Below are 72,089 nucleotides of genomic sequence, written 5' to 3'. Positions count from 1 at the left end.
GAAAAAGAAGAACAAAGTGGGAGGCCTCACTCTACCTGATTTTAGAACCTATTATACCGCCACAGTAGTCAAAACAGCCTGGTACTGGTACAACAACAGATACATGGACCAATGGAACAGAATTGAGAATCCAGACATAAATCCATCCACATATGAGCAGTTGATATTTGACAAAGGCCCCAAAACAGTTAAATGGGGAAAAGACAGTCTTTTCAACAAATGGTGCTGGCATAACTGGATATCCATCTGCAAAAAAATGAAACAAGAGCCATACCTCACTCCCTGCACAAAAACTAACTCAAGATGGATCAAAGACCTAAATATAAAATCTAAAACGATAAAGATCATGAGAGAAAAAATAGGGACAATGTTAGGAGCCCTAATACATGGCATAAACAGTATACAAAACATGATAAAGAATGTAGAAGAAAAACTAGATAACTGGGAGCACCTAAAAATCAAACACCTATGCTCATCCAAAGACTTCACCAAAAGAGTAAAAAGACTACCTAGAGACTCGGAAAAAGTTTTTAGCTATGACATTTCTGATCAGTTCCTGATCTCTAAAATCTACATGATATTGCAAAAACTCAACTACAAAAAGACAAATAACCCAATTAAAAAATGGGTAGAAGATATGAATAGACACTTCACTAAAGAAGACATTCAGGTAGCTAACAGATATATGAGGAAATGCTCACAATCATTAGCCATTAGAGAAATGCAGATCAAAACTACAATGAGATTTCATCTCACTCCAGCAAGGCTGGCATTAATCCAAAAAACACAAAATAATAAATGTTGGAGAGGCTGTGGAGAGATTGGAACACTTCTACACTGCTGGTGGGAATGTCAAATGGTACAACCACTTTGGAAATCGATTTGGCGCTTCCTTGAAAAGCTAGAAATAGAACTACCATAGGATCCAGCAATCCCACTCCTTGGACTATATCCTAGAGAAATAGGAACCTTTACATGAACAGATATATGCACACCCATGCTTATTGCAGCACTGTTTACAACAGCAAAAAGCTGGAAGCAACCAAGGTGTCCATCAACGGATGAATGGTTAAATAAATTTGTGGTATATTCACACAATGGAATACTACGCATCGATAAAGAACAGTGACGAATCTGTGAAACATTTCATAACATGGAGGAACCTGGAAGGCATTATGCTGAGTGAAATTAGTCAGTTGCAAAAGGACAAATATTGTATAAGACCACTATTATAGGAACTTGAGAAATAGTTTAAACAGAGAAGAAAACATTCTTTTGTGGTTACGAGGCGGGGAGGGAGGGAGGGTGGAAGAGGGGTATTCACTAATTAGATCGTAGATAAGAACTACTTTAAGTGAAGGGAAAGACAGCACACAATACAGGGGAGGTCAGCACAATTGGACTAAGCCAAAAGCAAAGAAGTTTCCTGAATAAACTGAATGCTTCAAAGGCCAGCGTAGCAGGGGCAGAGGTCTGGGCACCATGGTTTCAGGGGACATCTAAGTCAATTGGCATAATAAAATCTATTAACAAAATATTCTGCATCCCACTTTGAAGAGTGGCGTCTGGGGTCTTAAACGTTAGCAAGCAGCCACCTAAGATGCATCAATTGGTCTCAACCTACCTGAACCAAAGGGGAATGAAGAACACCAAGGACACAAGGCAATTATGAACCCAAGAGACAGAAAGGGCCACATGAACCAGAGACTACATGATCCTGAGACCAGAAGAGCTAGATGGTGCCTGGCAACAACCAATGACTGCCCTGACAAGGAACACAACAGAGAACCCCTGAGGGAGCAGGAGAGCAGTGGGATGCAGACCCCAAATTCTTATAAAAATACCAGACTTAATAGTTTGACAAAGACTAGAAGGACCCTGACGGTCTTGGCCCCCAGACCTTCTGTTGGCCCAGGACAGGAACCATTCCCGAAGCCAACTCTTCAGACATGGATTGGACTGGACAATGGGTTGGAGAGGGATGCTGGTGAGGAGTGAGCTTCTTGGATCAGGTGGACACTTGAGACTATGTTGGCATCTCCTGCCTGGAGGGGAGATGAGAGGGTGGAGGGGGTTAGAAACTGGCTAAATGGACACGAAAAGAGAGTGGAGGGAGGTGGCAGGCTGTCTCATTAAAAAAAATTAGGGGGAGAGTAATTGGGAGTGTGTAGCAAGGTGTATATGGGTTTTTGCGTGAGAGACTGACTTAATATGTAAACTTTCACTTAAAGCACAATAAAAATTATTAAAAAAATATTGATTGGCAATTGATTTTATGAATTAATATATAAATGAATATTGTCTGTAAAAAAAATGAATAAGATACTGTCCCAGCCCTCAAAGAACTTATAAACCAGAAGGAGAAATAGGCAAATCAATAACATAATACTATGGGAATAAAAAAGAGAATGTCATTAATTCTGCTATGTTGTGGGGGTACCATAAGACATTGCAGATTAGAGATATTGTTTTCTCAAATTCAGTGTCCTTATCTCAATAAACACGACCAATCCATGGAGTGAAAATAAAACTTTAAAACTTCTAATTACTTTTTAATTATATTTTTGTGTAGGTTTTGTAATGTACATATGTAATACATAAAGAATAGCACAAGTATATAATTTGGAATTTTTGGCTTATGGGATATACAACTAAAATGATGACTTACCACTGAACTGGAGGATTAGAACCTTGAACTACATCTTGAAAGAGAATTAAGACTATCTTCCAGGAAGAAGTAAGACTGGGTGTTCCAAAATGAATCTATGATCCAGTCCAGCATGGATCCATGAAAAATCTAAGAGTATTCTAGAAGCTATAAGACATTTCATATGCCTGGACAGTATGATGAGTATAGGGAATTAGTGAAAAACAAGGCTAGAAAGATTTTCTACCAGAAAAGGGAGATTATCATTGGAGGTATAAGCCAAGGAATGGTACGAAAAGGTATTCATTTATTTAGATTATTCACAACAACAGAGAATGAATTTGAAGGGTAAAGAACTGGAGATCTGAACACTAATTAGAAAGTTTTATAGTAATTTGGATAAGAGGTAATTAGGGCCTAAACAAGGGCTGGGTTAGAAGGTATGGGAAAAGGAAATATATTTTGACATCTTCTGAGATAAAATGAGGAAGTCTTGGTGATCATCAGTTATAGGTTGTATATAATTTAGGATAAGATTCAACTGAGAACAGAGGCCTGAAAAGTATTTACAGAAGAATGAAGTCACTCCTCTCGCACATAACACAGGTCAGTTTAGGACTGTGTCCACTATCATCAGGGACTCAGCTCCTTCTATTCCTCCACTATATCATCCATAGTATGACCTTTATTTCTTATGATCAGAGATGACTCCTGGAGTCTAAATTATCACCTTCATGTTACAGAAGAAAGACGATTATAATGTGTGCTCCCTGTCTTTAGAGAAAACTTCCTAGAAGACTTCTGCTTACATTTCAATGGCCAGGACTTAGACACTTCCTTAGACAAGGAACGCTGAAAAATATAGTCTTTATTCCAAGTGGCAATGTACCAGAATAAACATTTTCATTCTTTTATTAAAGAAGAGTAGATGTAGAATGGCAACCACCAGCTTCTGTTACAAAGTGAAAAAAGGTAAAAAATCATGGCTATTCCAAGTTTCTACTTTAGATGACTGGGAAGATGGTGGTGACATCAACTGAATGAGAGACTATAAAATTAGAGGAAACTATAATGAGTTCAATTATTAAGTTTTCAGTGTCTGCAAAACACAAGTAGGAACGTGCCACAGGCAACTAGACATAGGAGAATGGCCTACAATTAGATTTAGATGCCATTGGTATATAAGCTAAGATAACCAAGAAAGTGTACAGAAAGAGAAATTTAAGTCAAGGGTGGAACCCTGATTGATGGGAAGGGCAAAAAGGGGTTGCCAACAATCAAGAGCTCCAAAAATGAAGAAGAACTTATGAAGTAGACATAGAAGCAATAGTCAAAGTTTTCAGGAGTATTCTGTGCTATAATACAAAGGAGGGAATGAGTAGCTCTGTGAAATGCGCAGAGAGTTACGAAAAAACACAGCACGATTTACAGTCACCAGTTAACAGTAATGAGAAAAGTTTCACTGGAGTGGAAAGCATAGAGTATGGATAGGGAATAAATCTGATCTCAGGAAGTGGCAATGATGACTGTAGACAAATGCTTCTCAAACTTCACTGGGCATGCTAATCACCTGGGGATCTGGCTAAAATTGCAGACTGTGAGGAGGGACTCAAGGTGCTTCATTTCTTACTAGTTCCTATATGATTCCCCTGTTGCTGGTCTGCAGCCCATGATCTGAGAGGCAAGGTGGTAAACCAGTGATTCTCAAATATTAGTGTGCATTGGAATCACCTGGAAGGCTGATTAAACCATTTCTAGGCCCCACTCCCAGTTTCTGATTCAGAAGGTCTGGAGTGGAGCCTGGGAATTGCATTTCTAAATTATCCAGATAATGCTGCTGCTGCTGATAAGGGGACCCCACATGGAGATTCGATGCTAGGACTACTCGTTTTGTTAATGGATCGGAGAGAGACTGGACCAGAGCTAGAGAGGTGTGGTATTGTGTAACAACCCAGCAGCACCTGGACCAAGGTGGGCCGTATCTCCAAGAGACCAAAGAAAGACTCTAGAACCAACAATCGTGACACATGGTTTATTAGGGGAACTTACTTATGGGATGGTCAGTCCAGGGTGGCAGCTGGAATAGTTTAGCACTCTGCAACCACCTAGCAGGGGACACAGGCTTATATGCTGTTCTAGCTGGGGCTAAGGCTTATTGTTTTTCTTCCCAAGTCCTTGGACAGCTAGCATTCCCAGGGACTTCACAACCAGGCCCAGATGTTTTTCCTTTAGTTGCTAAGGCATTCCTCGGCCTTGGCCGCTGACCCAGTCATACCACTCCTGGCCTTGTACCTTAGCCCGATTCCATCCCGAGCTCATCCCCAGCATGCTTCAGGGAAGAGCAAACCTGACTCCATTAGAAGGGGATGCGTATAGCTGAATAGCATTAGCCTACGTGTGGTATGGTGGGGGGAGGCGGGTCCTGATATAGTACCTTCATTATATTGTTAGTAATAGCCACGACAATGCATTTACACTCTCATTGGATAAAACACAAGTGTCCACTACTGGCTAGTCCAGTATACATTCTCAAATTTTCTCCCTGCATATTTTCTCCACATTAGCCTGCATCACAGACACAATGCAATTCTTATTCAGCCACTCATCTGTATCTAGTTTGGCAGTCTGAGTAAAATCAATATAACACAAAGAAATTAAAATATCCTAGCATCTCTAGCCAGACTAGCCTCCTCATCTTAAGGGGATGTTTTCTTCTTAGTTGGAAAAATCAGCCTACTCCATTCAATCTCTTGTTTGTTTTCTATGCTAAAATTATTGGGGTACCTACTGATTACCAGACCTAGCCAATTAGCCCGATTATCTTATCACATATTTTCAACTTCTCCAGGTGTGAGTTACTTTTTATGTTGACTATTTCAATAAAGAACTCCCCAAGCTGAGACAAATGATGAGTAAAGTGGTAACAGCCCACCAGCAATTTAACATGAATGCGTATTTAGAGAGCATAAGTGGCACCACTGAGCCGTGGGATAGGATTCAGGGGCTGAATCATGGTGGGGTGTTGAGGCTGTGAGGAAGTCCACAGCTTTTGGCACATGCAAATGAAGTTGGCACTAACTTCAAATCGAATCTCATTATTATCATGGGCTTTTTTAGATATATGAAAATACATGGGATTATTTTGGGAAAATGCTAAATGTCACCCGTAAGGAAATATTTATTGATGCCCATCACAGAGGGGCAGTGATGAGCAGAACAAGCTGGAGAAAAAGTAGGAAACAAAGATGAATAGACAAGCACCTGCCACAAGAATCGTATAATCTAACACTGTCTATTCCTTGTCCCTACCTCTTCAGGGAAAGAGTGAGGCAGATAAGGCATTCCTGTTTTTTCATAGTTCCCTTCTATGCTTAATGAGTATCTGGGTAGAGGAGATGTCAAAGACACCTCAGACAGTAGCAGCTTCTTCCATACGGTCTCCTGGTCTTTGTTGGGCAAAGTGGCTATGTTCTGAAGAGCTCCCGGATAGAATAGACTTAACCTACTATGTTAAGTCTTTGACGTGGGCCACTACTTTAGCCATGGCCACTGAGGCTATTCTTTCATTCTCCAAAGAAAGCCACCTTAGAATCCCCATAGGAAAAGAAAAATATTCTCAGATTGGAAAGCTAAAAGTATCTTTATCATTGAGATCACGCCCACACTAACAGGATGGTTGGCAACCACCCTCTTCCTTGTTCAAAGTCTGTCCCAACAGCCTTCCAAACTGCCCCCTCCAGCTTGTCCTCTCATCAGCGGATGCTCTGTGTCTTTGTGTGAGGTCATGAAATCCAAATGACTGCAAAACATACTGAAGGGGGATTAACTAGCTTGACTCCAACCTACTGACTCAAATACATGACATAGAATGAGCACCTCAGATTAGTACTACACGTCGTCATCCCCAGACACTAGGAAACACAGACACCTCTGTAACCTCTCCTGGAAAACGGGCTATCAATATCAGTTTCTCAAAGCTCCTGGGAAAAATAAATAAACAGTCGTGAAGTGTCCAAAATTTCCCGATGGAGGTGTTCAGTTTCAGCCATGAGAGTTCTAAAGACATTAACAGGATCAAAATCCATGCAGTGACACAATGTTTCTTAATTTTCCAGAGAATACATCTAAGATCAATGCAGAAAGAGACTGGATGTGGACCAAAAAAAAAAAAGAAGGAAATTTGCTAAATTACCTGATTAATTAAAATAAACACATAAATCACAGCTGGTTTCCAGTCATTTGGACAAGTTTGTGAGCATGGCTGGATAAGCCAACTTGAAGTGGGGGGTAGATGGGAGGAGCTTGGGGGCAGCAGCTTGTTTATCTGTGCTTAAATAGAAATGTAGCTAGTCCAAGTAAGAATGCCACAGAAAGAAACTGCAAATAACCCATCCCCTGGCTGCCAACTAAAGGCTTATTTTAGAAAGAGCAAGTAGGAACAGGCTGGCTGGCCAGTCCAGAATTCAGAGGTACTCCTCCCACACAGGAGGCGCTCATTAGCATGCCTCCTCAGTTTTTCAACCACATAACAGCTGCAAACAGACAATAGTGCAAAACTGTCACAGAAGGGGAAGAAAACACACTGGAAAAGGCTGTTAATTAACAAAAGATAGAGGGGGATGTTTTCTTTAAAAAGAAACGCAACTCTTGGACAGAAGAAAAGGTTTTGTAACAGAGAATCTCGATTAAAAAAAAATTCAAGGAAAAGAAATCACAGTAAAATATATTATCATTCTGTTCAGGAAGTTGAAACCGCACTCACTTATTCCTTGAGCATTTATTAAGAACTGACTAGGTACAACGCACCGTGCTGTGTTCTACGGGGGTAATAAAAATGTAATGACAATTCTTATCCCTAGATTGGAGACCCTGGGCAGTGCAAATGGTTGACACGTTTGGCTGCTAACCAAAAATTTCATGGCCTGAGCCCACTGAGAGGTACCTGGTCAAATTCTGAAAAATCAGCCCCTGAAAACCCTACGGAGCACAGTTCTCCTCTGACATGGGGTCAGCATGAGTCAGAATCAACTCCATGGCCACTGCTATGGGTTTTCGTTTGTTCGTTTGTTTACCCTTAGAATATTGACACTTAGTCTGTGTTCTCCAGAGAAGCGAAATCAGGGAGGTGTGTATACACACAGAGAGAGAGAGAGAGAGAGGGCTTTGCTATGCAAAACCATGAGTTGCAGCCACTTTGGAAATGGAACCTACAGGCTCTTCAGAACTGCTGCCTTACAGGGCACACTCTTAGGTGAGCTTAAAAGAATGAGAATTTAAGATCCCACCCTTGACTTTGGAAGGAAAGGATGTTACATGTAGATTGTGGATTCTGTTCGGTAGCCTATTTTCACTTTCTTTTTCCTTAACATCCACCAACTGAGAAAAGTGCTCCTCCACATATTGGCAGCCCACACTCACCAATACAGAGTGAAAAGCCACTGGCTCTAATGAAGGAAATATCACCTTAGGTAAGGCAAGCCTGAGAGCAGCCCCACGAGCCAGTCCAAAGTAAATAGGGCCAAGGAAAACAATGCAAAAGGAACTGGGTCTCCTGGGGGCCCCACTTGAAAAAAAAATTGCGAAAAAATAACGGGATCATTACAAAATTAAAAATCAGAGCACATTTGATGTAAAATGGAGAATAAACACCTTTTTCATGGATTACTCTCAATCACCAACCAGCCTTTGAGGTGGCAGTAGTACTCCCATTTTATGGAAGTAACTGAGGCTGGAACAGGTTCATAAACTGGCTGAAGAGCACAGAGACAGCGAATTATACAGCCGAATTAAAATGTATCAGCCAGTGTGCTAACCACTCTGCTATATGGACTCTCACTATATGGAGTCTCCAAATAGGCAGGGGTAGCAGTAGGGTTCCTGATTTCTCCACCCTATGCCCATGTTTCTTCTCTAACCATAGGTTTTAGTTTGGACCACATGGGTCCACAGTGTTCAGCCTGTGTGCCAAGCTGTTTTAGTTAAAGATCACCAGAGTCTAATTGAACAGCACATTCAGCCCACAGCTGACAGCAAACACCACTGTGCACCATCCTTTTCTCCCCACCCAAGTCCATTATGTCCCTTCCACTGGACTGTCATCCTAGAACCTTTGTTCTCCTGGTTGGGCCAGAGTCACTTGGCAAAAACCAAGTTCAGCAATCATAGATAATGGCCTGGCGTGCAGAGAACAAGACTCACACCTCTGAGAACACAGGTACTTCTTCAGAGGTGGTTCGGCACAGCCAGCCAGTACCTACCTGCTGCTTTAGTCTCTGCAGAAAAGATACCAGGGTACAGGGTGCTGGCAAGTCCTCAATTCAAGCAAATGGACATCCAAGAAGTGCACCCTTTAGTTGGGGCACACAATGACTAACTTCAACCTGCTAAGAAATTCAAGTTTGGGGACTGAGTAAAAAGCACACTGAGAAATAACCTACTTTCTCACATTTCTTCTGGCTGGCTTTGAGATGGATCTGGTTAGTGGGGAGACGTGCATAAATGTTCGTTGTTTGCAAGGAGCAACTCCTGAAACTGAAGCTCCGTTTATTATTTCATGGCTTCTTCTCATCTCCACGTTGAGTTTGCCTCCCAATATATACCCAGGGAGTGTATCCAAGCAGGAAACAGAGAAGGAGAGCGCCAATGGAGCAGAGATGTGCTTAACTCAGACACCATTAATAAATCACTAGTAGTTAAGATATAGATTGGATGATGGGCAGCAGATGGGAAGGAGGTACCTCAAATTGCTTTTCTCATATAGATTATTGGATTAACAAGAAAGCAGCAGGCAAGTGGCAAACTGGTGTAACAAATTGCTATCATGAAAAAAAAAAAAAAAAACTGAACTTACCCAGGATGGTAAAAAGACTCTGTCTGCCATTAGCCCTGTGGAGAGGTGCTTGAAGCAGGAATATCCCCATGAGATGGTAATACAGATAATACTCTCCATACTTCTCCCCTTGCTTTTGCACCTAAGCACATCCTGGTAAGGAATGGGGGAAGGGAGGAAGCCCAACTGCTGAGACTAATGAATTAATTAACATGGCTATTAGCAGGCTTAAGCCCAGCCTAATGAGTGATAAGTGGAGGTGCTGTACCACATCATTCTGGCAAGGGATATTGGAAGAAGCTGCCTTCTTCCCACCCCCTACCCCTGAGCTAAACTTTTATTTGGAAAAATTTCAAATCTATAGAAAAGTTTCAGGGCAGTAAAATAAATACCATTGTTGTCACGTCAATTCCAACCCATGGTAACCCCATGTGTTACACAAGAACACAGAGTTGTTGATAGAACTGCTTCATAGGATTTTCTTGGCTGTGATATTATACAGAAGCAGATTGCCGGACCTTTCCTCCGTGGTGCTGCTGGATGGGTTCCAACTGCCAACGTTTAAGTTAATAGTCAAGTGCAAACCATTTGCACCACCCAAGGACCTAGTAAAATAAATGCCTGATACTATTTACCTAGACTCAGCACTTGCTAATCTTTTGCCGCATTTGCTTTTTCTCTCATTTTGATGAACTTTTAAGTGGTAGATATCAAGATGCTCCACCCTTGCCAAAGAGCAAACTTGACCTTCTGTTAAAATTAAAGCAGAATTTTATTGAAGGAGTAAAGCGGCCCAGATTGGGCAGCACTCTCTGAGGATTCACAAAAGCACTCTGCTCTGGTAAGAGGAATTTTTCACAGAGCTTAAGTACAGAAAATCCAGGAATTTACAAGAAAAAAATTCCGATTGGTTGACATTTACAAAATCATGCTTTAACAAACACAAGAAAATTGCGAGACTCCCCCCAAAATGTTTTGCTAATCGTAAAGGCTGAGTTGTTAAACAGCTTCATCTATGGATATGGGGGCCCGCCTGAGTGAATGTTCTTCCTGGGAACATGCCATTAGAGGAACAGGGAGAGGGAGCCCACAGACTTCCCCAAGATACGCTGACTAGCTGACTTTTTGAAGGTCAGCTCTGAATAAGAAGTAAGCAGCAAATATGGAGTCCAGCCTGCAGTTGTGGCAGAAACCTCTCCTTATGCCAAGCACCCAGAATTTTTAAAAGCTACTTCACACCCTAAATACTTTAGTATGCATTTCCTGAGAGGAAAGTCATACTTCTACAAATCCACAACACAATTTATTACATTTAGAAAATTTTAGCCTTGATGTTCAAATTTCCCAAATTGTCCCAGTGTCTTTTATACCCCCCCTCTTTTTTTAGGACAGGGTCCAATAAAAAATTATGCACTATATTTAGTTATCATGTTTCTTTAAGCCAAAACCAAACCCGTTGCCCTCAAGTCGATTCTGACTCATAGTGACCCCAGAGGACAGAATAGAACTGCCCCACATAGTTTTCAAGGAGCAGCTGGTAGATTCTAACTGCCAACATTTGGTTATCAGTGATAGCTCTTAGCCACTACATCACCAGGGTTTCCTCATGGTTTTTTAGTCACTTGCATCTAGAACTGTGCCAAGCCTTTTTTTCTTTTAACTTTTAGGACATAGATATTTTTGTAGTTTTTTGTTTTGCAGACTTTCTCATTTTGGATTTTTCTGCTTGCTTTCTTGTGATTAGATTAAGGTCAAACATATTTGGTTGAATATTGTATCATTCCTAGTATATCATATCAGGAGACATGTGATGTCAATTTGTAAAACGTTGGTGATTTTAAGTTTCATTATTGGTTAAAGTAGTGCCAGATTTCTCCTTTGAAAATACACAATAAATAGTTTTGAAACTGGGTGATTATAAAGACCAATATTTACACAGTAGTTTTAGAATGCTTTGATTATTTTTGCTTGGATCAATTATTACAATGGTCATTGATAGCCTTAGAAAATCATGATTTTACTTCTTTATACGTTTATTAGTTGTTATTCTTCTGTAGAGGTGAACCTTCCTTTCCTCTTTCCATCCAGTCATTATGATCTCACTGATTTTTAAAAGTAAATCTCTTATAATTCATTCCTCCCATTATTTATTTTGATATTTAAGTTGTCCCAAATTTGGCCAGTGGTCAAATGTTTTCTGACATTTTCATATCAGTTTTTGAGCACTTACTGACTTTTTGTTCCAACTCAATGTTCCAGTCTCATGTTGCATTTTATTGCCCCAGATTTAGAACCAGATAGTTTTCTGAGGAGTCCTGCTTCATTTGAATGGGGAATGATAATCAGAAACAAAGATCAGAATGACAGGTACATTCATTCCTACTGAGGTGTGATTGCTTCTAAGCCCTTTCAGTATACCCAACAAGTAAATACACATATTTTATAAAGTCATAAGTTCATACTAATAGTTCTAATTTTAACCCAATGTAACAAAGTTATTCCTCTCTTTCCTGCTTTAACATTCAGAGCCTGATTCCCCCTCGAAAAACTGATATATTTGCTCATTTGCTCAACTCCAAAAGGCACACAAAATAGTTTCAAACTATTTCACAATCAATATGGTTTCCTTTTGTCATTAGAAAATATCCTACTGAGGGTGCAATCAAAATACAGTGTTCAAATTTACTTGAGTTAATTCTGGTTTCATTTCTCCATTTTTATATTATAAATTTGATATACAGTTAGATTCATATATTTCTATTCACTTGTAATTTTAGGATTTTCCACTGCACTACAAGTTGAAGCTGAAGAAAATCAAAATAAGTCCGTGAGAACCAAAGTGCAACATTGCGTATATCACACCTGAATTTAGAGCCCATTTCAAGAACAGATTTGACACATTGAACACTAATGACTGAAGACCATATGAATTGCGGGATGACATCAAGGATGTCATATGTGAAGAAAGCAAAAGGTCATTAAAAAGACAGAAAAAAAAAGACCAAAATGGATGTCAAAAGAGATTCTGAAACTTCCTCTTCAACACTGAGTAGCTAAAGCAAAAGGAAGGAATGATGAAGTAAAAAAAAAAGAAAGAAAGAAAATTTCAAAGGGAAGCCCGAGAAGACAAAATAAATTATTATAATGAAATGTGTAAAGACCTGGAGTCAGAAAACCAAAAGCAAAGAACAGGTTCAGGATTTCTCAAGTTGAAAGAACTGAAGAAAAACTTCAATCCTCAAGCTGCAATTTTGAAAGATTCTATGGACAAAAAAATTGAACGACTTAGGAAGCATCAAAAGAATATGGAAGAAATATACAGAGTCACTGTAGCAAAAAGAATAGGTTGATATTCAACCATTGCAGGATGTAGCATATGATTAAGAACTGCTGGTATTGAAGGAAAAAGTCCAAGTTGCATTGAAGTCTTTAACGAAAAAAAAAAAATGGCTCCAGGGATTGACAGAATACCAAATGAGATGTTTCAACAAATGGATGCAACCCTAGAACCTCTCAATCTCCTATGGCAAGAAATTTGGAATACCTATACATGGCCAACTGACTGAAAGAGATCCAGATTTGTGGCCATTCCAAGGAAGGTGATCTAACAGAGTGTGGAAATTATCAAACAATATCATTAATATTACATACAAGCAAAATCATGCCGAAGGTAATTAAAAAATGGTTGCAGCAGTACATCAATGGGGAACTGCCAGAAATTCAAGCCAAACTCAAAAGAGGACATGGAACAAGGGATGTCATTTCTGATGTCAGATGGATGTTGGCTGAAAGCAAAGAATACCAGAAAGATGTTCACCTATGTTTTCTTGACTATGCAAAAGCATTCGACCTCATGGATCAGAACAAATTATGGATAACAATGCAAAGAATGGGACGCCCAGAACACTTAATTGTGCTCGTGTACAGCCTGTACATAGATCAAGAGGCAGTACTTCAAATAGAACAAGGGGATACTGTATGGTTTAAAATCAGGAAAGGTGTGCATCAAAGTTGTATTCTTTTACCATACTTATTCAAACTGTATGCTAAACAGATAATCCAAGAAGCCAGACTATATGAGGAAGAATTTGGCATCAAGATTGGAGGAAGACTCATTAACAAACGGTGTTATGCAGATGATACAACCTTGCTTGCTGAAAGCTAAGAGGACTTGAAGCACTTGCTGATGAAGATCAAAGGCTACAGCCTTCAGTATGGATTATGTCTCAACATAAAAAAACATAAGAAAACAAAACAAAAATTCTCACAACTGGTCCAATAAGCAACAGCATTATAAGTGGAGAAAATATTGAAGTTGTCAAGGATTTCATTTTACTTGGATCCACAGTCAACATTCATGAAAGCAGCAGTCAAGAAATCAAATGACAGAGGCAGGGCCAAGATGGCAGAGTAGTCAGATGCTTCCAGTGGCCCCTCTTACAAGAAAGACCCCCCAAAAACAAGTGATTCGATTATATATATGAGAAGCTAGGAACCCTGAACATCAACCGCAAAGTTAAGAAATCAGACTGAGTGACGGGAGGAAGGAGAGATGGTGCAGAAGCAGTAAGGAGTTGCCGGACCTGACTCCATGGGAGCGCCTAAGCCCCGATCCCCATGTGCAACCACAGTGGGGCTGGCAGTAGTATTTGGGACGTGGCTGCTTCAGCGAAAGAAAGCAAGCAAAGTGGTGCAGCCCTGATCCCCTGATGTGACCATAGTGGGGCTGGAGGTGGTGTTTGGCTCGCCACTGCTTCAGCAAAAGAAGGCAAGTGAGATGACACAGCCCTGATCCCCTGACACGACCATGGCAAGGCAGAGCCAGCACACAGAATATATGCGTGCCTCCAGAATCTGAGATAAAACAGCACTCTTGGCACAATATAAGTGATTTTGTCTAATTTACAGTGTGGATCTAATAGCTCCTCCATTGAAAGAACTCTCTCCTATATATCTGATCCCTCTTCCCTCTACCCCAGCCGGCTTCAATGACAGATGATTTCCCTGGGCCTGAGATAGGTCCTGCTGCACTCCCAGAACCATTCTCCAAGCCTTAGAGAAGGAACAAAATAACAAACAGTTGAAAAATAATCTGGAGGCTCCCCCAACCTGGAAATTTAGAGCAGAGGCAGCTCTAGGCACAACTCATCCACAGACTTTGAATGTCTTTCACCCCTGCATGGACCCAGATAGCCCCAGCACAGCAGATAAGATCTGGCTGTTATATTGCAAAGGTGAATGTCCTTGAGGTCTGACTATAACTGTTTCAGCTGTGTGGTGGAGAGGCAGGTTTTTGACCTTTGATACCACTGTGCCTATTAAACAGGGTCCTCACCTACCCACAGCAAGGGCCTGAGGACTGGTGGTTCCACCTATGCCACCTAGCCATCTGCAACAGGGGTCCAAGGATAAGTGGTGCCTCCCAGTCCTTACAGTTAAAAGCATCAGGTGCCTATGGTATGGCTGCAGAGCCCACCCACCAGTGTGCTCTAGAGAACAGAAATGAGCCTTCCTCACAGACACTTGGGGGAAGGTTGTCAACCCCCCTCCTTCTTCAGAGTGCAAACCCCTACTGCAACCAGAAACCTGTGTATACACCAATCACCACTGCTCCTCTAAGATTGTAGGGGAGGACCTGCACCACACACTAGGTGACCTGGACACCTGAGCTGAAACTATACTAGAATAGTGAATGGACTTCTAGGCTCATATACCTGGTAACAGCTCTAGCCATCTGGTGACAGGACCTTAGTGCTTCAAAGACTCCAATAATCAAGTTAGGTCACTCTAGTAGCCTATTTGAGTATATCAAAGCAAAACAAAGCAAGAACCTAGGACACAGTAAGCAAACATAAAATGAATTAATACAATAACTTATAGATGCCTTGGAGACAATAGTTGATGTCAAATCACACAAAGAAGCAGACCAGGATTGCTTCAACAAACTCCCAGAACAAAGAATCAAAGAAACTTCTGGATGAAGACATCTTCCTGGAATTATCAGCTGTAGAATACAAAAGATTAATATACAGGACCATCCAAGACATCAGTAAGGAGATCAGGGGAAACACAGAACAAGCCAGGAAGCACACAGATGAAGCAGTAAAGGAAATTAAGAAGGTTATTCAAGAACATAATGACAAATTTAATAGGCTGCAAGAATCCATAGAGAGACAACAATCAGAAATTCAGAAGATTAACGATAAAATTTCAGAATTAGACAACTCAGTAGAAAGCTGGTGGAGCAGAAATTAGGAAATGGAAGACAGAATTAGCAAGATTGAAGATAAAACACTTGGCACCACTATATTTGAAGAAAAATCAGATAAAAGAATTAAAAAAAATGAAAAAACCCTAAGAATCATGTGGGACTCTATCAAGAGAAATAACCTACGGCTGATTGCAGTACCAGGGCAAGGAGGGAAAACAGAAAATACAGAGAAAATTTTTGAAGATTTGCTGGCAGAAAACTTCCATGATATCATGAAAGATGAGAACATATCTATCCAAGATGCTCATCGAACACCATAGAAGGTAGATTCCAAAAGAAAGTCACCAAGACATATTATAATCAAACTTGACAAAACCAAAGATAAAGAGAGAAATTTAAGAAAAGCCAGGGATAAACGAAAAGTCGCCTACAAAGGAGCGTCACTAAGAACAAGCTCGGACTACTCAGCAGAAACCATGCAGGCAAGAAGGCAATGGGATGACATATATAAAGCATTGAAGAAAAAAAAATTGCCAGCCAAGAATCATGTATCCAACAAAACTGTCTCTCAAATATGAAGGCGAAATTAGGATATTTCCAGATAAACAGAAGTTTAGGGAATTTGCAAAAACCAAACCAAAACTACAAGAAATACTAAAGAGAATTCCCTGGTTAGAAAATCAATAATATCAGATATCCACTCAAGATAGAACACAGGACAGAGAAACCAGATATCAACCCACATAGGGAAATCACAAAAATAAAGACAAAAAAAAAAAAAAAACACTCAAAACAGGGAAACAGTGATGTCTTTATGTAAAAGATGACAACATTAAACCAATAAAGAGGGACTAAATAAAGTAGTCATAGATCTTTCATATGGAGAGGAAATCAAGGTGATATAGGGAGATAAAAGTTTGGTTAAAACTTAGAAAAATTGGGGTAAATAATAAGGCAACCACAAAAGAGACTAACAATCCCACACTTCAAAATAAAATACAAGGAAAACAAAAAGTCTCAGCAAAAACAAAATCAACAACAGTGAAAAAAGGAACACACAATTTACAAAGAAAAACTAATCAGCACAAAAAATTAAAGGGAAGAAAGAAACTGTCAACAACACACACAAAAAAGGCATCAAAATGGCAGCACTAAAGTCATAAAAAAAACTTACCCGTAATTACGATGAATGTAAACAGACTAAATGCACCAATAAAGACGGAACTGTGGAATAGATTGAAAAAAAAAAAAAGATCCGTCTATATATTATATATACTGCCTCCAAGAGACACAGCTTAGACTGAAAGACACAAACTAAAACTCAAAGGATGGAAAAAATACATCAGGCAAACAACAATCAAAAAAGGAAGGAATGGCAATACTAATTTCTGACAAAACAGACTTCAAAGTTAAATCTAGCACAAAGGATAAGGAAGGACACTATATAACAACTAAAGGGACAATATACCAGGAGGATACTAACGTATTAAATATTTATGCACCCAATGACAGGGCTGCAAGATACATAAAACAAACTCTAACAGCATTGAAAAGTGAGATAGACAGCTCCATAATAATAGCAGGAGACTTGAACACACCACTTTCGGTGAAGGACAGAACATCCAGAAAGAAGCTCAATAAAGACACCTAAGATCTAAATGCCACAATCAACCAAATTGACCTCATAGACATATACAGAACATTCCACCCAACAGCATCCAAGTATGCTTTCTATTCCAATGCACATGGAACATTCTCTAGAAAAGACCATGTATGAGGCCATAAAGCAAACCTTAACAGACTCCAAAACAGCAAAATATTACAAAGCATCTTCTTTCACCATAAAGCCATAAAACTAGAAATCAATAACAGGGAAAAGAAAGCAAACATATGGAAACTGAACAACACTTTGCTCAAAAATGATTGGATTTTAGAAGAGATTAAGGACAGAATAAAGAAATTCATAGAATCCAATGAGAATGAAAACACTTCCTATCAGAACCTTTGGGACACGGCTGAAGTAGCTCTCAGAGGTCAATTTATATCAGTAAATGCACACATACAAAAAGAAGAAAGGGCCAAAATCAAAGAATTATCCCCACAACTTGAACAAAGAGAAAGAGAACAGCAAGAGAAACCCTCAGGCAAAAGAAGAAAGCAAATAATAAAAATTAGAGCAGAATTAAATGAAATAGAGAACAGAAAAACAATTCAAAGAGTTAACAAGACCAAAAGGTAGTTCTTTGAAAAGATTAATAAAATTGATAAACCATTGGCCAGACTGACAAAAGAAAAATAGGAGATGAAGCAAACAACCTGAATAAGAAATGAGAAGGGTGATATCACAACAGACCCAATTGAAATAAAAAGAATCATGACAGAATACTATGAAAAATTTTAATCTAACAAATTTGAAAACCTAGAGGAAATGGACAAATTTCTAGAAACACACTACCTACCTAAACTAACACAGAGGTAGAACAACTAAATAAACCCATAACAAAAGACAAGATTGAAAAGATAATTAAAAAAAAAAAAAAACTCCCAACAACAACAACAACAAAAAGCCCTGGCCCTGATGGCTTCACTGGAGAATTCTACCAAACTTTCAGAGAAGAGTTAACACCACTACTACTAAAGGTATTTCAGGGCATAGGAAAGGATGGAATACTCCCAAACTCATTCTATGAAGCCAGCATAACCGTGATACCAAAACCAGGTAAAGACACCACAAAAGAAGAAAATTATAGGCCAAAATCCCTCATGAACTTAGAAGCAAAAATCCTCAACAAAATGCTAGCCAATAGAATTCAACAACATATCAAAAAAATAATTCACCATGACCAGGTGGGATTCATACTGGGTATTCAGGGGTGTTTCAATATTAGAAAAACAATCAATGTAATCCATCACATAAAACAAAAGACAAAAAACACATGATCTTAAAAATTAATGCAGAAAAGGCATTTGACAAAGTTCAACACCCATTCATGATAAAAACTCTCAGTAAAATAGGAATAGAAGAGAAATTTCTAAACATAAAAAAAAAAACATAAAGGGCATTTATACAAAGCCAACATCCAACATCATCCTAAATGGAGACAGAAAGAAAGCATTCCCCTTGAGAATGGGAACCAGACGAGGATGCCCTTTATCACCACTCTTATTCAGCATTGTACTAGAGGTACTAGAGAGAGCTATTAGGCCAGATAAAGAAATAAGGGGCGTCCAAATTGGCAAAGAAGTAAAGGTATCTTTATTTGCAGATGACATAGTGACTCCAACAATGAGCTCAAACATAACAACTGTGAGGATAGCGGAAGACTATGCAGTGTTTTGTTCTGTCGTCCATAGGGTCACTATGAGTTGGAAGCAACTGGACGACATCTAACAATAACAACTATGTGCTTGAGGAATTAATATTTTTTTTTAGATATATAAAACATTGATCGCCCATGTGTCTGTCAGTTCATCGTACTGTGGGGGCTTCTGTGTTGCTGTGATGCCAGAAGCTATGGCACCGGTATTCATCTATCAGCAGGGTCATCCATGGCCTACAGGTTTCAGCTGAGCTTCCAGACTAAGAAAGGCTAGGAAGGAGGACCCAGCCATCTACTGCTGAAAACATTTAGCCAGTGAAAACCTTACAAATAGCAGTGGAACATTGTTTGATACAGTGCCAGAAGATGAGCCTCTCAGGTTGGAAGGCATTCAAAAGACACGGGAAAAGCTGATTCCTCAGAGTTGACATTAATGACTTGGATGGAGTCGAGCTTTCAGGACTTTCATTTGCTGATGTGGCATGACTCAAAATGAGAAGAAACAGCTGCAAACATCCACTAATAATTGGAATGTATGAAGTATGAATCTAGGAAAATTAGAAGTCTTCAAAAATGAACTGGAACGTATAAATGTTGATAGCCTAGGCATTAATGAGTTGAAATGGACTGGTATTAGCCATTTTGAATCAATCATATATATGGTCTACTATGCAGGGAATGACAACTTGAAAAGGAATGGTTCTGCATTCATCTCCAAAAAGAACTTTTCTAGATCTATCCTGAAGTACAACACCGTCAGTGATATGATAATATCCACACACCTACAAGGAAGACCAGTTAATACGACTTTTATTTAAATTTAAACACCTACCACTAAGGTCAAAGATGAAGAAAATGAAAAATTTTACCAACTTCTGCAGTCTGAATTTGATTGAACATGCAATCAGGATGCATTGATAATTACTGATGATTGGAATTTGAAATTTGGAAACAAACAAGAAGGACCAGTATTTGGAAAATATGGCCTTGGTGATAAAAACCATGCCGGAGATCGCATGGTTGCATTTTGCAAGACAACGACTTCTTCATTGCAAATACCTTTTTTCACCAACATAAACAGCGACTATACACACAGGCCTCACCAGATGCAACACACAGGAATCAAATTGACTACATCTGTGAAAAGAGACAACGGAAAAGCTCAATATCATCAGTCAGAACAAGGCCACGGGCCGACTGTGGAACAGACCATAATTGCTCATACGCAAGCTCAAGATGAAACTGAAGAAAATTAGAACAAGTAGATGAGAGTCAAAGTACACCCTTGAGTATGTTGTTGTTAGGTGCCATGGAGTAGATTCTGATCCTACGCACTACAGAACAAAACACCGCCAGGTCCTGCACTATCCTCACAATTGTTATTATGATTGATCCCATTGTTGCAGCCACTGGGTCAATCCATCTTGCTGAGGGTCTTACTTTTTTGGCTGGCCCTCTATTTTACCAAGCATGATATCCTTCTCCAGGGTAGGATCCCCCATGATAATATGTCCAAAGTAAGTGAGACGTAATCTCGCCATCCTTGTTTCTAAGGAGCATTCTGGCTGCACTTCTTCCAAGACAAACTTGTTCACTCTTTTGGCGGTCCCTCCGTGGTATATTCAATATTCTTCTCCAACATCACAATTCAAAAGCATCAATTTTTCTTCTGTCTCCCTTTTTCTGTACAGCTTTCACATGCATATGAGGCAATTGAAAACACCTTGGCTTGGGTCAGGCACTCCTTAGTCTTCAAAGTGACATCTTTGCATTTCAGTGTTTTAAAGAGGTCTTTGGCAGCAGATTTGCCCAAAGCAAAGCATCGTTTGATTTCTTGACTGCTGCTTCCACGGATGTTGATTATGGATCCAAGTAAAATGAAATAATTGACAACCACAATCTTTTCTCTGTTTATCATGATGTTGTTTATTGGTACCGGTTGTGAGGATTTTTGTTTTCTTTATGTTGAGGTGTAATCCATACTGAAGGCTGTGGTCTTTGACCTTCATCAGTAAGTGCTTCAAGTCCTCTTCACTTTCAGCAAGCAAGGTTGTGTCATCTGCATAACACAGATTGTCATTGGACGGTTGTCTTCCTCTAATCCTGATGCCCTGTTCTTCATATAGTCCAGCTTCTCAGATTATTTGCTCAGCATACAGATTGAATAAGTATGGTGAAACGATACAACCCTGACGCACACCTTTCCTGACTTTAAACTGGTATCCCCTTGTTCTGTTTGAACGGCTGCCTTTTGATTCATGTACAGATTCCTCAGGAGCACAATTAAGTGTTCCAGAATTCACATTCTCCACAGTTATTCATAATTAGTTATGATCCACACAGTCGAATGTCTATGCATAGTCAATAAAACAGAGTTAAACATCTTTCCGGTATTATCTGCTTTCAGCCAGGATCCATCTGACATCAGCAATGATACCCATGGTTCCATGTCCTCTTCTAATCTGGCTTGAATTTCTGGCAGCTCTTCATCAATATACTGCTGCAGCCACTTTTGAAAGATCTTCAGCAAAATTTTGCTTGCATATAATATTAATGATATTGTTTGATAATTTCTGCATTAGGCTGGATCATCTTTCTTGGGAATAGTCATAAATATGAGTCTCTTCCAGTCAGTTGGCCAGGAAGCTGTCTTCCAAATATCTTAGCATAGAAAAGTAAGCACTTCCAGCACTGCGTCCATTTGTTGAAACATGTCAGTTGGTATTCCGTCAATTCCTGGAGCCTTGTTTTTTGCCAGTACCTTCAGAGCAGCTTGGACTTCGTCCTTCAGTACCATTGGTTTCTGATCATGTGTTACCTCTTGAAATGGTTGAACGTTAACCAATTCTTTTTGGTATAGTGACTCTATGTATTCCTTCTATCTGTTTTTGATGCTTCCTGTGTCGTTTAATATTTTTCCTTGAGTATACCCCACCTGAATTTAGAGACCATCTCAAGAATAGATTTGAGGTGTTGAACACTAGTGACCGAAGACCAGACGAGTTGTGGAATAACATCAAGGACATCATACCTGAAGAAAGCAAAAAGGTCATTAAAAAGATAGGAAAGAAAGAAAAGACCAAAATGGATGTCAGAAGAGACTTCAAAACTTGCTCTTAATGTCGAGTACCTAAAGCGAAAGGAAGAAATGATGAAGCAAAAGAGTTGAACAGAACATTTCAAAGGGCAGCTGGAGAAGACTAAGTACTATAATGACATATGCAAAGACCTGGGAATGGAAAACCAAAAGGGAAGAACAGGCTCTGCATTCCTCAAGCTGAAAGAACTGAATTAAAAATTCAAGCTTTGAGTTGCAATATTGAAGGATTCTATAGGGAAAATATTACATGATTCAGGAAGCATCAAAAGAAGATGGAAGGAATACAGAGTCATAATACCAAAAAGAATTAGTCGATGTTCAACCATTTCAGGAGGTACCATATGAGCAGGAACCAATGGTACTGAAGGAAGAAGTCCAGGCTGCACGGAAGGCATTGGTGAAAAACAAGTGTCCAGAAATTGACAGAACGCCATTTAGGATGTTTCAACAAACCTATGCAGCACTGGAAGTATTCACTCATCTATGCCAAGAAACTTAGCAGAAAGCTACTGGCCTTCTGACTGGAAGAGATCTATATTTGAGCCTATTCTTAAGAAAGGTGATCTCACCGCGTGTGGAAATTATTGAACAATATCATTAATATCACATCCAAGTAAAATTTTGCTGAAGATCATTCAAAAGTGGCTGCAGCAGTATGTTAACGTGGAACTGCCAGAAATTCAAGCCAGATTCAGAAGAGGTCAGGGAATTTTGCTGATGTCAGATGGATCCTGGCTGAAAGCAGAGGATACCAGAAGGATGTTTACCTCTGTTTTACTGGCTATGCAAAGACATTCGACTGTGTAGATCACAAGAAATTATTGGTAACATTATGAAGAAGGGGAATTCCTGAGCGCTTAATTGTGCTTGTGAGGAACCTGCGCATAGATCAAGAGGCAGTTGTTCAAACAGAACAAGGCAACACTGCATGGTTTAAAGTCAGGAAAGGCGTGCGTCAGGGTGTATCCTTTCACCGTAACTATTCATTCTCTATGCTGAGCAAATAATCTGAGAAGCTGGACTCTATGAAGAAGAATGAGGCATCAGGATTGGAGGAAGACAATTCTCCAATAATAACCTGTGTTGTGCTCAGGTTACGCTTGCTGAAAGTGAAGAGGACTTGAAGCACTTGTTGATGAAGATCAGAGACCACAGCCTTCAGTACAGATTACACCTCAATGTAAGGAAAACAAAAATCCTCAAAACTGGACCAATAAGCAACATCATGATAAACGGGGAAAAGATTGAAATTGTCAATGATTTCATTTTACTTGGGTTCACAGTCAACACCCATGGAAGCAGCAGTCAAGAAACCAAAACACACATTGCATTGGGCAAATCTGCTGCAAAATACCTCTTTAAAAATTTTGAAAACCAAAGAAGTCGCTTTGAAGTCTAAGGTGCACCTGATCCAAGCCATGGTGTTTTCAGTCACCTCCTATGCATGTGAAAGCTGGACGATGAATAAGGAAGACCAAAGAAGAATTGATGCCTTTGAATTGTGGTGTTGGCGAAGAATATTGAATATACCATGGACTGCCAAAAGAACGAACAAATCTGTCTTGGAAGAAGTGTGACCAGAAAACTCCTTAGAAGTAAAGATGGCGAGACTATGTCTCACATACTTTGGACATATCGTCAGGAAGGATCAGTCCCTGGAGAAGGACATAATGCTTGGTAAAGTAGAGGGTCAGTGAAAAAAAGGAAGACTTTCAATAAGATGGATTGACACAGTGGCTGCAACAATGGGCTTAAGCATAGCAACAATTGTGAGGATGGCACAGGACCAGGCAGTGTTTCATTCTTTGTACATAGGGTCACTATGAGTTGGAACCAACTCGATGGCACCTAACACCAACAACACAAACATTGATATGATTTAAAAGACCAAACTAAATTGAAAGGTAAACTCAGAAAAGTTTCATTGTCTTTATTGTTATTTCCGTTCTATTTCTACTTATCCGCAATAATAAAGCAATTTCTTCACTTCCAGAATTGTCCTCTTGTGTTTCTCTTTTTAGATATGTGTGCATGTGTGTGCATAGTCTTTTACTCTCTTCTTTCTTACAAAAATGGTAGCATAATATTTGTACCTTTTTTTTTTTCACTCAAGATAATGTTTTGAAAACAGGAGCTGCTTTCTAAATCCTCTGGCTCTGTTCTATACAGCTTCTCAGGCAAAGAAATCATATCCCAGCTCTAGGCAAAATCAGTGGAAACCCATACCAACTCAAGGAAAACCAGGTGAGTGGTAACTTTAAGGCTTACAAAACCCTAACATTCCCGCTCCTTCTCCCATCTTCCCTAACCCTTTCATACTCTTCCAAAATATTGCAATTTAAATATGCCCCAGGAGACACTGTTCCATCTATAATTAGCTGTTTTCTAAAAAGTACAAATGTTCTTGCATGGCAGGTAGGGGAAATGAATATTTACACCATTTTGTAGCTGAGATGCAGAGAGACGGTGGTGATAACCAGATAGCTGGCTGAAGCACCATCCTAAGCACTGGGAGAGCCCTTTGAAATTCTGTGAAGTATGTAAATCTTGCCTTTAATAACTCCCTTTTTGTAGCCAGCATTAATCAAGTATCTACTATGTGCCAAAGTACTATGAAATTAGCTCATTTATGTGGCACAACTCCAGGAAGCAGACACTGTTACCATCCCTTTCTTATGGGTGAGTAAAATGCAATTTATGGACATTGTTGCCTGCCCAATTCACAGAGCCAAGCAAGAGCTAAATCTGCGTTGCTCCAACCAGACCCCAAGCTTCTACCTGCTCCACAACTGAAAAGGGCTTTCGGAAACAGAATTCTTTATGGGAACTGATCTGGGTGCTCCAAGTCTCAGACTGTTGACTGCCAGCCTAAGGATCTCCATCTAGGGGTTCCTCAAATTCCAAGAGCCAGGTATTCAGGAAACTGTGTTGTGATCTCAGCCAAGTCACTTACCTTTCCTGGGCCTCTGTGTCCTCGCTTTGTAAAAACAAGAGGAATGGACAGAAATCAAACACATACACACATTCACACACACACACACGCGCACACACACACACACACACGGGGTCACCATGAGTCAGAATCAATTCAATGGCAACCAACAATACACACGTATATATCTGAGATCCCTTTCATTTCTAATAGTCTATAATGCAGATGTCTGATTCACATTTTTACACTGTTTTAATATTTTAATGATTTCCTTCTTACTTTAATGCACTCTTCTTTATTCCCAGAAGCACTTGAGTTCTAAAAGAAAGGCATGTGTTAATCCAAAGAAATGAGTCTCTAATAGTGGAGTTTTCCAGGCAGAGACTTAAATGAACACTGGAAAGATGCTGTGTCCTGATTACATCTTGTCTCCCGTTCTGAGGAGGATTGTGCTAAGGGAACACTCTCTGAGATAAGACTGGGTGGAGTGGGAACCAGGCCCAGCTTTCTTAAACAGCGTTGGCAGAAATGAGGTGAGGAAACGGGGCCTGCAAGCCAGCTGGCTGACATGGCAGAGATCCCTCCCAGACATTAGAGATTCAGAGGAACCATAGAAACCATATGTGTGAGAAACCCTGGCAGAGGAGGGAAAAATAGCAAATCCTTCTCTGTATGGGGGTAGATCCCAAGAGCTATGATATGATGGTGGCTTCTAGGACCCATGCTGTCCAGTGTGGGGACAACAAAAACTCCTCTGCCCCCACCAGCTATCCAGGCAAGGACTGTTCATCCCTTCATCCCATCTGATCTCGTCTGGTTCAGGGACCCCTCAGCTGGTGGTGGGCTGATTAGAAGTTTCCTGTATGTCTGTTCCACCTGATTGTAAGTTTCATGAGGACAGAGTGGATGTTATTTATTTTCTTATTCCTCACAGCACATAGTGTTTTTATAGAACAGGCCTTAACTGGATGTGGGATTGGAGGAAGAATAGAGAATGAAGGCAAGTTTCCAAGTTGGGAAAACTTAGTATGTATTACAGATGAAATGGGTCAACACGTAACTCTAGTTGTTTTTCATATTACTTGCCATTCATTCGATCATTTAATACTTACTGAGCACTTAATGGAAACCCCGATGGCTTAGCGGTTCAGTGCTTCAGCAGTTCAAATCCACCAGCCGCTTCTTGGAAACTCTACGGGGCAGCTCTACACAGTCCTGCAGGGTCTCTATGAGTTGGAATCGACTCAACGGCAACAGGTTTGGTTTGGTTTTGGTTTAAGCGCTTAATGTATACCAGGCACAGTGGTAGAAGCTGGGAATACAACAATAAATAAGACAGATACTAAGCCCTGGCCTCTTGGAGCTGATTGTGTATTAGGGGAGGCAGAAAATGAACACGTAAACAAATAAATAAGAATTTCCGATAGTGATAATTGTCATGAATAAAATAAAACAGGATAACTAAATAGAAAATGAATGAGGTAGGGTAGGGGAGAGTACCTTAGACAAGGCAATCAAGGAAGGTCTGAGCAGGCGAAGGCCTAAGAAACTGAGTATATTGGACAAGAACTGACGGGGGTAGTACTCAGGAAAAAGTGAAAATTATTTCTAATTTGATTAACTATTTTGATAGCAGTTATAATTATAAACACAACTCACGCACATGCTACATTTTAATAGTACAGTTGTTGTTAGCTGCCCTCAACTTGGCCCTAGGCTCATGGTGACCCCACGCACAATGGGATCAGAACATTGCCATCCATAGGGTTTTCATTAGCTGATTTTCAGAAGTCCATCACCAGGTCTTTCTTCCTGGTCCTTCTTAGTCTGGAAGCTCCACTGAAACCTGTTCGGCATCACAGCAACAGGCAACCCTCCATGGACAGACAAGCGGTGACTGCGCTTGAGGTGCATTGGCCAGGAATCAAACCTAGGTCTCCTGAATAGAAGGTGGGAATTCTACCACTGAACGACCACTGTCCTCTTAATAGTACAGTAAGATACAAAAATATAAAATCCTCCCCCAAGACTTACTATTCAAGGCAACACCGATAACCTTTCTCTTGTGTATTCTTCTAAATGTTATATATATACATATATAAAAATGAATAGACTCTATACGTAAATGAAATCATATTAGCTTGCTCTTTTGAACCACTCAGATCCCCCTTCAAGAAAGAATTCCTTATCCAGTTACAAGGAATGTAACTAGCTAACAGCCTCCAGCTTTTAAGGTTTGCTTCAGCATTTCAGCTAAGGTCACCTCTCCTCAGGGTGGCCTAACCAATGACTGAGCAAAATCACGGGTCAAGAGCCTAGCCATTTCTGCCCAGCTCTAGGCATCTCTCATGAGACACACTCCAACTCAGCTCTAGGCGTCTCTCATGAGACACACTCCAACTTACATCTGCTTTTGCTTTGTTTTGCTATTAAAAACAATCCAGCAATCAGCATCCTTTACCATACGTCTTCATGCACATGATTGAGTGCCCGTTTCTCCACCCCATAATGCCATTCAATATCTTATTTTTAAGTTGTGCCAATCTGATAGAAGAAAAGTGACACTGAAGTAACGTTTAATTTGCAATTTTATACTCATAAGTAGGTTGAAAATCGTCGTAGTTTCCTAGGGCTGCTGTGACAAATTACCACAAAGTGAGTGGCTTAAAATAACAGAAATTTCTCCTCTCACAGTTCAGGAGGCTAGAAGTCTTAATTCAAGGTATTGGACAGGCCATATTCCTTCCAAAATCTCTTTGCCTCATCCAGCTTCTGCTAGCCCTAGATATTACTTTGCTTGTGACAAAATAACTCCAATTTTTGCCTCCATCTTTATATGATGGGTGGTCTTCCTCCATATCTGTCTGTGTCTCTTTTTTTCCTAAGGATATTAGTCATGTTGGATTAGGAACCACCCTAATCTAATATGACCTCCAGTTAACTAATTGTATCTCCAAAGACGCTATTTCCAAAATAAGGTCACATTCACAGGTATCACCGTTAGGACTTAAACATGTCTTTTGGGGGAACACAGGTCAATTTGTATAACAAGAATTATTTTGTCTTAAGTAATCACTTGTATTTATCTATGAACAATACAGAAACCCTGGTAGCATAGTGAGTAGGTGCTCTGGCTGCTAACCAAGAGATCAGCAGTTCAAATCTGCCAGGTGCTCCTTGGAAACTCTATGGGGCAGTTCTACTCTGTCCTATAGGGTCGCGATGAGTCGGAATTGACTCGGTGGCAGCGGGTATGAACAATACTTTCATGTTTTTTCTACTGGGTCTTTTTCTTATCGATTTGCAAGAGTGTTTTTGTTTAAAAAAAGAAAGGAACTATTTTCCTCAAATGCTGCGAAGATTTTCTTTGTGCTTTTGGTTAAAAAATTTTTTAATGGTGTTGTCCCCATACAATATCTTAATTTACTTGTAGTCAAAATTACCTATCTTATCCAATGTATCTTCTGAGTTTTGTGTCATGATTATAAAGATTTTCTCAGCTCTAACAACATTCTAAAAATATATCCCTACAGTATTCTAATGCCCTTAGCTTTTGTTTTTTCTTTAAACTTTGTGTTTCATCTGCAATTTATTTCCATATAGTCAGGTAGGATTTCAGCTTTTCTTCCCCAATGAAATGTACTGTCAGTTATCCTCATCGGTTTTGAATCTTTTATTTCTTCCCCACTAATTCTAAACTTCTTTTTAATAGATTAAAACCACATATATCTATTTAGCTCTATATCTTGAACTTATATCCTGTTCTACTGATCTATTTTGGTATTTAGCTCCAACACCAAAGTGCTTTCATTCCTGTAGATTTATAATTGTTTAATAGCTGATAGGAAGTAATCCCTCTATTTTTTGCACTCTTTTTAGATTATCTTCTTAAAAAAATCTCTCTGGTTATTTATTCATGTTTCTTACCAATATTACATTTTTATACATTATTTTCCACAGGTATCTTTGCTTTTGGATAAATGGCCAAATGTTAATCTGAAAACTAATTCCATTTTTTCTCTGGTCTATTTTTGCAGGTAAAGTTCAGCATTTCCACAAATTATCCCTCCAAATTTTACTCTCTCAAATGGAACAGTGTTACACTTCTAAATTAAACAAAGTATCCACTTCAAATCTTCCTTTCTAAAGACGTGAGATGTCTTTCTATTTAGTCAAGGCTTCTCTTACACCTTTACCAATGTTTCAAAATTTTCCTTATATAAGCATCCTACGTATTTCTTCTAAGATTATTTCCAAGCATTCTTATAGTTTGGTGATTACCACTACTCCTCACTTATTGACGATCTCTTTATCTGATATTTTGCATTTACAACAATCAAAAAAATCTATTATCGAACTAATTTGTTCATTAACAATGTATGCCTGGCAGTAATGAATGTGGAGGTGCAAGGTCAGAGTAACGTTGGCTGTGATGGTTAAGGTTGTATATCAACTTGGCTGGGCCATGACTGTAAGTGGTTTGGCAGTTATGTAATGATGCAGTCATCTTCCATTTTGTGATCCGATGTGGTCATACTCCGTTTTTGCATAACACCAATTTTCTTGAAATGACCTGGTCTTTGGAACCTAACCATGTTGATATTAATAAGTGAGGGTGGCCATAGTCATCCTCTCTATCTTCTAGTTGATTTTTTTTTATGTGTGTCTTTCACTTAGTATAAGGTTCTCTTTTTTTTTATTGTGCTTTTTTTTTTTTTTTTAGGTGAAGGTTTACAGAGCAAATTAGTTTCTCATTAAACAATCAATACACATGCTGTTTTGTCACCTTGGTTGCCAACCTCACAATGTGCCAACACCCTCCCCTTCTTGACCTTGGGTTCCCTGTTTCCATTCATCCAGCTTTCCTGTCCCCTCCTACCTCCTCATCCTTGCCCCTGGGCTGGTATGCTCATTTATTCTCACATACATGGTTGAGTTATGTGCATTATTATTTGTTTTATGGACCTGTGTAATCTTTGGCTGAAGGGTGAACCTCAGAAGTGACTTCACTACTGAGTTAAAAGGGTGTCCAGGGACCATACTCTCAGGATTTCTCCATTCTCTGTCAGACAAGGAAGTCTGGTCTTTTCTTGTGAATTAGAATTTTGTTCTGCACTTTTCTCCAGCTCTGTCCACCATCCTGTATTGTGATCCCTGTCAGAGCAGTTGGTGGTGGTAGTCAGGCACCATCTAGATGCTCTGGACACAGTCTGGTGGAGGCTGTGGTAGTTTTGGTTTATTAGTGTTTTGGACTAATCTTTCCTTTGTGTCTTTGGTTTTCTTCATTGTCCCTTGCTCCAGATGGTGTGGGACCAGTGGAGTATCTTAGATGGCCACTCACAAGCTCTTAAGACTCCAGGTGTTACTCATTAAAGTAGGATGTAGAACATTTTATTTTATAAACTATGTTATGCCACTTGAGCTAAATGTTTTCCAAGACCATGGTCCCCATAGCCCTCAACACAGTAATCCGGTCCCTCAGGGAGTTTGGATGTGTCTATGAAGCTTCTATGACTTTGCCTTGGTAAAGTTGTGCTGACTTCCCCAGTATTGTGTACTGTCTTACCCTTCAGCAAAGTTACCAATTATCTATTGTTTACTTACTGTTTTTCTGTCCCCATCACTCCCTTCCCTAGTAACCATCAAAGATTGTTTCTTTTTGTATGTAAAGCTTTTCATGAGTTTTTATAATAGTGGTCTCATACAGTATTTGTCCTTTTGTGATTGACTTATTTCACTCAGCATAATGCTGTCCAGATTCATCCATGTTGGGAGATATTTCGCAGATTCATCATTGTTCTTTATCATTGCATAGCATTCCACTGTGTGTAGGTACCATAGTTGGTTTATCAACTCATCTATTCATGGGCACTTAGGTTGTTTCCATCTCTTTGCTACTGTGCATGATGCTGTAATGAACATGGGTGTGCATGTGTCTATTCGTGTGATGGCTCCTATTTCTCTAGGATATATTCCTAGGAGTGGGATTGCTGGATTCTATGGTATTTCTATTTCTGGCACTCTAAGAAAGCACCATAACATTTTCCAAAATAGTTCCACCAGCAGCACATAAGAGTTCCAATCTTCTTGCAGCCTTCCAACATTTTTTATTTTCTATTTTTTTTATTGTGCCAGTAATATTGGGGTGAGATGGTATCTGATTGTAGTTTTGATTTGTATTTTTTTTTTTTTAACAGCTAGTGATTTCTAGCATTTCCTCATGTGTCCGTTAGCCACCTGAATGTCTTCTTTAGTGACGTGTCTGTTCAAATCCTTTGCCCATTTTTTAATTGGGTTATTTGTCTTTTTGTTATAGAGATGTTGGTTTTCCTATACATTTTAGAAATTAGACTTTTGACAGATTTGTAATAGCCAATTTTTTTTCCCGGTCTGTAGCTTCTCTTTTTACTTTTTTGGTGAAGTCTTTTGTTGAGCATAAGTGTTTAATTTTTAGAAGTTCCCAGTTATCTAGATTATCTTCTGGTGTTTGTATATTATTAGTTAAGGTTTGTATCCTATTTACACTGTGTATTAGGGACCCTAGAATTGACTTTATTTTTTATGCCATAATCTTTATAGTTTTTGGCTTTATATTTAGGTCTTTGATTCATTAGGAGTTAGTTTTTATGTATAGTGAGGTTTGGGTCTTGTTTCATTTTCATAGACGAACATCGAGTTTTATCAGCACCATTCATTAAAAAGACTGTCTTTTCCCTTTTGACGGACTTTGGGCCCTTGTCAAAGATCAGGTGACTGTAGCTGAATGAATTTACATGAGTTCTTGCTTCTGTTCCATTGGTCAGTGTATCTGCTGTTGTACCAGGACTAGGCTGTTTTGACTACCACAGCTGTACAATATGTTCTGAGGTCAGGTAGTACGAATCCTCCTACTTTATTCTACTTCTTTAATAGTCCTTTATTTATCCAGGCCCTTCTTCCTTTCCATATGAAGTTAACAACTAGTTTTTCCACCTCATTAAAGAATGCTTTTGGTATTTGGATCAGGATTTCATTGTATTTGTAAATTGCTTTCGGTAGTATTGACATTTTCACAATGTTGAATCTACCTATCCATCAGCGTGGTATGTTTTTCCATTTATGTAGGTCTCTTTTGGTTTCTTGCAGTAGTGCTTTATAGTTTTCTTTGTATAGGTCTTTTACATCCCTGGTTAGGTTTATTCCTAACTATTTTATTTTTTAGGGGCTTTTTTTTTATTATAAATGATATTGCTTTCCTGATTTCCTTTTCATAATTCTATTTATTAGTGTATAGGTATCCAACTGATTTTTGTATGTTTATCTTATAATCTACTACTCTGCTGAATCTTTCTATTAGCTCCAGTAGTATTCTTGTGGAGTCTTGGGTTCTCTATGTACAGTATCATATCATCCACAAATAGAAATAGTTTTACTTCTTCCTTACCAATTTGGACGGCCTTTATTTCTTTTTCTTGCCTTGTTGCTCTAGCTAGGACTTCTAGCACAATGTTAAGTAGGAGTGGCCATAAAGGGAATCTTTGTCTTGTTCCTGTTCTCAGGGGGAATGTTTTCAGTTTCTCTCCATTGAGAATGATGTTGGCTATTGGTTTTATATATAAAAAAAAACTCAAACCAAACCCATTACCGTCAAGTCAATTCTGACTCGTGGCAACCCTATAGGACAGAGTAGAACTGCTCCTTAGGATTTGCAAGAAATGGCTGGTGAATTCAAACTGCCAACCTTTTGGTTTGTGGCTGTAGCTCGTAACCACTGCACCGCCAGTGCTCCTGGTTTTGTATAGATTTTTTTTTTATTATTATGTTGAGGAATTTTCCTTGTCTTCCTATTTTATTGAGAGTTTTTTTTATCAGTAATGCGTGTTGGACTTCATCAAATGTCTTTTCGGCATCAGTTGAGATGATCATGTGATTCTCTTGTTTTATTTCTGTGGTAGATTACACTGATTGATTTTCTAATGTTGAACCATCCTTAAAATACCTGGTATGAATCCCACTTGGTCGTGGTGTATAGTTTTTTTTTTTTTTAATGATGCTGAATTCTATTGACCAAAATATTGTTGAGAATTTTTGCATCCAGTGCCTTTTCTTCTACTGGAAGGTCATCTGATGTTTTATTTTTGTTGCTTACTGAGCCATCTGTCCTTTTTTTTTCTTTTCATATGTTTGATATTGTCTGCTGTCTCCAGAATTCAGGAATTATTTTCTTCATTTATTGATTGTAGATTCGTTTGTTTCATCCTGCTTTTTTATTTTATTTGGTTATGTCTGGGCATGTGGGCTAGGTGTGTTTCTTGTTCATCTGTGGGCACCATAGTTCTCACCACCTTGTCCAGGTGGGCAGGGCCAGTGGCTCAGCTATGGTGCAGCAGGGCAGGTCCAATGGGGGGAGGGAAAGCCTGGATAGGCCATTTGTGGCACAAACTACGGCTGGTAGGACAGGGCCTGGAGACAGTTTGGGGCAGGGCCTGGGGGGTCTAATTGATTTCTTTTGCATGTAGGAAACAATTAAATTATACATATATATGAATTTTATTATTAGCCACTTTACTGTATAAATTTATTTTTTCTAAGAACTTTTCCAGTTGATTCACTTTTTTTTTTTTTTTGGTACTGTGTTATTTCATCACAAATAATTAAAAGTTTGCCCCTGTAGTCCCATTATCACCTCATTTATAACTGTATTGTCTAGGACTTACAGAAGTACATTGACTAGCACTTTCAGAAATACATAAAATAATGGAAGTGTTAGTTGGTATTCTTGTCTTCTTTATGCCAATAATAAAATGCTGAATTACATGATTTTTGCTTTTGGTTGAGACGTATGATTTTTACCCTTGTGGTAATGGTACTGTTCTGTATCCTGACTGCATTGGTGGTTATATGAACCTTCAAGTAAGCTCGCATAGAACTAAATACACATACACACATGTAAGTATAAATAAAACTGGGGAAATCTGAATAAGATTGGTAGATTGTATCAAGGTAAATATCCTGATTGTGATATTTTACTATAGTTTTGCAAGATGTTAGGAATGCCCAGGTGGTATAAATGGTTAAGTACTCAACTACTAACTGAAATGGTGGTTTGAACCCACCTAGAGGCATTTCTTAAGCCAGGCTGGGTGATTTGCTTCTAAAAGGAGACAGTCTTGAAAATCCTATGGAGCAGTTCTACTCTGCACACATGGGGTCATAAGAAGTTAGAGTCTACTAGACAGCAACTAACAACAGCAACCACTGGGGGAAACCGGGTATATAAGATCACTCAGGATTTTTCTTTCAACTGCATGTGAATCTATGATTACCTCAAAATTAAGACTTTAACTTAAAAAAAATAGCATGTCTAACACATAGTATAAATTCAATGAATGTTACTTTGCTTCCTCTATCCCCATTTTCTTTCAATATAATTTCTTCAATGTGTTCTTCAATTTATGAATGTTGCTGCTGTTAGGTGCCATCAAGTTGATTTCAGCATATAGTGCATTGTTGCAGCCACTGTGTTAATCCATCTCGTTGAGGGTTTTCCTTTTTTGCTAACCCTCTACTTTATCAAGCATGATGTTCTTCTCCAGGGAATGGTCCCTCCTGATAATATGTCCAAAGTACACAAGAAGAAGTCTTGCCATCCTCACTTCTGAGGAGCATTCTGTTACTTCTTCCAAGAGAGATCTGTTCATTCTTCTGGCTCTCCATGGTATATTCAATATTCTTCATCAAAACCATAATTCAAAGCCATTAATCCTTCTTCAGTCTTCCTTATTCATTTTCCAGGTTTTGCATGCATATGAGATGATTGAAAACTTCATGGGTTGGATCAGTCGCATTTTAGTCCTCGAAGTGACATCTTTTCTTTTCAACATTTTAAAGAGGCGTTTTGCAGTAGACTTGCTCAATGCAATACATCATTTGATTTCTTGACTGATGCTTCCAATGGTGTAGATTGTGGATCCAAGTAAAATGAAATCCTTGACAACTTCAATCTTTTTTCCATTTATCATGATATTGCTCCTTGGTCCATTTTTGAGGATTTTTTTTTTAAGTGAGGTATAACCCATGTTGGAGGCTATAGATTTTGATCTTCCTCAGTAAGTGCTTCAAGTCCTCTGCACTTTCAGCAAGTGGCTGCTCAAGAAGACAAAATAAAGTATTATAATGAAATGTGCAAAAAACCTGGAATTAGAAAACCAAAAGGGAAGAACATGCTCATTGTTTCTCAAGCTGAAAGAAGTGAAGAAAATATTCTAGCTTCAGGTTGCAATATTGAAGGATTCTATACGCAAAATATTGAACAACACAGGAAGCATCAGAAGAAGATGGAAGGAATACACAGATTCACTTTACCAAAAAGAATTGGTCAGTGCTTAACCATTTCAGAAGGTAGCATATGATCAAGAACCAGTGGTACTGAAGGAAGAGGTCCAACCTGTACTGAAGGCAATGGTAAAAAACAAAGTTGCAGGAATTGACAGAATACCAGTTAAGATGTTTCAACAAGTGGATGCAAGTGCTCACTTGTCTATCCCAAGAAATTTGGAAGATAGCTACCTGGATAGCCAACTGGAAGAGATCCATATTTATGCCAATTCCAAAGAAAGGTGATCCAACCTAATGTGAAAATGATCAAACAATATCATTACTATCACATGCAAGTAAAATTTTGCTGAAGATAATTTAAAAATGGTTGTAGCAGTACATTGACAGGGAACTTCCAGAAATTCAAGCCGGACTCAGAAGAGGACGTGGAATGAGGAATATCACTGCTGATATCAAGTGGACCTTGCCTGAAAGCAGAGAATATCAGAAAGATGTTTACCTATGTTTTATTGACTATGCAAAGGTATTTAGCTGTGTGAATCATAACAAATTATGGATAACTTTGAGAAGAATGGGGATTCTAGAACACTTAATTGTGCTCATGTGGAACTAGTACATAGACCAAGAGGAAGTCTTTTGAACAGAACGGGGAGATACTGCGTGGTTTAAAGTGAGAAAAGGTGTTCGTCAAGGTTGTATGCTTTCACCATACTTATTCAATCTGTATGCTGAGAAACTAATTTGAGAAGCTGGACTATATGAAGAAAAAAACAGTATCAGTATTGAAGGGAAACTCACTAACAACCTGATAAAAAAAAAAAAAAACCTAATAAAAAAATTTATAGGTACCCATAAATATGCCTTGAAGGCAAATTCAATTTAGGTTTCAGTTACAGTATAAAATTGGTTCTATGTTGCTGTATCTCTAAGAAACTTATTGGAAAATAAAGCCATTAAGAAATCAGAGACTGGCCACTAGATCATGTGATCTCCTAGAAGAATTCTTTTTACCTTTGCAGTCATTCCAGTTTTTTAATCATTTTCTAACTTTGTGATTTCTCTACAACCATGAGGACTTTTTTTTCCCTTCCCAGAATTTAAGAGATAGACTATAAATGTAGGTTCCATGTAGGCTTACATCTGTATTTTTGAAACCAGAAAACGTTTTTTCTTAGCACTGACCAGGCCAGTCCTGAGAAAACTGAAAGTAAATAAAACTTGCCTTGTACCCCCTCCACCATCACCATTATTTCCCTTTTCAACACCTCTCCTTCACAACACAGGAAACCTTCAGGGAATTTCTTGGAGGGGCAGATATTGCAATTTCCTTTTGTTTCCCAGAATCACTTCCAATGGCAACTCCTCAGAATTACTCTTTGTTCACGCTTAGCACATATTCCCCTACCTGCAGCGCTATCAAACTTACCTTTCTTTCTGTCCATTGAACTTTTATTTCCAAAATTCTGGTTTATTTTCTTGTTTAAAATACTGTATTTCTTACAAGATGTAAAGAGCCCTCAAACTGAAAAAAAAGCACATTGAAATTAGCTGCTGGTAGCAACAATTTGGTAGGTGAATAGCCTATTACTATATGTGAATCAGTTTATGCACGTTCTAGCTAAAGAAGAAAGTTGTTCTACCTATCAGAAGGCTAAAAAATATAAATTCAGCAGAAGTGCACATTGGGTAATTCCCCTGGAGCTGGTTAAATTGTGTATTTAGGATCCTATGAGATCAGTAGTTGTGCCTGTTTGACCTTACATAGTGTATTCGCCTTTAGCCCAGTGGAGAGAGAAAACTCAAAAAATAAGAACTAAGATCAATGATTGAAAAATAAGGCCAATGGCTGATAGAGGTAAATTTCTAGCCCTGACAAAGAGTTCATCAAACATCATGCTTACCTTGGAAGAAGTATAACCACTAACACCTAAAAAAAAGAAGCCCAAGTATCTTTGGCATCACGCTGATCAAAGTTAAATTTGGTCAAATTTCAGCAATGAATTAGATCCAAATTCAGAGAAACAATCTGGTCAAAATGTATGGACTAGATCAGGAACAGATTAATCTATGCTGAACAATAATTAAGAGACTGGGAGAAAAGTACTCTTGTATTCTATTGGTATATTTCTACATTTAAAAAAAAAGAAAGAAATCTTTAAGTTGTTTTAAAACTTATCCCTAGTGTTAGACAACAAGAAGTTCAAATGCTTACTAGAGCACTTTGCACTTGAAGTGATAATCCAAAATACAGGTATGTCTGCCTCTATCTCAGTTAACAAGCCCAAATTTCAGGCCTTGGGAAGACCCTGCAAAAAAATGTGTCTTTGGACTAAAAATCCTGAATTTAAATCTCAGCTTTGCCATTTACTAGCTATGTGATTCTGGACAATTTACTTAGACTGTAACAGTCTGTTACTTAGTTTGTAAAATGAGAAGCATATTATTAATCAGTAAGATTGTTGAGGGAATTAACCAAAATCCAAATGCATTGTCGTTGAGTTGATTCCGACTCATACAGACCCTACAGGACAGAGTAGAACTGCCCCATAGGGTTTCCAAGGAGTGGCTGGCGGACTCGAACTGCTGACATTTTGAGTAGCAGTTGAGCTCTTAACCATGGTGCCACCAGGGCTCTGATTTAGGGATAATATATGCAAAAAGATTTAGCACCAAACAGGCACACAATAGGTACATAATGAATAGTCATGGCTTTTTCCATCTTGGCACCTGCCAGCCCCTGTGGCCAGAAATTTGTTTCCAAGTTCAACTTTTTTGAGTCAAAAATCTATTTTCCAAATTTAAATGAAGATGTTGGAGACAATGCCACAGTTCCTTTCCCTTAGAAAAGATCACTGCTTTGCCACAGCAAAGGCTGTTATTCCTGCCCCTGTTGTGTTAGTCATGGCTTCCTTCTTTAGTCATCCATGGTATTGACATTTTATTCAGAGATTCTCATTCATTAACTCATTCGTTTAACAGTCTGCTATGGCCAGGTAAAATCATTCCCACTTTCAAGGGGCTCATGGGAGATCACAATGATTTAACATAAAGAAAACTTGCTTACATGTGTTAAGACATTTCTTTTCTATTAACGTATAGAATTAAATTTAAAAAGGGATATGTATATGTATGGCTGCTAACCAAAAGGCAGCAGTTTGAATCCAGCAGGTGCTCCTTGGAAACCCTATGGAGAAATTCTACTCTCTCCTATAGGGTCGCTATGAGTTGGAATCGACTTGACAGCAACTGGTTTGGTTTTCGGTTTAGTAGGTGTGCATATGTCTCATAAACACACCTAAAGATATCAGCCCATGGTTATAGTTAGGAAAATAAAAAGGAAGTCTTTATTTTAATAGAAAGAACTTAATTTAGAGAATTAGTTATAGGGTATTGGAGGACTAAAAAAGCAAAAAGAAGACACTGAAGTAACACAGGGGTAGTAATTGCAGTTACCACACCTAGGGCTAGGGTAACAAAAGAAAATGATTGGAGTTAGGAGAACAAAGAAGCTTGGGGTATTTCCCCCTAAAGCTGGGACCCAGAATTCTGAGGAAACAATGCTGCCCGCTGATGTTGGTGACTCAGGAACTCAGAGGAGAGTCTCCATGGAGCAGGGACTCGGCTGGTACAGGCATCTGTGAGCAGTGGACTGAGTATGGGGGTAGGAAGAAAGTACTAGGAAATGCAACGAACTTCCCCTGGAACCAGCACCGCTGCTGGGGCAAAAAGTCACTGCTGAGGTGATGAAGCCCACATGAGGGAACATGACTCTTACACTCCCCCTCATGCCAGTCTCCTTCCAGTGTTATCTATTGGCAGAACCTCATGGGAGCCAGCTGGCAAAGCAGCAATGTGGTCTGCAGGTTCCCAGCCACAGCCTCCAAGAGCACAGTATAGAAGAGTAGGTTTGACACTGAAAAATAATAGCTTAATGACCAGCACATTGTTTCGTTTATAATAGTCTGTTACTTGCCTAGAAAGTCTGCTCACAGTTGTCATGGGCTAGGAGAAAAGAGTTTTGCCCATTGTCGGTGATGTTAACTAGTCACGTATCCATTGCACTGGGTGACAAGGGAGATTTTTTCTAAAAAGACTAAATGTCAGGAGACCTCAACTCTAGGGCTTGATCTGCCAGTATCTGTTATTGAGAAACTTTAAGAAGAAATAATACAATTTTTGTTGTGGTGGTTTTGGAAGGAATCATAAAGATCATCTAATCTCATCTATTTGTTTTGCAGAACATCTTAGTAATTTTTATACAGTAGGAGTTCTTTACTACCTATATGAACCAGTTTTGTTTTCTCTAGAATAAGAGCGCTGGGCCAAGTGATCTCGATGGTGTTCAACTTGGGATTTGTCCTTATCGTCACTCTGCCAACACTCCTTGCACCCACAACACTCAATCATTCAGCTAAAGAATAACTAAATGGTAGGCATTGTGCTAAGTCCTGTGAACAGAATTCCTGTCTTCAGGAATATTACAATCTGTAAACACTGACCTGTTGCCATCAGGTTGGTTACGACTCATAGTGACCCTATAGAACAGAGTAGAACAGCCACTTAGGGTTTCAAGGGAGTGGCTGGTGGATTCGAACTCCCAACCTTTTGGTTAGCAGCTAAGCTCTTAACTACTGCACCACCAGGGCTCCATACCTATAGAGGAGACATAGAGACAACCAGCAGGTTATAATATAGTTCTAATGGAGGGTGTTAGGCAAAGCACAGGGAAGGAGCATTTAACCCAAACTAAATGTGGAATTTAAGTTGAGTCTTGAAAGAAGAATGAGAATTAGATAGGGCAGAAGAGTGGACAGAAGGGAATCAGGAGGTTCTTCCAGGTCAAGGGAACAGCACGTGCAAAAGTTAGGGCATGAGAGGAAGTTGTTTCCAGTCTCCACCAGAACAGGTATAGAGCCAAAGCAGATTGCAACATATGTCACTACACTTTCAGCAGCAATTACGAGAATTTCTGGATAGCAACACTTTTAAAGCTCTATTATTTCACGTAACAAGAAATCCAAAGAAGGCAGCTCCAGAATTGGTTAATTAGGCAGCTTAATAAGGTCAGGACTCCTCCTTGGTGATTCTTTCTGGATTCCCTCCTTTGCGGTTCTCTGGGTTTTCTCTTCATAGCTCCAACCATCATATCCTCCTCACAGTGTTCAAAAGCAGAGGATCTCTCTCCTCATACAGCTCTTCCTTTTTAATCAGGGAGGATCATTTTTAGTAAAAGCTTCTGTAGTAGCTTTTTGTTGTTGCTGGTTTTTTTTTTTTTTTTTTGAGTGTGTTTCCCCAAAAAACAGAGCCTTAAGACAGAGATGGCATGGAAGAAGTTATTTTTGGAAAGTGATCCAAGGGAACTTGAGAAGATGTCTGGAATGAGAGAAACAGGGAAGCAGAGAAAGTCAGTGCAAAGGTGCATGATTAAGCTGGTCACCACCATAGTCAATTGTGGCTCAGGCCCATCAGGGCCCTCTGAAGAGTCGGGTAGAATGCCCCGACCAACTGTTCAAAATTGCCTGTTCTTACTACAGGGTCACGCTGAGTTGGAATTGACTCTACAGCAACAGGTTTTTTGGTTTTGGTACCCTCTTGACCAAATATTAGTCAGGCTTCTCTACAGTCCCCTACAACCTCTTATTGTCCCCAGGCCTGAGCAAGTACTAAAAGAATGGAAAACACCTCTCATGTTAGCCATTCCTGGGAATCAGCTGACCACAAGGCCTGACTCCAAAACAACAGACATTTTTCACCACACTACATATGACTTAAATAAGGCTCAGGGATGGTCCCTGGCTTACCAATAACAAGGCCAGATACGAACCCTTCAAATTACCATTCTTTGCTCAGAAATGAATAGCTGAACTACTTGTCTCCACTGAGAATTTTTTAAAAAAATGCTTGTTGACCAAGCTTTGATTGATGAAGCTTCTCCCCTTCCCCCAAGTTTCTCAATACTGGCCCACTCTCAGCCTGAGCCTACATACGACCAGCCTTAAGGGTCCCCTCCCAGAGAACAGGTTGACCCTAGCTTAAAACATTCTCTGATTTACTATCTGATCATATCACCCTCTGATCCCACTTCTCCACATCTGATTTTTCTAGCCTTGTTTAGTCTCTACAAAAGAAAACCCTTTTCTACCCAACCCTTGAGATACTTGCTGATTTTATATTCAGAGCATTCTCCCTATTGCAATAGACCCTTCCTCCTTTTCTGAATAGTCCCTCCCTAAGTCCAGATTTGTTGTTTTTATTAGACATGACTCAAGGTTGTCAGTCCAAGACAGAGAAGAAGGGAACTTCTGTCTACCATCTCCTATCCCTCATTAGATAAGGGTTGACCCAGGGAAGTTATCTCTGTTGCACTTCCAGGTTCAAGAACACATGAACATGGCTTAGCACATTCCAAAGGCAACCCACAGGGATCTGGCAGAGATGCCCCAAGGTTGAAAGCAAGAAATTAACAAAGGCAAAGTGCTATAGGCTACACTTGGATTCATAGCTGCTTATTGTAGCAAATGTCAGAGAAAAGAGGTGTTCTAAGAGACTCTGAGACAGGAACTGACATTGCTAACACACCTCCTAGCCAACTTTTCAGGCTCTATTGGCAAGGATTAGCCCATGGTCTATCCAGTAACAGTGAAGATGGTACCTCCAAAACTCAGTTGCCATCAAGTCAGTTCTGACTCACGATGATCTTGTTTGTTTCAGAGTAGAATTCTGCTCCATAGAGTTTTCAGTGGATGTGGTCTTTCTTCTGAGATGCCTTTGGATGGATTTGAACCACCAACCTTTCAATTAGTAGCTGAGCACTTACATGTTTGTGCCACTCATGGACTCTGTGAAGGTGGTAGGGAGTAGTAATAAAAGAGAGCTGTGGACTTCCTCCCAAAGGATTGGATCTATAAATAATAAATAAAACTAAAAACTTAAAAAAAAATAACAGCAATTTAAACTTATTAGAGATGTAAATGACAAAAGAAACAGTTAAAAGAGTTTAAAGAATGCGCCACTACAGAACAGGAAATAGGGGTGCAGAACACTGCTACTTTTGATAAGTCTTACAGTCTTTGATTCCTTAAACAAAGTGCATGTTTAACCTTAAAAGAATAATTAAATTTAAAAATACATGTGAAAACTAACAGACACTGTATAACTACCTAATTCACACTTTATGGCTTCAGATGCCATCACACTGCCATAAGTGGATCTTGAGATGTGTGAGCGTGGGCTGCAGAGGGCAGAGTAAGGGAAAGCTCCTCAAGCGTACTGCCTGGCTTGGAGTAGAGAGTCAATGCATGCTTGAGAAGTAATGGAAAGGGAAAGAAGGGAGGGAGGGATGAGAAAAGTTCACATGTGAAATAGAACGCCACTGCCAACACCACTACCACCACCTCATCCCTATGGTACAGTGTAAAAGTCTTCAAACACAGCAAAACCAACTTGGAACCTTCAGTATGGGGACTTCACTGTGACATATATAACCAAAAAAACAAACCCACTGCAGATGATTCCAACTCATAGCAACTCTATAGAGCAGAGAACTGGCCCATAGGATTTCCAAGGAGCACCTGGTGGATATGTGTGTGTGTATAAGTGTGTATATATATATACACACTTATACACACACACATATATAAATATGTATATATATATATATATTTTTTTACATAAAATACAATTCAGATAAGAGGAAAGACTTGGACATATTTAGTTTTATCTTTCTGTCCTTGATTACAGATGGATGAAGTTATAAAATGGTATAATATTAGAGTCTTTGAATGTCAAGGTTGTGCTAGGCACTTAGAGAACTCCTCTGATAAGTACTTATTGTCCCAAGCAACAGAACAGCAATCATGCTTGCCTGATCTTCATTATTTAGTCCTCAAATGCTGTTACGTAAACTCTTTAGTAAACATTAGATGAAAAGTGAAAAATATGATAATTCTCTCCACCAAAATGAAAATAGTCAATGAGTTTCAGAAGAAAATATACTGGAATATAAATTCCTTTAATACAACAACCTGTTAAATTCCATTTCTGTGTCCCCAGTGCTTACTATAATACCTTGCATGTAGGCCTACTTTATAAATTATTGCTGAACTGAATTAAATCGAATTGTGGAATTTATTCAGCATGTTTTCCAGTTATTCTAGCACATATTTTCCTTTGCCTTTATTTATCCCTTACATTTTTATTTATCCCTTACATTTGTATGTAGACTGGCAAGTTTTCTGAATTCCCTATTGTAGATTTCAGTAACAAGTGAGAGGAGAAAGAAGAAAAACAAGCGGGAAGAAAGTGGAGAGGAGAAAGGTGAACATAAAAGAAAGGAAGGAGAATGTGGGTGAAAGAGAAGGAAATTGAAACTTTCAACAGGGTTTCTGAAGAAGAATTGGTGATAGAAGGGAATGGACCAAGGTAATTAACATTTTTCTTTCAGCATCCTTTGTTCAGTAGATTGGAACCATGCTATTTTATCCCAACTCTACAACTTCTCAACAACTTCAAATCTCTTCCACTTTTTCCATCATAATTATTTTTGGATTTTCCCCATTGTGAGCATCTATTTAAAAAGACAAAGAAAATCCAATTTTATTCCTTAAATCTCAATATTGCCACCTCCAAACTCTCTTTCATTGTTCTTCTTATTCTTAGCATAAGACTGATATCAAAGGGGTTGTTTTAGGTGTAAAGGAAACCAAGATTTTATTCCCCAAGACTGAATGACTAGATTAGAATGCTGCCTTTGGCATAAGCTAAGTACAATTTGGCAATGAAATGTTGTTAGCAAAAAATACTGCGCTTTAGAAGATAAACCGTAGTAAATTTGATTAGATTTGAATCTCCTTTCTACTTTTAATATTTGTCAGTCTTTAATGGAAATACTAGTCAAATTTTGTGATATGGGGTCCTTGGAGAAATCCAAGATGACAAAACAAAAATGATTCCATATTAGTAGAATGAGTACCAGTATGAAATTCCAAAGGATCTGAAGTTATATGTCTTAGAGAGGAAAATTTAATTAGTCTTTGAGATATTACTGTATAATGTAGAATTGAAAAGGAGTGGTTGTCTTCTGTTCCCATTAAGGAAAGAACAAGTAGAAATAAAAGCTTTAATATATAGATTTGGAAGAATCTCTTCACTTAGGCTAGTGAAACCCTAGACTGTATTACTACACCAAAATTATCCAGATCAATCTCACATAAAAGGATACTGGCTGATGACTGCTACAAATAACCAAGGAAATGGACTTACTCTTGGGACCCAATCCTATATTATAATCCATAGCCTCTGAGAAAATCCTTAGTACGTATGTTTCTTATTTCGCCATATTCAATAAAATGTCTTCCTTCCTATAGAGTGAGGAATGCCATATTGTAAATGAATTATATTCAGCTAAGTCACTGAATCCAGCTTAATAGTGAATATTACAAACCCAGCCACTGTCATTTTCAGGCTGCTTAGCCAGTTCATTACCTGCCTTCTCAGGGATACTACGTTTTGTTAAGCTCCCAGTATTTTAATTCCAGCCTCCACTCACAACCGAAACTTCAGTTATATGTTCTGAGTTTTATACCCCAAAATCTTTTAACTAGTCTCCCGTGAGTCAGTTTTTTTACTTAAACCTTCCACCACCATCATTATCTTCCTACTCACACATGTGGGTACTATCATATTCATTTATCCTTTTTCCTTCGCCAAATTTTCATCTGCATGTTTTAGATACCTCAGTGGACAGAAGAGCAATTCACAACCAATGGGGAAGCAGGAAAATTCATCAGAGTGGTTGGCATTCTTCAAGTCCCCATGTTTGGCCTGACTTTAGCTCAGGCCTCTTGTTATTCCATTTAGGCTCCATGACTGATCTCATCTATGCCAATGGCTTTAATTATCACTTATTCACTGATGACTCTCAAATCTCTGTTGTCAACTGATATTTATCTCCTGAGTTCCTGAATTGAACACCCAACTGAATATTTCTACTTGGATGCCTTAACCAAAACAAACCAAAACAAACTGACTGCCATTAAGTTGATTCCAACTCAATAGTGACCCTATAGGACAGAGTAGAACTGCCCCACAGGGTTTCCAAGGCTGTAAATCTTTACAGCAGACTGCCACTGCTTTCTCCCAGAGAGTGGCTGATGGGTTCAAACTTCCAGACTTTAACCACTTAACCACTGTATCACCAGGGCTGCTTTGGATGTCTTGCTACATCTCAAACCCAGCTTGTACAAATTTGAATGATTCTTCTCTATCTTTGCCACCATTATTTATTTCACCTTCTGTGTTTTCTAAGTGAAGGTCCCAACCTTCTCTACTCGATTGTTTAATTCAGAAACTTAGCAGTCATCTTGTATTCCTTATATCCCTGCTTCCCACCTACATATAAAAAAAAAAAATCATTAAGTCCAATTAATTATACCTCCTTAATAGGCTTCAAATACATCCTCTTAACCCCATCCTCAGCATTATTATATTGAATCATTATTGCAACAATCTCCCACCAGTGCTCACTGCCTCCAGACTTGCCTATACCTAATACATTCTTGTTTTCCCACCATTCATTCATTCATTCAACAAATACTTCCTACATGGGCCTACTATCTGCCTAGCTCTGCCCTTGATTCTGGACCTTTCCTTACGCTGTAAATCCTACTAAAATACAAGTATGATTCTCTTGTTTAAAATGCTTTATTATTTCTCCAGTGTCTCCAACTGTTAGAGTAAAATATAAGTTCCACAGTATAACTTATTGAGGTTACTGTCTACCTTGTCACTGTCATTTCTTGCCATTCCACCTATCCCCACTCTGACTATTTTCCAGCCTTCAGCCATTTGCAATTCCTTCTCTGGTCCATATTCCTGCTCGCCTACTGGCTAGCATTGGTTCTAGCTTCTCTGTCTGCCTGGAAAGCTTATTCTTCCACTTGAATGCCTAATTCATAACTGTCTTTCAGGACTCACTGCTGATAGATTCTCGATTCTTCTCTTTGATCTGGTCCTACCGCCCCATCTGACTTAGACACCTGTCATACTTGCTCCCATATTGTCCTGTGCTTATCTCTGGCGTAGCCCTTTTCATGCTATTTGTAGTTGTCAGTTTACTCGCTTACCACTCCTCCTAGATACCAAAACAAACAAATTGCCATCGAGTCAATTCCAACTCATAGCAACCCTATAGAACAGAGTAGAAATGCACTATAGGGTTTCCAAGGAGCGGCTGGTGGATTCGAATGGCCAGCCTCTTGGTTAACAGCTGTGCTCTTAATCACTATGCCACCAGGGCTCCCCCACTAGATAGTAAGGTCTTTATAGAAACACACCTTATTTGCTTTAGCAAGCCCAGTGGTACTTAGCACATGGTAGGTGTTTAATAAATATTTGTTAACTGAATTGTTGGATAGTTAGAAAGATGTCTACGAAAGGGTAGCATGAACATTCTTTCACTGTTTAAAAAGAAAAAGAAAACATATCACATACGGGGGCAGCTTGAGATCAGTGGGAAAAAAGGAACAAAAGTAGATGAAAGAATGAAGCCTTTTAAGATCTCTTAGTTTTTTAATTAAAAATAAAGTCACAACTTTCTTGTAAGAGAGGAGGAAGGGATGCTTGATGTAGACCCCTAAGAAAGTAATTTGTGACCTCTTTTCACTGAAGTGTGAAGCAATCAGAAAATGCAAGGCACGGGTATTGTGATAGCCTGAGAGATGATAGGTATTGATGTTGTTATTGCTTCATATATATTGAGAATGAAGGCAAGTGATCAGGTTATAAGAGAGAGGCAATCATTTTACTCAGGTTATGATAGGTAAGGCTGGGTGCCCCAGAAATCTGATGATAATTTTCTGCTATATTAAGTTGGTAGTGCTGAACACAGTGCACCTGTTCTCCACTTCTTGCCCTGACTAGCGAAAATTTGCTTTTTTACATTCTAGAGAATGCCATTCCGTAGAAGTCCCTAAGTAAGTGAGCAATGAACAAATTTAGATAATGATACAGCATCCAAATGAATCAGTAAGATTTCAACCAAACCAGTCTAAACCTTAGAGAAATTGTTTGCAACAACCCCTATTTGTGGGAAAACGGGGAGGGGTAGGAAGCAGAATGCAGTCAGTGTTCAATGTGATTGTGTTGGTTCGGATAGAAAAACCTTACTAAGGGCGTCAAGAATTTCATCAGACTAGGCATCAGGTCAGCCCACCATGTTTATCTCAACCAGTCAATTCTGTAGAACCATAAAATCATGGAGCTGAAATGAGACTCTGAAATCTCCTAGTCCAACTCTTTCATTTTGTAGATGAGAAAATCAAAACTCAAAGATGTTCAGGAAATGTTAACTTGCAAATTACATTCACACTCTCCTTCTACATTTCAGATTAGCCAAAGTTATCCCTTTCTATTTCAAACACTCTAATCTTAGTTTGGAGTCCCAAGGTGGAACTAATGGTTAAATGCTCAACTACTAACAAAATGTTGGCTCAGATCCACCCAGAACTGCTCAGAAGAAAGGCTTGGCAATCTACTCCTGGAAGATTGTAGCCATTAAAAACCCTATGGAGCATTTTGACTCTGACACATATGGGGGTCACCATGAGTCAGAATCAACTCGATGGCAACTGGTTTGATTATGGCTTTTAGTCCTAGTTTAGACAGCTAGGACAATTCAGTTTACAAAACCTCTGAGTTCAGGAGTAAACAGATTTTTCTGACCACACCACAATGGCTCCACACCCAGAGCTGCTATTTTCCTATGATTATCATAATATTCTTATTTATACTACAGATTAATGTTAGGCTAGAGATGTTTGTGTATATGTACCAGTCGGTTTGTTAAATATATTGGGTAAATTACTCTTGTCTTTGAGAAAGCCTTTATCTCTAAATTTCTTTACCTAATTGGCCTTTGTTTCTTGGAAGAAATATCTGGGGCGGGGGCGGGGTGCAGGGAAGAGCCCACCACATAAACATAAGATTCTGTGAAGGTCACAGTAAAATGAAGTTATTGAAACAAATCTGCTAATAGAACTTCTAAGAAAAAGCTTTCCAGAACTTCTAAGAAAAAGCTTTCCAGAACTTCTAAGAAAAAGCTGAAATTCCCAAAGAATATACCTTGTGGGCAGAGGTCAATGTGTATAGCTATTTAAAAAATCTCAGCCGTGTACTTATCTTTTCTACATTGTAATGATACACTTGCAAGTAATTGAGACAGACTCTTCCCACTTTTCTTCTTCTCCTTTCAAATGCAGTCCTGAGAGAAGGATCCAGGCTAACTCCATCTAGACTGGAGAGCCCAGTACATCAAGCGTCCAGAGTTGGTGGGACTAACCGAGCTCATTCTGACCAGCCAATAAAGTTTAGGGGGTTTCTCAAGCTAGAAAAGGCAATATGGACTTCAAATTCTGCTCCCTGTCCAGGTAGTGCCCTTTCTGCTGAATCCAGAGAATTCTTGCCAATTTGGACACTCACAGCTTGCAGTATGGATTTCTGCCCAGGGAACCTGGATGACTACCAATTCCTGATTCACAGAGAACCATCTACAGTCCTGAGAAGTTACTTCTTGGTCATGATCCACGCAAAATGAAGTTCAAAACAAAGATTCACATGAGGAAAAGTAGGCTCAGTAAAAGTTACTAATGCCACAGATAGAAAAGATGGACTACCAGGTGATTTTGAGAGCTGAGTCAACACTACTAAAAATTTGGGGAGAAGACAGGTAGGGTACTGGAGGAGGGATGAGATTTACCTTGCCAGTCTCCCAACTCTGTCATTATACTTTACTCATTCTTGATAGTCAAATAAAATAATTGGCAAAGTTTTACTGAACATAGACTGTACCCATGGTGTTGTATTAGACCCCTTTTTTTTTGTATATATCTAAAGAGGTTTAAAAATAGCCCCTGCACTCAAAGAGGTTATTATATAGTTGTATAGAAAAGACAAGAATGCAAAAAAAGCAGAATGTGATAAACAACAAATGAATTCCACAGAATAAAGATAAGCATAATAGGATTTCAGGTTAGAGAGAATTTACAAGAAACTAAAAGTTGAGGAAAAGCACCATGGGAGTTGAGCTAGGATTGACAGATTGTACGTTAGAGACTAGTTGCCACTCTATTCTTTCTTTTGTCTTAATAATGTAAGCCTGATTCTATTTGTGTGACAAACAAGATAAAAGATCACATTTCCTAGCCCACCATGCTACTAGTTGTGCCTATGTGATGATGTTCAGGCCAATGAGATAAAAGCAAAATTATGTGGACAACCAGAAAGGCTGTTAAAAGGGACCTGATTCAGCAGGCGGGGGCACCAGTCTTACACATTTTCTTTTTCTGATCTGAAAATTTTAACATGATGAATGAGCTATAACAGCCGTTTTGAACCAGAAGATAATCTTAAAAATAGAAATCACATTCTAGGATGTTGTGTTGTTGTTGTTATTAGGTGCCATCGAGTCGATTCCGACTCATAGATACCCTATGCACAACAGAGCGAAACACTGCCCAGTCCTGCGCCATTCTTACAATCATTGTTATGCTTAAGCCCATTGTTGCAGCCACTGTGTCAGTCCACCTCGTTGAGGCTCTTCCCCTTTTCTGCTGACCCTCTACTTTGCCAAGCATGATGTCCTTCTGCAGGGACTGATCCCTCCTGACAACATGTCCAAAGTATGTAAGATGCAGTCTCACCGTCCTTGCTTCTAAGGATCATTCTGGTTGTACTTCTTCTAAGACAGATTTGTTTGTTCTTTTGGCAGTCCATAGTGTATTCAATATTCTTCGCCAACACCGCAATTCAAAGGTGTCAATTCTTCTTCAGTCTTCCTTATCCATTGTTCAGTTTTCACATGGATATGATGCAACTGAAAATATGACGGTTTGGGTCAGGGATACCTTAGTTTTCAAGGTGACATCTTTGCTTTTCAAGACTTGAAAGAGGTCCTTTGCAGCAGATTTGCCCAATGCAATGCATCTTTTGATTTCTTGACTGCTGCTTCTATGGGTGATGATTGTGGATCCAAGTAAAATGAAATCATTCTAGGATGTTAGGGCAAAAAGATAGGAGCAGGCAAAATTTCCAGCTATGGTAGAGTAACTGGTCTGTGAATTCTCTCACCAAAAAACTAAAGCTAAACAAAATTGTAAAAATCCATGATATGGAGACTATAGAAACTGACAACAGGTAATATATTGAGAATTATTTATTCATGAAGGATGCTTATTTATTTATTCACGTAAAAAACTCCGAGACTCTGTGACCTTTGCCCCTGGGCCATTCCCATTCCACCACCACCACAACCCCCAACTCTTGTAAGAATGGGAACATTACCTCTACAAAGCAGGCCAGGAAAACTATCAACTTTTCAGGCAGAGGGAATGGACTTCATTTAGGTAAGTGGGCAAAAACCCATGAAAGTACTGGCAGGAAGCAGTGAACCTGACAGAAAACAGAAAACCCGTAGCTATGTGAGCCTGTGGCTGCAATTCCAATTTAGGAAGATCATGGATCAACCAGAAGTAAAATGAAGAGACCATGGAAATGAGAGAGTTATAGAAGCTCTAGAAAGCTTCTCACATACCCCATGTTGATTAAAAAACTATGTACCTGCAAAAGGAAGACTTAAGAAAGTCAAGCTTCAAGTGAAAGCCAAGGTAGAATTGAGGACCAGGTAAGCATTGAATGTGCAGTCAATACGAACTGACTCTAATTAAACCCAGATGTTAGATTTAGCAGACAAAGTTTTCAAAGAAGCTATTATAAATATACTAAAAGAATTACAAGAAACTACATTTAAAAATTAAGAGAAAATATGACGGTGACTTGACAAATAGGAAATATCGATACAGAAATAGAATCATATACCAGATCATTACGTAAATAACACACACTTTCCGCATTTGTCTGCCAGCCACACATTTCCCCGCCCCTCCCCCCAGGTATTTTCATAAGTCCGCTATGCTAATTTTTTTTATAGCAACATGTAAAAGAGGAATGGCATGGCAGTACTTGTGAAGTTGCCTTGAGGGAGTAGATGTGGCCAGAAAACAAATGCAGAAGGCGTGTGTTATTTGCATAAAAATACAGTATTGGTGATAGGAATGTAAAATGGTACAGCTGAGCTACTTTGAAAAATTTTGGCAGTTCCTCAAAAGGTTAAACATAGAGTTACCATATGAGTTAGCAACCGCACTCCGGGAATTGTACTAAAGAGAATTAGAAACACAACATGTCCACACACAAACTTGTACGTGAATGTTCATAGTAACATTATTCATAACAACCAAAAAGTAGAAACAATACAAATGGCTATCAACTGCTGAATGGAGAGATAAAATGTGGTATATTTATACAATGGAGTATTACTCAACAATAAAAAGGAATGCTGTTCTTATTAGGTGCAATCAAGCTGGCTCCAACTCATAGCAACCCCATAAATAACAGAACAAAATGTTGCCTGGTCCTGCATCATCCTCACTCCTGTTGCTATTTTTGAGCCCATTGTTGCAGCCACTGTGTCAATCCATTTCATTGAGGGTCCTCCTTTTCTCTGCTGACAATCTACCGTGCATGATATCTTTCTCCAGCAACTGGTCCCTAGTGATGACATGTCCAAAGTGAACTTTTCAGAAGAAAGGCTAAAAGTAAGCAAAGTAAGCAAGATGAAGTCTCAACATCCTTGCTTCTAAGGACAAATCTGGCTGTACTTCCTCCAAGACAGATTTGTTCATTTTTCCAGCAGTATATGGTATATTCAACATTCTTCGCCAACATCATAATTCAAATGGGTCAATTCTTGGTTTTCCTTTTTTTTTTCTTTTATTGTGTTTTAAATAAAAGTTTAAAATTCAAGTCAGTTTTTCATACAAAAACTTATACACACATTGTGATGTGACCCTAGTTGCCCTCTCTACAATGGGACAGCACACTCCTCCTCTCCACTCTATATATCCCATGTCCATTCAACCAGCTCCTGTCCCCTTCTGCATTCTCACCTCCCTCCGGGCAAGAGCTTCCCATTAAGTCTCATGTATCTACTAAAGCCAAGAAGCCCAATCTTCACCAGTATGATTTTATGTCTTATAGTCCAGTCTAATCTTTCTCTGAAGAGTTGGTTTGGGGAATGGTTTTAATTCTGGGCTAATAGAGAATTCAGGGGCCATGTCTTCTATGGTCCTTCCAGTCTCATTCAGGACATCAAGTCTGGTCTTTTTTACTGGAATTTGAGTTCCGCACCCTACTTTTCTCCCACTCAGTCAGGGACTCTCTGCTGTATTCCCTGTCAGAGTGGTCATTGGTGATAGCCAGGCACCATTTAGTTCTTCTGGTCTCAGGGTGATGGAGTCTCTGGTTTATATGTCCCTTTCTGTCTCTTGCTTGGGCTCATATTTTCCCTTGTATCTTCATTCACCTTTGCTCCAGGTGGGTTGGGACCAATACATTCACCTTAGATGGCCGCTTACTAGCTTTTAAGGCCCCAGACGCCACTCACCAAAGTGGATGCAGAATGTTTTCTTAATATACTTTGTTATGCCAGTTAACCTAGATATCTCCTGAAACCGTGGTCCCCAGGCCAGTGGCCCTGCTACTCTGTTCCTCCAAGTATTTGGTTACATTCAGGAAACTTCTTAGCTTTTGGGTTAGTCCAGTTGTGCTGACTTCCCCTGTGTTGTGTGTTCTCTTTCCCTTCACCTAAAATAATCCTTGTCTACTATGTAGTTAGTGAATACCCCCCTCCCTCCATCCCCACCCTTGTAACAACCAAGAATGTTTTCTTCTGTGTTTAAACCTATCTTGAGTTGTGATACTGGCTTCAAACAATATTCATCCTTTTGCAACTGACTAATTTCACGCAGCATAATGCCTTCCAGATTCATCCATCTTATGTTTTGAAGATTTATCACTGTTCTTTATGGTTGCATAGTATTCCATTGTGTGAATTTACCATAAGTTGTTTATCCATTCATCCAATTGATAGGCACCTAGCTTGTTTCCATCTTTTTGCTATTGTGAACAGTGCTGCAATGAACATGGGTGTGCATGTATCTATCCCTATGATAGCTTTTATTTCTCTAGGATATATTCCAAGGAGTGGGATTGCTGGATCATATGGTACTTCTATTTCTAACTTTTTAAGGAAGTGCCAAATCGATTTCCAAAGTGGTTGTACCAGTTTACATTCCCACCAACACTGTATAAGTGTTCCAGTCTCTCCACAATCTCTCCAGCATTTATTGCATTTTTTGGATTAATACTAGCCTTGTAGGGGTGAGATGGTATCTCACTATAGTTTTGATTTGCATTTCTCTAATGGCTAATGATCGTGAGCATTTCCTCATGTATCTGTTAACCTCCTGAATGTTTTATTTGGTGAAGTTCCTGTTCATATCCTTTGCCCATTTCTTAATTGGGTTGTCCTTTGCTATTGAGGTTTTGCAGTATCTTGTAGATTTTAGAGATTAGACACCAGCAGGGTTTGTCATAGCCAAAAATTTTTTCCCACTCTGTAGGTTGTCTTTTTACTCTTCCTGTGAAGTCTTTTGATGAGCATAAATGTTTGATTTTTAAGAGCTCCCAATTATATAGTTTCTCTTCTGGTGTTTGTGCATTGTTAGTAATCTGTTTATGCCATGTATTAGGGCTCCTGGTGTTGTCCCTATCTTTTCTTTCATAATCTTTATCATTTTATATTTAGGTCTTTAATCCATTTTGGGTTAGTTTTTGTGCATGGTGTGAGGTATGGGTTTTGTTTCATTTTTTTTGCAGATGGGTATCCAGTTATGCCAGCACCATTTGTTAAAGAGGCTGTCTTTTCCCCAACTAAGGGACTTTGGGGCTTTGTCAAATAGCAGCTGCCCATAGGTGGATGAATTTACGTCTGGACTCTTAATTCTGTTCCATTGGTCTATGTATCTGTTGTTGTACCAGTACCATGCTGTTTTAACTACCTTGGTGGTATAATTAAAAAAAAAAAATCCAAACCCATTGCTGTCAAGTGGATTCCTACTCATAGGGACCCTATAGGACATAGTAGAACTGTCCCATAGAGTTTCCAAGGAGCAACTGATGGATTAAAACTGCCAACCTTTTGGTTATCAGCTGTAGCTCTTAACCACTATGCCACCAGGGTTTCCAGTAGTATAATAGGTTCTAAACTCAGGTAATGTGAGGCCTCCCACTTTCTTCTTCTTCAGTAATGCTTTACTTATCAGGGGCCTTTTCTCTTTCCATATGAAGTTGGTGATTTGTTTCTCCATCTCATTAAAAAATGCCCTTGGAATCTGGATTGGGGTGCATTGTATTTGTAGATCACTTTGGGTGGAACAGACATTTTCACAACTTTGAGTCTTCCTATCCATGAGCAAGATATGTTTTTCCACTTACACAAGTCTCTTGCTTTCTTGGAGTAGTGTCTTGTAGTTTTCTTTCTATAGGTCTTTTATATCTCTGGTTAGATTTATTCCTGATTATTTTATCTTCTTGGGGGCACTGTAAATGGTATTGACTTGGTGATTTCTTCTTCTACTTTCTCTTTTTTGGTGTAGAGGAAGCCAACTGATTTTTGTATGTTTATCTTTTATCCTGATACTTTGCTGAAATCTTCTCTTAGTTCCAGTAGTTTTCTTGTGGATTCTTTGGGGTTTTCTGTGTATAAGATCATATCATCTGCAAGTAGAGATACTTTTACTACTTCTTTACCAATTTGGATGCTCTTTATTTCTTTTTCTAGCCTAATTGCTCTGGCTAGGACCTCCAGCACAATGTTGAATAACAGTGATGATAAACAACATCCTTGTCTGGTTCCCGTTCTCAAGGGAAATTTCTCCATTTAGGATGATGGTGGCTGTTGGCTTTGCATGAATGCCTCTTATTATCTTGAGGAATTTCCCTTCTATTCCTATTTTGCTGAGACTTTTTATTATGCATGGGTGTTGGACTTTGTCAAATGCTTTTTGTACGTCAATTGATAAGATCACGTGGTTCTTGTCTTTTGTTTTATTTATGTGATGGATTACATTGATTGTTTTTCTAACGTTGAACCAACCCTGAAAAAAAAAAATCCCTGAATACCTGGTATAAATCCCACTTAGTCATGATGAATTATTTTTTTGATATGTTGTTAAATTCTGTTGGCTAGAATTTTGTTGAGGATTTTTGCATGTAAGTTTATGCAATTTTCTTTTTTTGTGGTGTCTTTACCTGGTTTTGGTATCAGGGTTATGCTGGCTTCATAGAATGAGTTTGGGAGTATTCCAAACTTTTCTATGCTCTGAAAAACCTTTAGTAGTAGTAGTGTTAACTCTTCTATGAAAGCTTGGTAGAATTCTCCAGTGAAATCATCAGGGCCGGGGCTTTTTTTGTTGTCATTGGGAATTTTTTGACTACACTTTCAATCTCTTCTTTTGTTGTGGGTTTACTTAGTTGTTCTACCTCTGTTTGTGTTCCTTTAGGTAGGTAGCATGTTTCTAGAAATTTGTCAATTTCTTCTAGGTTTTCAAATGTTAGAGTACAATTTTTCCTAGTATTCTGTTATGATTCATTTAATCTCAGTTCAGTCTGTTGTGATATTGCCCATCCCATTTCTTATTCCAGTTATTTGCTTCCTCTCCTATTTTTCTTTTGTCAGTAAACCAATGGTCAATTGGTTTATTGATTTTGTTGATCTTTTCAAAGAACCAGGTTCGGTCTTGTTAACCCTTTCAATTTTTTTTTCTGTTCTTTATTTCATTTAATTCTGCTCTAATTTTTATTATTTGGTTTCTTCTAGTGTCCGAGTGCTTGTTTTGCTGCTCTCTTTCTATTTGTTTGAGTTGTAGGGATATTCTTTGAATTTGGCCCATTTTTTATATGTATTTATTGCTATAAATTGACCTCTGAGCACTGCTTTTGTTGTGTCCCAAAGGTTCTGGTAGGAAGTGTTTTCATTCTCATTTGATTTTGTGAATTTCTTTATTCTGTCCTTACTTTCTTCTATAACCAAGTAGCTTTTGAGCAAAATGTTGTTCAGTTCGTGTGTTTGATTTTTTTTTTCCTTGTTTTTCTGTTATTGATTTCTACTTTTATGGCTTTATGGTCAAAAAAGATGCTTTGTACTATTTTCATGTTTTGGATTCTGTTAAGGCTTGCTTTATGACCTAATATGTGGTCTATTCTGAAGAATGTTCCATGTGCACTGGAAAAGAAAGTATACATGATTGCTGTTGGATGGAGTGTTTCGTATATGTCCATGAGGTCTCTGAACCGCTTATCTTGGGTTTGCCAGCCTCTGTAGCTACATGAATCAGGAGAAACTTAGCAGTCTTGCCTGCCAAACTTGGGGATTCCTCAACCTTCACAGCCTGTAAGCAGGAGCTCTGCCATCTGACCTGCTCATCTTGGGCTCACCAGCTTCTGCAGCTCTGTGAATTGTGAAAGGCCTCTATCCTGATCCAAGGACTTGGGATGTTCCAACCCCTACAATCACATGAGCTGTTTCCTTGATATAAATCTCTCTCTCTATGTATATTTCTATGCTTTACTGGTTTTGCTTCTCTATAGAACCCAGCCTAAGACATTTGGTACTGAGAGTGTGGGGTTCTGGAGAAACAAAATTGCAAGGATGAGTTTTCTAAATTGGTTCTCAAGTCTGGTTAATCTTAAAGATGTTGATGACTCTGCTTCCAACAGTACAGAGGGCACTGCTAACCCATGGCATGAGGTGGCAATACAAATACACAAAATATCACCACCAGTAGATCAGGTATTGGTGAGAGGTGAGGCTCTGGGTGAACACATGTGTGGTATCTTTCTAGAGTTTCCTCAGAATGAGAAGTATAAGTAAGCTGGTTGGTGGGTCCTACTTTTACTAGACAAACTGGTGAAAGAAAGAGATGTGCTCAGGGCTTCAAAGTCAAAGCTCAAGTGCCACATAAATGACCTCAATGCCTCCACTTGTGCTTTGAAAGAAAGCCTTATTTCTTGTAGTAACAAAGCTGATATTGCTGAAAGCCAAACCCAGACTCTTATTGTGATAGTGGCTGAATTACAATGCCAGCTCTGTTGCCAACCTTGAGACGTGTCTGAAGTTAAACTAAGGGCATTAACTGGGAAGAAGTGGGAGATCCTGAAACCTGGACTGGGGACAAATGGGCAGATAATCATGAAGCTGGAGACACTGAGCCCCTAAATTCCATTGAATCATTCCTGCCACAGAACCACTCCCATTTAGAGAGATTACTTCATGTTTGTCTCCTAAACCACCCTGCCCAGAAAAACCATTACCCCCTTTACTCCCATCTAATGAGATTTGCCCTAGCCCAGCTACCTCTAAAGAGCCCTTGCAGATTCATTGCCTGGGGCATCACCTGAGGCAGATGCTTTATAAGACAATGTTGAATGTTTTCAAAACAATTCTACACCACGGATTCTGGCTTCTAGACCTATAACTAAACTTAAGTCCCAGAGAGCCCCAAAAGGTGAAGTACAAAGTGTGACCCAGGAGGAGGTAAGCTATACTCCAAGAGAATTACTTGACTTTTCTAATATGTACAAACAGAAACCTCAGAAATATGTGTGGGAGTGGCTATTTAAAGGTGTGGGATAATGGTACAAGGAACATAAAGTTGGATCAGTCTGAGTTTATTGATATGGGTCCACTATGCACAGATTCTTCATTCAATGTTTCAGCTCAAGAAGTTAGGAAAAGATCTAATAGTTTGTTTGGCTAGGTTGCTGAAGCATGGATTACATGGTGGCTTACACTAAACCAAGTTGAAGTACCAGACCTGCCTTGGTATACTGTAGAAGAAGGTATGCAAAGGCTTAGGAACATTGGCATGCTAGAGTAGATTTATCAGGTTAGATCAACAGACTCATATATGGAATACCCAGAGGGCACATTTTTCACTGCAATTCTTAGGAACGAATTTGTGAAGGGAGCCCCAGCATCCTTGAAGACTGCCGTGATTGCTATTTTATGTAGATCAGATTTGACAGTGGGAACTATCCTAACTGAATTAAGACACCTAGCTACAATGGGGCTGATAGTTAATAGGGGCCAAGTGGCTACACTCAATCGACAAAGACAAGGTGGGCAGAGTTACAGTAATGGACAGTGGAGTCAAAGCAATAATCAGAATAGTCTGACTTGTATGGACTTATGGCATTGGCTACTTAGTCTTGGTGTCCGTAGGAACGAAATAGGTGGGAAAACTATTAAATATTTACTTGATCTGTACAAATGGATGAATTCTAGTTCAGATGAACAGCAGTCTAACTCAAATTGCCGGAATAGAGAGTTACAGTCCCTCAATCAATTCCCAGGCTTGAGTAAGTTTAAAGACCCACAACCCCTTGAATGAAGGGAAGGCCAGGTCCCCTTGAGAAAGGACTCTAATACACTGCAAAAAATTTATACCATTAATCTTTCTCGCAGCCTCCCCTAAATGGATCTGCAGGCTTTTACGAGAGTAGCTGTTTATTAAAAAAAAAAAAAAAAATTTTTTTTTTTTTTAATTAGGGAAAAGAAAATAAACAGACTTTTGGGGGGATTACTGAGTACTGGATACTGGCTCTGAACTGATATTAATTCCAGAAGACCCAAAATGTCACTGTGGCCCACCAGTCAGAGTAGGGGCATATGGAGGCCAGATTATTAATGGAGTTTTGGCTCATGTCCAACTCACAGTAGGTCCAGTGAGTCCCCGAGCCCATCCTGTAGTGATTTCCTCAGTTCCAAAATGCATGATTGGAATGGATGAACTCAGCTACTGGCAGAACCCCCATACTGGATCCCTAACAAATGGAATAAGGGCTATTACAGTAGGAAAAGCCAAGTAGAAGCCTTTAGAGCTGCCCCTACCTAGGAAAATAATAAACCAAAAGCAATACCCCATTCCTGGAGGGATTGCAGAGTTTACTGCCACTATCTAGGACTTGAAGGAGGCAGGGGTGGTGATTTCCACCACATCCCCATTCAACTCTATTTGGCCTGTGCAAAAAAACAGATGGATCTTGAAGAATGACAGTAGGTTGTCGAAAACTTAACCAGGTGGTGACTCTGATTGCAGTTGCAGTTCCAGATGTAGTTTCATTGCTTGAGCACATTAATACATCTCCTTGTACCTGGTGTGCAGCTATTGATCCGGCTAATGCCTGTTTCTCCACACCTGTTTTGAAAGACCACCAGAAGTAGTCTGCTATCAGCTGGGAAGGCCAGCAATACACCTTCACTTGCCCATCTCAGGCATCAGCCTACCCACTTCAACTCTCCAGCGCTATGTCATAATTTAGTCTGCAGGGACCTTGATTTCCTTTCCCTCCCACAAGACATCGTACTGATCTATTACATTGATGACATTATGGACTTAGTAACGAAGAAGTGTCAATGACTCTGGACTTATTGGTAAAACATTTGTATGCTAGAGGGTGAGAAATTAATCCCACAAAAATTCAGGCATCTTCCACCTCCGTGAAATTTCTAAGGATCCAGTGGCGTGGGACATGTGGAGATATCCCTTCTAAAGTGAAGAATAAGTTATTGCATCTGGCTTCTCCCACAATTAATAAGGAGGCACAGTGCCTAGCGGGCCTCTTTGGATTTTGGAGGCAACATATTCCTCATTTGGGTGTGCTACTCTTGCCTATTTATCAAGTGTCTTGAAAATCTGCTAGTTTTGATTGGTGCCCAGAATAAGAGAAGGCTCTGTAACAGGTTCACGCTGCTGTTCAAGCCACTCCTCCACTGAGCCGTATGACCCCGCTGATCTCATGGTGCTTGAAGTGTCAGTGGCAGATAGAGATGCTGTTTGGAGTCTTTGGAAGGCCCCTATTGGTGAATCATAGTGCAGACCCTTAGGATTTTGGAGCAGAGCCCTGACATCCCCTGCAGATAACTACTCTCGAGAAACAGCTTTTGGCTTGTTATTGGGCCTTAGTAGAGACTGAACACTTAACCATGGGACACCAAGTCACCATGCGGCCTGAACTGCCCATCATGAATGGGGTCTTGTTTGACCCACAGAGTCATAAAGTTGGATGTGCACAGCAGCGGTCCATCATTAAATGGAAGTGGCATATACAAAATCAGGCCCAAGCAGGACCTGAAGGCACAAGTAAATTGCATGAGGAAGTGGCCCAAATGCCCATGATCTCCACTCCTGTCACATTACCTTCCATCCCCCAGTCTGCACCTGTGGCCTCCTGGGAAGTGCCTTGTGACCAGTTGACTGACGAAGAGAAAACTTGTGCCTGGTTTACACATGGTTCTGTGTGATATGCAGGCATCACTCTAAAGTGGGCAGCGGCAGCACTACAGCCCCTTTCTGGGACATCCCTGAAGGACAGTGGTGAAGGGAAATCCTCTCAGTGGGTAGAATCTCAAGCAGTGCACCTGGTTGTTCACTTTGCTTGGAAGAAGAAATGGCCAGATGTACGACTGTATACTGATTCATGGGCTGTAGTCAATGGTTTGGCAGGATGGTCAGAGACTTGAAAAGAACATGATTGGAATATTGGAGACAAGGATTTATGGGGAAGAGGTATGTGGAGAGATCTCTCTAAATGGGCCAAAGAAGTGAAGATATTTGTGTCTCATGTGAATGCTTACCAAATGATGACCTCAGCAGAGGATGATTTTAACAATCAAGTGGATAGGATGACAGGTTCTGTGGAAACAACTAATCCTCTTTCCCTAGCTACTCTCGTCATTGCCCATTGGGCTCATGACCAAAGTGGCCATAGTGGCAGGGATGGAGGTTATGCATGGGCCCAGCAACATGGACTTCCACTCACCAAGGCTGACTTGGCTACAGCCAGGAGCAGAGACCAACACTGGGTCCCCGATACAGCACCCTCCCTTGAGGTGATCAGCCAGCAACCTGGTGGCAAGTTGATTACACTGGACCACTTCCATCACGGAAAGGGCAGCATTTTGTCCTTACTGGAATAGACACTTACTCTGGATATGGATTTGCCTTCCGTGCCACCATGCTTCTGCCAAAACTACCATCTGTGTACTTACAGGATGCTCACATTCATGGTATCCCACACAGCATTGCCTCTGACCAAGGGACTCACTTCATAGTAAATGAAGTTTTTTTACCATGACTCCCATTGTCCTGAAGCAGCTGGCTTGATAGAACCATGAAATCGCCTCGTAAAGACACAAAAACAGTGCTGGCTAGGTGGCAATAGCTTGCAAGGTGGGGGCAATGTTCTCCAGGAGGCAGTATATGCCCTAAACCAGTGTACAATATATGGTGCTATTTCTCCCATAGCCAGGATTCATGGGTCCAGGAATTAAGGGGTGGAAACAGGAGTGGCTCACTTGCAAGATTTTGCTTCCTGTTCCCATGACCTTATGCTCTGCAGGCCTAGAGGTCTTAGTTCCAAAGGGAGGAATGCTCCCACATGGAGACACATCACTGTGATCACTTCCCTGTTGAAATTTGATATGTGATCACCCCCATGATGGAATCTGCTGAGTGGTACCAGCAGGGGTGGGGCCTGTGGCAGCACACCACCCCCTCAGCCTTCATCTCTCCACCTTCCGCCGCCTCCTTCCTTCCTGCTTGCCTTCCAAAGGTTGTTGGGTTGTTCTGGATCCAGCAGCTGTCTCTTGTCTGGCCTCTGGTTCTCAGGACTTGAGCTAGCAGCTTACCTGTCCGTCTTGGGATTCGTCAATCTTCACAGCCTGAGAGCAAGAGTCCTGCTCTTCAACCTTCCTATCTTGGGTTTGCCAGCCCCTGCAGCTACATGAATCAGAAGAAACAGCAGTCTTGCCTGCCAGCTTTGGGGATTCCTCAACCTTCACATCCTGTGAGCGGGAGCCCTTTTGTCCAACCTACCTTTTTTTTTTTTTACCCATCTTGGGTTCACCAGTTTCTGTGGCTCTGTGAATTGGGAAAGGCCTCTACCCTGATCCAAGAACTTGGGACGTTCCAACCCCTACGATCACATGAGCTGTTTCCTTGATATAAATCTCTCTGTATATATTTATATACTTTACTGGTTTTGCTTCTCTAGGGAACCCAGCCTAAGACACACATGTGATCGATTCACTTGATTTTTCGGGTCTTTGTTGCAAGAGGGACCACAGGAAGCTTCTCACTACTCCACCATCTTGGCCCCACCTTGGTCTTCCTTTTTCATTGTACAGCTTTCACATACATACGAGGTGATTGAAAACACTATGGCTTAAATCAGGTGCATCTTGGTCATCAAAGTGACATCTTTGCTTTTTAAACTTTAAAGAGGTCTTTTCAGCAGATTTGCCCATTGCAATATGTTGTTTGATTTCTTGAATGCTGCTTCCATAGACATTCATTGCTGATGGAATATGACATCAGCTTCAATTTCTTGACCATTTATCATGACTGAAATATGCTACGACATGGATGAACTTTAAAAATACTATATCAAATGAAAGAAGTCAGTCACAAAAGACCACATATTGTATGATTCTATTTCTATGAAATGTCCAGAATGGTCACGTGTGGTGAGACAGAAAGCAGATCGTTGTTGTTGTTAGGTGCCGTCCAGTTGATTCTGACTCATAGTGACTGTATGTACAACAGAAGGAAACACTGCCTTTCCTACACCATCCTCACAATCATTGTTATGTTTGAGCCCATTGTTGCAGCCACTGTGTCAATCCATCTCATTGAGGGTTTTCTTCTTTTTCTCTGATCCTCTACTTTACCAACCGTGATGTCCTTCTCCAGGGACCAGTCCCTCCTGATAACATGACCTAAATATGTGAGAGGAAGTCTTGCCATCCTTGCTTTTAATGAGCATTCCGGCTCTACTTCCCGCAAGACAGATTTGTTTATTCTTCTGGCAGTCCGTGGTATATCCAATATTCTTCTCCAACACCATAATTTAAAAGCATCAATTCTTTTCTGGTCTTCCCCATTCATTGTCCAGCTTTCACATGCATATGAGGTGATTGAAAATACCATTACTTCGGTAAGGCCCACCTTAATCCTTAAAGTGACATCTTTGCTTTTTAACACTTTAATGAGATCTTTTGCAGCAGATTTCCCAATGCACTGTGTCATTTCATTTCTTGACTGCTGCTTCCATGGGTGTTGATTATGGATTGAAGTAAAATGAAATCTTTGACAATGTCAATCTTTTCTCTGTTCATCGTGATATTGTTTATTGGTCCATTTGTGAGGATTTTTGTTCTCTTTATGTTGAGGTGTAATCCATACTGAAGGCTGTGGTCTTTGATCTTCATAAATAAGTCTTCACTTTCAGCAACGAAGATTGTGTCATCTGCATAATGCAGGTTGTTAATAAGTCTTCCTCCAATCGTGATGACCCGTTCTTCATATAGTCCAGCTTCTCGGATTATTATTATTTATTGGCTCAGCATACAGATTGAATAAGTGCAGTGATAGGATACAAACCTAAAACACAACTTTCCTGACTTTAAGACACACAGTGTCCCCTTGTTGTGTTCAAAGGACTGCCTCTTGGTCTAAGTAAAGGTACCTCATAAGCACAATTAAGTGTTCTGGAATTCCCATTCTTTGCAATGTTATCCATAATTTATTATGATCCACACAGTCAAATGCCTTTGCATAGTCAATAAGACACACGTAAACATCTTTCTGGTATTCTCTGCTTTCAGCCAAGATCCATCTGACATCAGCAGTGATATCCCTGGTTCCATCTCCTCTTTTGAATCTGGTTTGAATTTCTAGTAGTTTCCTGTCGATGTACTTCTGTAAACACTTTTGAATGATCTTCTGTGTTATATTAATGATATTTTTCAGTAATTTCCTCATTCTGTGGGATGGGTACAAACATAGGTCTCTTCCAATCAGTTGGTCACGTAGCTGCCTTCCAAATTTCTTGGCATAGGTGAGTGAGTGCTTCCACTGCTGCATCAGTTTGTTGAAACATCTCAGTTGGTATTTCGTCGATTCCCAGAGCTTTGTTTTTTACCAATGCCTTCAGGCAAGTTGGACTTCTTCCTTCATTACCATTAGTTATTGATCATACGCTACCTCCTGAAATGGCTGAGTGTTGACCAATTCTTTTTGGTACAGTGACTCTGTGTATTCCTTGCATCTTCTTTTGATGCTTCCTACGTCATTTAATGTTTTCCTTGTGGAATACTTCATTATTGAATCTCGAGGCTTGAATTTTTTTTTTTTTTCAGTTCTTTCAGCTCGAGAAACATTGAGCGTGTTCTTGCCTTTTGGTTTTCCATCTCCAGATCTTTGCAAAGATTAGTGATGGTGGCTGGGAAGGATGAATAGAGGAGAATGGGGAGTGACTGATAATGGGATTTCCTTGCGAAATAAGAAAAATGTTCTAAAATTGACTGTGATGATTCCGTGAATGTATTAAAAGCCATTGAATTATGTATTTTAAATGGATGAATTTTATGGTATGTGAATTGTATTTCAATAAAGCTGATACCAAAAAAAAAAAAAAAAAAAAAACCCAAATGGAAAATTTTAAATTGAAAAGTATAAGAACTAACGAAAAATTGACTGGGTGGATTCATTAGCAAACTTGAGATAGCAAATGGATCAGTGAACTTGAGGATAGATCAATTGAAACTATCCAAAATGAAGGAAAAAAAAAAGAGTGAAGAATGAAGAAAAATGAACAGAGAATCAGAAACCTGTCAGACAACATCGATCATATGAATATATATGTAATGTGAGTCCCAAAAGAAGAGGGAAAGGGGCAGAAAAATTAGGTTGAAACTTGCCCAAATTTGTTATAAAACATTTAATCTATAGAACCAAAAATCTCCATAACCTGAAGTAGGATAAACACAAACAGATCCACAACTAGAAATATCATACTCAAACTGATAAAAGACAGATACAAAGAGAAAAGTCCTGAAAGTAGCAAGAGAAAAATGACTCACCATGTATATGCGGAAAACAACATAATTAATAGCAGATCTACTGAGTCGGAATCAACTCGAGGGCACTGGGTTTTTGGGTTTTACCATCAGAAACAATTAAGGTCGGAAGGTAATGAAATGTTATCTTCAAAAGCAAACAAGAAAAAATAAAGAAAATCCTGTCAAGCAAAAATTGATAAAGGACATCTATAAAACTATCCTTCAAAAATGAAAGCAAAAAGGAAATATTTCCTTTTTTTTTTTTTTTTAAATAATTAGCTATTAGGAGATTTTCCCTTCAAAAAATACTAAAGAAAGTCCTTTAGGCAGAAAGGAAATGACATCAAACAGTTTACTTGAATGTACACACACACACAAAAAATGAAGAGCATAAAAAAAATAAATATGAGGGGAAATATTTAAAACATATAAAATACATATTTTTCTCTTAATTTCCTTAAAAATTCTAACACTGAATAAAGCATTAAATAAAAATCTATATTGTTGGATTTATAAGTTATGTAGTACAAAATAATAGCATGGAGGTTAGAAAGAGAAAATGGAGCTGTCTTGGAACACAAGCGCTATAGTTACCAGAATTGACCTGAAGTAGACTGTGATAAGTTAAAATGCATGTTGTACTCCCCAGAGCAATTAATGAGAAAATAACAACAACAACAAAAAAAGTTAAATAACTGTAAAATGATACACTAAGAAATATTTAACACAGAAGATAGCAAAAATGGGGAACAGAGGAACAAGATATAAGACATATACAAAAAAGGAAAAATGACAGATGTGAATATGGACATATCGATAGCTACATTGAATATGAACGGACTGAGCATTCCAATTAACAGGAATGCTCAAATGGATTAGAAAAGAAAACCTAACTGTATGCTATCTACACAGGGCATACTTTAGTTGCAAAAATACAAATAGGAAGTAATTAAAATGATGGAAAAAAGATATACCATGCAAACAGCAATCATAACAGAGCTGTAATAGCTAAGTTAAAATCAGAGAAAATAGAATTTAAGTCAAGAAATATTACTAAAGACAAAGAACTTTTCTTAATAAAAAAAGAATCAGAACTTCAGGAATACACATCAATTATAAATGTATATGTATCTAATAACGGAGCTTCTAAATACATGAAGCAAAAATGACAGAATTAAACGGAGAAATTAACAATTCAACTATTATAGGTGGAGATTTCAATAATCCTCTCTCAGTAATTGTTAGAACTAGAAATAAAATTAGTAAGAATATAGAAGACTTGAATAACAGTATCAAACGACTTGACCTGACACTTATAGACCACTCAACCCAGCAACAGTAATGTATACATTCTTGTCAAGCACACATGGAACACTTGCTAGGAGAGATCATATGCTAATCCATGAATTTAAAGAATTAAAATCACGCAAAGTATATTTTCTACCACATGAACTTAATTTCAAATCAACAGTAAAACATTTTGTGGGTTAGCCTCAAATATTTGAAAATTAACCACCACACTTCTAAATAACCTATAGTTCAAAGGAGATATCTCAAGGGGTGTTGAAGCATATCTTGAGTTGAATTAAAATAAAAACACAAATGACAATATTTATGGTATGCAGCTGTTTCAGTGCTTAGAAAAATAATACATAGCTTTAAAGGCTTATGGAAACCCTGATGGCGTAGTGGTTAAGGGCTACAGCTGCTAACCAAAAGATCAGCAGTTCGAATCCACCAGGCTGTCCCTGGAAACTCTATGGGGCAGTTCTACTCTGTCCTACAGGGTCACTATGAGTTGGAATCGACTCCACGGCAACAAGTTTTTTTTTTAGTTAAATGTTTATATTGAAAAGGAAAAGTCTAAAATCTTCCACTGCAAGAAGCTAGACAAAGAAGAGAAAAATGAATCTCCAAAAAAACAGGAAGTAGAAAAACTAAAGAGTGGAGCAGAAAACGATGATATAGAAAACAGAAAAAGTAATGGGAAAAAATCAACGATATCCAAAGATTGTTCTTCTGTCAACAAAACTGATAAAACTGACTACTTAGATTAAACGGACACATTTTTATAAATATGTAAATTACCTAAACTGGCCCAAGAAGAATAGAAAATTTAATAAACCATTAAAAAGGAAAAAAAAATGAATTCTTAATTTAAAAACTTCTGCAAAAAAAAAAAAAAAAAGCTCAGGTCAGGATGGCTTCATTGGTAAATTCTAACAAATGTTTAAGAAAAAAATTATATCAATACTACACAAACTGTTTCAGAAAATAAGGGAGGGGGAAAATATTTCCCAACTCTTTTTATGAATTACCAAATCCAGATGAGGGTGTAAAAAGAAAAGAACACTGCAGACCCATATCCCTGATGAACATATACACACACATCCTTAACTTGCTAATGCAAACCAAGTACATGAACATATGATTATGTACCACGACCAAGTAGCATTTATCCCAGGAATGTAAAGTTGGATCAGCATCTGAGACTCAGTTATGCAATGCACCATACAAACAGAGTAAAAGCCAAAAATCACATAATCATCTTAGTCGATTCAGACTGCGTGCTTAACCACTGCAACATCAGGCTCCCAGATTCAGAAAGTGCATTTGACAAAAATCTAACATCCATCTGTAATAAAAACTATCAATAAACTAAGAATAGAGAGGAACAGCCTTAACTTCATAAAGGGCATCTACAAAGACAAAAAAATTCTACATCTAACATTACACTCAATGATTAAAGACTGAATGTTTCCTTCCTAAAATAGAGAAAAAACAAGGATATTTTCTCATTATTTGTATTTAACACTGCATTGGCAGTTCCACTCCATGCAGTAAGGAAAGAAGAAGAAATAAGACAAAAGAACTACAGATGACATGATCCTGTACGTTGAAAACCCTAAAGGATCTACCAAAGATTCTATTTAAACTCATAAAAGATTTTAGCAAGGTTGCAGAATGTAAGGTCCACAGGGAACTGCCAGAAATTCAAGCTAGGTTCAGAAGATATCACTGCTGACGTCAGATGGGTCTTGGCTGAAAGCAGAGAATACCAGAAAGATATTTATGTGTGTTTTATTGACTATGCAAAGACAGTCAACTGTGAGGATCATAAAAAAATTATGGAAAACATTGAGAAGAATGGGAATTCCAGAACACTTAATTATGCTCATGTGGAACCTGTACATAGTGGCAGTCCTTCCAACAGTATAAGGGGAAGTCATTTGAACAGAACAAGGGGATACTGGGTGGTTTAAAATCGGAAAGGTGTGCATCAGGGTTGTATCCTCTCACTGTCCTTATTCAATCTGAATGCAGAGCAAATAATCCAAGAAGCTGGACTATATGGAGAAGAATGTAGCATCAGGGTTGGAGGAAGACTTATTAACAGCCTGCATTATGCAGATGACACAACCTTGCTTGCTGAAAGCAGAGGGGACTTGAAGCACTTATTTATGAAGATCAGAGACCACAGCCTTTAGCATGGATTACACCACAATGTTAAAAAAAAAAAAAAAAAAAAAAAGTCCTCACACCTGGACCAATAAGCAACATCATGATAAAAGGAGGAAAGATTGAAGTTGCCAAGGATTTAATTTTACTTGGATCCACCATCAATACCCATGGAAGCAGCAGTCAAGAAATCAAACAATGTATTACATTAGGTAAATTTGCTGCAAAAAAACCTCTTTAAAGTGTTAAGAAGCAAAGATATCACTTTAAAGACTAAGGTATGCCCGATCTAAATCATGATATTTTCAATCACCTCATATGGATGTGAAAGCTGGACAATCAGAATTGTAAAAGAATTGATGTCTTTGAATTATGGCATTGCCAAGGAATATATAATGACTGTCAGAAGAACGAAAAGATGTGTCTTGGAAGAAGTACAGCCAGAATGCTCCTTAGAAGTGAAGATGGTGAGACTTTGTCTCATGTACGTTGGACATGTTATCCAGTGGGACCGGTCTCTGGAGAAGGACATCATGCCTGGTAAAGTAGAAGGTCATCAAAAGAGAAGAAGACCCTCAACGAGATGGATTGATTGCAACGATGGACTCAAGCATAACAATGATTGGGAGGATGGCGAAGGACCAGGTAGTACTTCATTCTGTTGTACATAGGGTCGCTATAAGTCAGAACTGACTTGGTGGCACCTAACAACAGTAACAACATACACAAATAAATTGTACATATGTACCGCCTTTTTATACAAATAACCACACCTTCTGTGTTTGTTTGCCGCCTGCACCCTTCCCTCCTCTTCCGAGATGCACCCTCACAAGTACCACCATGCCAATTCTCTTCTACATGTTGCTGTAAAAAAAATTAGCATAGTGCACTTATGAAAATATGTCACGTGGGGAGGGTGCAGCAGGCAAAACAAGGCAGAAGACACATGATATTTACGTAAAAGTACGGTGTGTATAAAGATATACTGATCAAACATAGCTGGCATTATCTCGCTTAATAACTTTTGCTTTCCAATCTGATTTCGAAATTAAATAAGCATTTTAGCTTTAGGCATCATGGGAACATAATGTAAGGAACTGGAAGGTTATTTTGTCATGATTCCTGCTACCAAGTTCTCTGACTCTAGTACTTAAAGTGATGGGATCACTAACCATTAGGGCAATAGAAGCTTTTAAAGGGCATAAACCCTATAAAAAAAAAAAAACATAAACCAAACCGGTTTCTGTGGAGTCAATTCCGACTCACAGAGACCCCACAGGACAGAGTAGAACTACCCCATAGGGTTTCCAAGGAGCAACTTCTAGTCAGCTCTTAACCACTTTGCCACCAGGGCTCCAGCCATCTTATGAACCCCTCCAAATACAAATGCAAGGGTATGACTTTCGCCTTGACCCAGATACCACAGGGGCCAGGAAAACAATGAAGCTCTCTTATTCATAAGGGGTATCACCCATCAAAGCCCTTCACCATTAATGGCTTAGATTTTTTTGTCTTATTCTCTCTATAATGCAACCTCACAGATACCCTAGTGCTCACTTCTCTGTGGTAATCTCAGAAACAGCAAGGAGAATCTATGACAACCAGTATACCAGAAAGGCCTTAAAGTAAGTAAGAAACCTAAAGTCTTTCAAGGATAAAAGACCTGGGGTTTCCAAAATTGTGGAGTTGACCAACCATTAAAAAAATAATAATTATTATTATTACTCAAAATAGGGAAGGGCAAGACAAGCTTTTATAAGTCCAATACAAATTTTTTTTCAAATCATCCTCCATCATTATCATTTCATATGAGTGAACATTTTTTCATCAAAAAATAGGAAGATATAATCTCATAATTATCGTAAGTTGAATGAACTTAACATTAAGAAAATTTCATATATTGTCCTTATTTTTCATTTCAATATGGACTGGTGGCAATGTTTCCATACTTAGCACAAACCTACTTGGAAATCGTTATCTCAGATTTTACAGCCTTCTGGTTAGCAGCCATAGTTCTTAACCGCTGTGCCACCAGGGCTCCATAGATCCTATGAACCCCTTTATTCTAGAGTGGTGTTTCCCCAAATGTGACATTTAAAATGATTTTGAGCAGTAAATGAGATGATTTGGGGTGTCGTGTGAGAAAACTGGAGCCCTGGGGGCACAGTGGTTAAGTGCTATGGCTGCTAACCAAAAGGCCAGCAGTTCTAATCCACCGGTCGCTCCTTGGAAACCCTGTGGGGCAGTTCTACTCTGCCTTATAAGGTTGCTGTGAGTCAGAATTGACTCAGTGGCAATGGGATTGGTTTTTTGTATGAGAAATGTTCACATTATGCCTAGAAAAAGCAATGAAAAACATTGAATCACACACTGGCAAAAAGTTATCACATCTTTTTCCATTTTTCCCTTGGCTCTTTTGGTTGGAGAAAGACTCAGTTTTGTACTAGTCTTTATCAGTAATCTAACTTTAAGATAATTTCCCATTTAATAAAAAGGAAAAAGTGCAGGCAAGAATATTTAGCTAGAACTTGATAAAATTGTTTTGTTTCCATTGTATTTATGGTGAGAGGTTTTGCATTTAAAATAGTTTCTTTTTTTAAAGTTTCCTCTTAAAACTCATGAAAGTATTACACACCAAAAAAAAAAAACCAAACCCAGTGCTGTCGAGTCGATTCCAACTTATAGCGACCCTATAGGACAGAGTAGAACTGCCCCATAGAGTTTCCGAGGAGCACCTGGCGGATTCAAACTGCCAACCCTTTGGTTAGCAGCTGTAGCACTTAACCACTATGCCACCAGAGTTTCCAGTATTACACATGTAAGTGAATAAACTGGAACCTTAATCTTATCAGTTAGACCACAAAGGGTTACCTGGTATAGAGTTCCACCTTGGAAACCTGGCCAACCAGTTAAAATGAAAAACCCCGTTCAGTCAGATCTTGTCTCATTTTTTATTCTCTTGGGTGCCACACCTGGCCTTTCTTTTCCTGACTTCCATTGCCCTGATCTGGCTAACCTTATCCTAAATCTTGTCTGGTCTTTATTTGAAACCCTAACCCATTTTTCTCTGAAAACTCTTTCCACTCTATTCCTCCTTTGTCCAATTCTGAATCCTTCCAAATCCCGGGCTATCAAAACCACTACTAACCTAACCTATTCCACCTGGTGGACAAAATTGTCCCCCAATTCTGAGCTCATAATGTTACCCTTACTAATATGTTCATTCTTCCTAATTAATTCCAACTCTATTCCAGAATTTACTGTCAATCTGAGACCTATCAAGTATTATTGGACTTCCAATCAAAATTTAAAAAGACCGCCTATAATAACACATTTGTTCAAAGAGCTGAGAAAAAAGGTGGTTCTATGTTCATATTGAATGAAACCAGTTCAGCTCAACTTAGTCATCAACTGAAT

This window comes from Elephas maximus, chromosome 1 (genome assembly GCF_024166365.1).
Source record: "Elephas maximus indicus isolate mEleMax1 chromosome 1, mEleMax1 primary haplotype, whole genome shotgun sequence".
Lineage (NCBI taxonomy): Eukaryota > Metazoa > Chordata > Mammalia > Proboscidea > Elephantidae > Elephas > Elephas maximus.
Note: the sequence above shows the minus strand (reverse complement) of the source record.